The sequence below is a fragment of the Carya illinoinensis genome, chromosome 5 (assembly GCF_018687715.1).
Source record: "Carya illinoinensis cultivar Pawnee chromosome 5, C.illinoinensisPawnee_v1, whole genome shotgun sequence".
Taxonomy (NCBI): Eukaryota; Viridiplantae; Streptophyta; class Magnoliopsida; order Fagales; family Juglandaceae; genus Carya; species Carya illinoinensis.
Window position 1 is genome coordinate 33,011,302 of NC_056756.1, and position 72,089 is coordinate 33,083,390.

Sequence of the window (72,089 nt, forward strand, 5' to 3'; positions counted from 1 at the left end):
CAGCATTTGCAGAAGCATTGACACCTTTAGTCTTATCTCAAAATTTATAGTTAGGAGGATATCCATGGATTTTGTAGCGCTTGTCAACTGTATGTCCAGAAATGTCATAGTGACTACAGGTGTCCTTGTTATGGGTAGAAGGTTTGAAATTCCTAACTACAATGTCTGGCTTGGCAGCTAAAGCAACATAGTCAATAGATACAGAAGGAGTATGCCTCTAACTAACTAGCCTTTGGCGTTATTCTTGTATAACAAATCTAGAAGCTTTATTAATAGATGACAGAGATTCCATCATTAAGATCTAGCCTCTCATGGCATCAAATGCATCAGTAAGCCCCATGAGGAATGTCATCACATAACTCTAGTGATGATATGCAGCAAAGGTCTTGGATGAATTACATGTACATCCTCAACAGATGCATATTGGTAAGGGTTGGTAATTTAACAATTCATCCCAAAGCACCTTCAATTCAATGAAGTAAGTACTTACATCGCTTTGATCTTGTCGTAAGGTAGAGATGGCAGTCTACAACTCAAAAACATGAGGTTCGTCCCCCTGAGAAAATCTCTCCTTCAATTATAGCCACATCGCATGAGAAGAGCCAACATAAATGACACTTTGAGCGATTTTAGGGGACAAGGAATTGAGAAGCCAAGAGAGGACAATAGTGTCACATTTGCTCAACGGAGAAAACAAAGAGTCAGTTTTAGGAGGAGGATCAAGAGATCCATAAATAAAACCTAACTTGTTTCTCGCATTCAAAGAGAGAAATGTAGTTCGGCTCTAGGAATGGTAATTGCTTGTGTGGAGCTTCTCACTAACGAGGAGCACACTAGGATGATCAGTAGTCATTAGATTATAAGGACTGCGATGATCAACTTTGACATTGACAACAGAAGAGGAAGAAGAGGATGAATTGTTCTCAAGCATGATTCTAGGGTTTGTGATTTAGGCAAAACAACGAAAAATGAAATTCCAAACAAGAAACAAAATTGAAATCAAGAAAGGGAAAACTTTGTGTACCCGAAATCATATGTGGAAAGCAGAGGATGATGAGATCGTGAAGAAGATGGAATCACGAAATGGAAGGCTCTGGAAATATGAAAAGGGAAAGCAAGGGTAATTATGAAAGAATAGATTCACTGATACATATCAAGCTCTCCAATTTCCAATGTAAGAAATTCATTGTATTAAAATAATGTGTGTTTGTACAAGACTAATTAAAGAATAAAACAAACATACACGTGTAAAGAGTTTACATTACAATCTAATACACAAAGTTTCATTTACCTTAGATTTGTTGATGGAGGACCCACAAGCAAGTGCAACGACAATGGCGCCGATGAAGGAAGTGCAACGTGTGAATGTGGGAGACAAACAAATTGGAAATGGTCACATGTTTTAGTTTTGGGAGCGAGAAATAGGAAAGCTCCACTCGGCCAGAGAGAGGGAGAATGAAGAAATCAAATAATATGAGTAGATCTATTGTTACCAGCAACAATGGGAGAAAACTTATCGATTGTGTCGCGAGATCGAGTGAGAGTCGATAGGGTTCCGTTGAGATAGAGAGTTGTTGGGGTTTTTATCCAGAGAGAAGGGGCTTCTAGAGAGAGAGAGAGAGAGAGAGAGAGAGAGAGAGAAAGAACAACATGTCATGTATCCTGGAGGAGTTACTGATGGTTGTGAAGTGGCTGGATAGATGGACGTTGTGAAGTGCTCTTGGCAGAAAGAAGAGGGTTAAATGACAGTTTTGTTGGTTAGAAGTATAGTAAACCGTAGTCGTTTGGTTAATGTGGTAAATGTTTATATATTAGTAGATAAAACATAGTCATTTGAATTAGTAGTGGGAGAAGCAATGATGTTAGTCATTTGAATTAGTAGTGGGAGAAGCAATGATGTCGTTTTACAAGTCTATAGCATATATGTTGTAATGAGCAAAATGTGATAAATGAGGTATAAAGAGCTCCATGAGTTGAGATTGAGGCCAACTCTAGATTGTTGCTCATTCTTCTATTTTTCTTCTCTTCTTCTACTTCTGATCATCTTCTTTTTCTACTCTTCCATTCTTACTTTCCTGGCAGGTGACTATCTCGAATAAGTCATTACTGAAGTGGGCTCAATATGCTCAGCCATGGTACACCGAGAATTTGATACCAACTATAATGAGCCCGCTTCAGTAATAACTTATTCGTAAAAAAGAATTGATATAGTACAAATGACTTGATGAAAACATTTTTAGAATCTGACATACTATATCAAATTATGTTATGCAGTTTATTAATTTATTTTTATAAAATCTATTTATGACTAAAGTATTTATGCAATTCTTATATTGTTTCCATCGTCACTATTTGTAACTCCTTTTCAACATTGCTTACTCTTTTTATTTTTCATTTTTATTTTATCTTTTTTATTTTCAATTCTTTGCTTGCCATTTCAGGGACTGAAATTTAGGTATGTGCCATTACCAACGTGCCCCTTTGGAAGACAACCGACGTTTCACTAATCACAATGTTAGGATCACTATTAAACGTGTGATTACTGAACATGCATATTAGTACAAATAAGTTTTTTTATTTTTATTTTTTCTCTTTAAGTATTTTTTAAACATCCTTAGTAATTAAAAAATAAAAAAGTAAAAAATAAATAAAAATTTAGTAATAGTCACTTTATTGACAAGAGATTGAGAACAAATGATCGATGACACAAGTCACTCAAATATAAAACACTAAATACATCAATATATTTACACTCATACAGTTAGGAAAATAATTATCAAAACTTCCAATATTTGATACGATTTCCAACACTTGGCCATTATCATCCACTATATCCAAGATAAGTTACATTAGTACTACATGATCTTAAAGCACTACTTCAGTCATTAATTTTATAGATTCCATAGTCTCTGGTATTGTTGACACAGAATCTCTCACCACCTCCAAATGCGTCCGTCGTTATGTATTCAGGAAAAGTGGAGTCGTCGTGACTGAGTTTGGACATGCGTGCACCACTCATATATTAATATCAATTTTTTAGTAGTACTGTTGGCGACCAATCCTCTGTGCATCCTAAACTTGGCTCCCTTTTGATTCTATTGGGATCACAAATTTTAATTTTTTCTTTCAATATATATAAAATAGCCAGTTTAAGTATATTTAGTAGGAATTTGCGTGATAATTTGGATAAAAATATCCCTTACCATATATGTTGATTCGACTTATAAGGTGCTCCTGCAAGAGTCTTGAGTTAGGCTAAATTAATGTCCCTGCCACATATTCGAATTGACTAAAATACCTCTACAACAAATAGAATTGGACATAAATGACTTTGATCCAAATCAAACTAGCTAGCTTATACAAGTAGAGATTTTTAGAACGACCTCTATCTTCATTTTTTCTCGCACTCCCCGCTCTCTATCTACCTTTTTTTTATTCTTCGTTATTCTATTCTCTCTTTACTTTCACACCAAATATCTATGGCAGTTCTGTTGTTGTGGGTCAGAGATGGAGATCTTTGGTGGGCGTTGGCTTGATGGTTTTGAGATGGATACTTCTTGTGGGAATTTCTGCTGTGGACTTGATCAAATACTTTTGGCGATCTAATATGCTTTACATGCTTAGGAGCCAACCAATTTGATTGGGTGTTAGATTCTTATAGATTGTGCACAACATCTAGGCATATAATGCAAGCAAAGTGCTCACCCAACGGGTGTGGTCAGATGTTGCTCACTTGAGGTGGTGAGCAGTTTTGACTTAGTCATGTGCCTCGAGATGACTACTTTTGCATACATCACCATATTATTTTTTTGAATGCTCACATCTAGGAGGAGTGCTTATCGGGGTGAGATTTTTTAGTTGCTATTTGAGAGGGAGCAATTTTGCTCTCCCAAGCAGGACACCCTTTTGTCTGAGTGCAAGATGTTATTGCTCGCCCCAATGGGAGAACCTTTACTTGCCTCGAGGTACGAGCTGTTGGTTCTCACCTTGGTAGGTCTGGGCACTCTTTGGTCACCCTAAGGGTTGGAGAAGTCTTTGCTTGCACCAAGTTTGAGCACTTTTGCTGACATGAGATCGGATACTTGTGCTCTCTCTTCGAGTTGCAAGCAGTTTTTGCTCATGCTGGGACGCGAGCACTTGCTTTTTTGGAACACGAACAAAAGTGCCTTACTTGCCCACAGAGGATGAGCATTCATTCAATGCTATCACTCCCCCTCCTGGATGTGAAGACTTTAGCTCATATCTTAGCAAGGTGCATGCCCTGAGCAAAGTACTTGTTGTTGTTGCTCACCCATGTGATCGGATCACATGCTTCAGTGTTGAGCTCCTGTGACAGCCTCGACCCCCACGTAACGGAACTCGAGAATCGAGGAGTCAGAGATTATGACAATGCAAGTCATATATCTCAACGATAAGTGTCAAGTGATTGTACATGCAGAAAGTATATAACAAAAACGCAATGGAATAATTAAAATCAGTCAACTAAGTATTAGAATTTTTAAATACAAAATTTCAAAATAAAATGTCTTTAAAAGTTATATAGTTATCCAATATAAAAATAATATAAACCAAATACAATAACCAAAAGCAGGAAACAAATCCCATCCCATGAGAAAGTGATCCCCGATCACTCATCTGGCAAAGCCACATACTCAAGCTCTGCATTCTCATTTGCATCAAAATCTAAGGCATTAAGAAATGGTACCACAGGTAAACAATAGACCAAACAACCTAAGAGATAAAAATATATTCGTGCAATAACAAATATGCATGCATATGATGAAATATGCATGATACCCAGAAACATCATTTTTTCAAAAAATAATTATTTTTCAACACATGCCAAAATCCCATTTGGCTCAAAAATAAATCCATTAAAACATATAAGTCATTTTCCCAGAAAATGGTTCCCATAAATCAATTTATCCAAAACCCTACCATATTCTCAGAAAATGACTAAAATATCCAATTAACACTGTAGGTGGGAATAATAGGTAGGACTCTACCATCATCCCTGCTTACCACCATTCCTACGTTGTGCACTATAGGCAGAATTCTACCACCGTCTCTGCTTACCACTATCTCTACAGTTGCTTTTACCTCTCTTTTCATCTATTAGAACACTATAGGTGGAAATTACATGCGAAACTTTATCACCTTCTCTGCTTAACACCATCCCTATCGTGTGCACCATAGGCGAGAATCATAGTGGGGATTCTACCGCCATCTCTGCTTACCACCATCACTACTGCATGCACCGTAGGGGGGAATTACAAGCAAAACTCTACCACTATTCCTACAGTAACTCTCTCTCAAACTGTTCAATCCGTTCATTTCAAATATATCCAAAATCATTTATCACATGAAAATCTCGTTTTCAAATATACACATGAACATGCATGCAATTATATGAAAATCCAGTTTTCATTTACAAACATGAACATGCATGCCATTATACAATGTATATGAGACGATACAAATAAATAACAGCCAACCAATCCCAATATAAACTAATCACACAAACAATTCCATCCTCCAAATCCAATTGACTCCCAAACTCCTCAAACTCTATCGGGCACAACTAACCAGATCACAAGGATTTGTTAGTGTAAAATATATTTAAAGTTCGAAAAGTTGTTTAAAAATACTTATAGTGCTATAATATAATTTTTAGAGGATCAAAGAGATGCAAGAGGCGGCGACAAAGTAACGTAACAGTGCAAAATGCATTACGGTCGTGGGTCTCAAAATACCCAAATTTGAACAGAGACAATCAAAGATTAGGGAAGGTTAGGGTAGAGCTTATGGGTATTGGTAAAGCTAAAGGTAGTGGTGGTTGGTCGTGGGTGGCAGCATAGAGGGCAGTCGAAAGCCAAAAAAGCCAAATCAGAAAGTGAGATGGCTGGGTTTCACCAGTGGCGGATTGGGGCTGGAGAAGGGTGGTTTGGGTTACCGGAGCACTAGTGATAAAGTGGTGAAGATGTGGTGGCTTGGGGGTGTGCGCAAGGGCTAACGACAGCGTTGGAAGGGCTGAGAAGGGAGGGGGAGGGTCGCCAGTCGGTGGAAAAAAGAATGGGAGGGGTGGTGTAGTTCACGGACGGCATTGGGTGGACAAGAAGAAAACTGACGAGGAGAGGGAGAGAGAGTGGTTCGCGCGCGGGGAAGAAACAAAGGAGAAAAAAGAAAAAAGAAAGAAGGAAAAAGAAAAAAGAAAAAATAGGAGAAAAAGATAAAAAGAAATGAGATCTAGTCCTCATAACTTAAATCACGAAATTGATCCAACGAAAAGAATTTCAAAATGACAAGTTTAATAAAATAATTTAAACGTAGTGACTTAGTAAAACAAAATATTAAAATCCAACAATAAACTAATTAAAAATAAATAGCATTTTAAATGATGAACAGTAATAATAAAAGACTTTAAATTAAATTCCACAATTAGAAATAATACAATAATATTACTAAAATAATATAAAATTTAAAATAAGAACGCTCATAATTATAATAAATAAAATAATTTACTTAATTAAAATACAAATAAATACAATATATCACTACTCCACATAACTGGATCACATAGTCGAGAGCCGAACTCGAACGTGATCCAATTCAATTTGGGCTACTCTTTACATGCTCAGGAGCTCCCCATCCGACGTATTTGATTGGAGGTCGAATCACATGCTCTAAATCTGAGCTCCTGCGGGACTCGTTTGATTTGCACTATCAGAACGCTTCACGAAACTCTCATTCTACATATTCAATATTGGAGGTGTACATATACAAATATATGACGTGGGCATTAAGAAAAAAATATTTATGAAAGTGATGGAACTGCAGCCACCGACGCTTTAATTAATACGCAACAATCGAAACATGAAGATCTTCCTGTCTGTTCGCTAATCTTGTATGATTTGCAAGGGAACCGTACCTGCATATATCACAATTCAGCTTTAACTATCAATTATATTGATTTTAATTACTTAATTAAGAGCTACTTTTGTTAATATTCCTCTTTCCACTTGCAAGCACCCCACCGCTTTCTACTTTACGTTGTTCTCAACTAAAAAAATGTTCCATGTATGGTCAGTGTCACACTAGTCCAAAATAGACTGGTTTGCCTTTTTTTAATTAATTAGGTAGTGGAATCTTTAAGTTTGGAAGGTAAAGGACGAGGTTGAGATCATTAGGTTGAGCAGTAGTGACTCCTTCATGAGATCAAAACAATGGCCTTATTAAAAAAAAAAAAAAAAAAAGACGCAACGTATGAATTATTTAATATAATTCTTTAATATTATTCTTCGTGTAAAACTTTTAAAAAAATGTGAGATTATACATTACAAATAAAAAATTTAATATTGTGCCTATATATATGTTTAGGAATGGGATAAATTCCTGTAAAAAAGTAGAAATTATCTTAATTTGAATGCAAACCATTCATGATCAACATATAAATATATATATATATATATATATATGTTCTGGTTGGTAGATATCACTACAACAAATTTGATTTTTAGGGATGAAATTTAAATTTCCTCCCTAAAAAATATTTTAGAGATGAAATTTAAATTTCGTCTCAAAACATAAAAAACCTTATAAATCAGTTCAAATGGATAGATATTAGTTCAAACATGAGATTTTGGGACGAATTAGATTGTCTTCAAAAGTCTAAATCGTTCAAATTAAAATTCGAACAGATAATTAATCTATTCGAATGCAATATAATATGTTTGAATGGTTATTACCTTGTTCGAACGAGATTATTTAATTGTAATAATATATTATTAAAATTGTGATAATACATATTTTTTCTATTAATTTGTTATCATTTTCAAAGTAAATAAAAATGTATATATATATATTATATATTATGATTTACAATGAATTAAAATATTTACGAATTCATAAATTAATTTTATGTAATTAATTTAAAAATATTTTGGTTAAATAAATATTATTTTAAAGATGGTGTCATTTTTTCTATTATCGTGAACATTAAGTATAATGAAAAGAAAATATAATTAACAATAAAGAAGCTAGCAAACACTAAAAATAAAAACTATACATTAATTATATTCCAAAAGGAGTTAGACGTTTTATACAACATAGAAAAAGTAAAATAATAATTAATAATATATATTTGTTAAGTAAATCAAAATCCTTTTATAAGGTATATAAGCGTCCATCCAGGTCCTTAAGCTTCTCCATGATGGGCTCAATGAACTCATGCTTCATAATTTGGCAGTGCTCCGCCAATAGAGCTCGTACCTCATCCAAAGTAGCCCCAGCAGGATGTTTCTCATCACGGGCAGCATCAGTAGAAGCTGGATCAGTAGGCAGTGGCAAATCCTATACTGCATGAGTCTTCTGCAAGTGACCCTTGTTCTTGTTGAATGTGATCTCGTTAACGGGCCCCATCTGTGGCGACCTCCACTCACTCGAAGTCACTATAACCCCTAATTGAAGTAAGAGGTTAGATATCAGCAGTGCAAATAGTAGACTACCTCCACCCAAATAGCGTGACTCTGTTTGAATGCGGAGGAAGAAATACAATGCCAGATTAATCAGCTCCCCATGTGCTATCCATAACAAAAATCTGGCCCGCTCGATCCCAAAATCAGTCTTGTATTTTTTCGGATCAATGTTATACCTAACAATCAGATTAAACATTCTTAAATTCTATTCGAATGGCCTTAAATTTCATTCGAATGATATTAAATTCCATTCGAACGAAATTGAGCCAAATAGATATGGCTAAGTTGACTCAATCCCGAATTTAAAAATCAAGGATTCACCATAATCTTTTATTTTTATCGGTAGAAATGATTTAGGAGTAAAACCCCATCATTTCTACCAACCGATTATTTTTGTGTCATTTGGCCCCAAAACAACAAAATGAGGTCGAATTAGTTCAAAATCTGACACCCTCAAAACCAATATTTATTTTTAAAAAATAACAAACCAATAGACAAGATGAGGACCCATACCTCTTGTTCTTGGAGATTTGAGGACTTGGTCAGAGTTGGTGGCTGCACTGTGGCTGCAAATGGCAGAGGAGACGATCCGACGGTTTGAATGAAAGAACACGAAATGAACGGAGAAGAAATTGTATCGCGACTTATGTAATGCCATTTCGTTCAAGCGGTAAGGGTGTTCGTTCAAACGAAATATAAAAAAATACATTTTATATTATTAATACTAGTATATAATACTAATATTAGTAATAATAAAAAATTTCTGGACTAGTATATATAATATAGCATATATATAATATATATTAGATAACTATATATAGTACATAGTATAGAGTATTATATATATATATATATATCCTACATATATTATAAGTAACTAGTATATATAATATAGTATATATTATACATTAGATGAGTACAAAATAGTATATAGTAAAACATTGCATTAAATATAAGTATAAAATACATATATTTAATATACTTATATTGTATATTAGTAATATACTAAGTACTTAGAATATATTATAAAGTATTATAGTACTATTAGTTTTCATATATTTATGCTATTTGTACTATAATATCACTTAGTATTATACTTATAGTGATACTAATAAGTATAACACTATTAGTGATACTAAATAAAATATTATACTATTAGTAATACTTAATATTATAGATTTATAATAAACTTAGTAACTTAGTATTATACTATTAGTGACACTTAGTATTATATAGTGTATATAGTTTTAATATATACTAATAATAATATTGGGTGTATTATGTATACTTATATATTGCTATAATTATCTATTCGAATAACTTCAAAATAGTTTGAATGGAGATAAAGTCTATTTGAATGCATTTTTTTTTTTATTAGAGGGAAGTTTCGAGCCAAATTATGGGTATATGCTGGAGAATATTCTATTTTTTATTCGAATGCTAATATTATTTGTTCGAATGGAAAAATATTGGAGAAAAAATTCACGATTTTTTTATTTTCCCGTTCGAAGTTCTAAATAATCCGTTCGAACGAAAATTCATATATTATTAATCTGATCATTTCATTTTTACTCGGATTGAAGTTTGAGAGAGAGAACATGGTAGACACCTTTAAGAGTGTGTTGTGGAGAGAGAGAGAGCTTGAAAGAAGAGTGCGAGAAGAGATTCTTGAGAGAGAAAATAGGTACACCAAGAGGTAATATGTTTTTATTTGTTATTTTTCATTCCGATTTTCATTTATACTTATTTTGATATTTGTTGCATTTATTCTTGAGATAGAATAGAGGTTTAATGTGTTTTATTTATAGGTATTGTGGATTGATATTTTTATTGGATTGTAAAAATTAGAGGTAAGTTTTTATAATTTTCTAAGTTATTTTATAATCATATTTAGGTATAATCATATAGTTTTCAATGAATTGTATTGAAATATGCTATCATGTATGTAAAAATTGGATTTGGTAGTTTAGTTTTTTGCTCTGTTTCGTTATTGATTTCTGGCTTGTTCCCATTCGAACAGAATGAATCCCGATTGAATTGAATTTACCCAATTCGAACGGAATCTTACTCGAACATAATTTTGTTCGAACATTTGACTAATTTATTCGAATATAATCAAACTCTTTAAAAACTCTAATTAAAGTTATTAATACTTAAAATATACTTATAAAATATTTAATTAAAAATCTTTAAGCACTCTAATTAAAACAAATCATTTGTAATACTTAAAATATACTTATAAAATATTTAATTAAAAAACTATAATGTATAATTAAAAATCTTTAAGCACTCTAATTAAAACGATTAATACTTAAAATATACTTATAAAATATTTAATTAAAAATTTATAATTTATAATTAAAAATATTTAAGCACTCTAATTAAAACAAATCATTTGTAATACTTAAAATATACTTATAAAATATTTAATTAAAAAATTATAATTTATAATTAAAAATCTTTAAGCACTCTAATTAAAACAAATCATTTGTAATACTTAAAATATACTTATAAAATATTTAATTAAAAAATTATATTATAAAATTAAAAATCTTTAAGCTCTCTAATTAAAAAAAAATTCATTTATAATACTTTAAATGTACTTATAAAGTATTTAATTAAAAAATTATAATGTATAATTAAAAATCTTTAAGCACTCTAATTAAAATAAATCATTTGTAATACTTAAAATATACTTATAAAATATTTAATTAAAAAATTATAATGTATAAAATACTTGTAATGTAATTTTGCAATGTATTTGTAATTTAGAATGTGATTACAATAATTATTCTGTTTACTACTGAGTTGTTGGATTTGCTAGTTATTTTTACATACAGTTAAACTTTAGACCCGTTCGAGAGTTATGACCAAATATTCTCTTAAAGAATGTTTGGGTACAACTCTTGAATTGTCCAAAGTGGACAGTTTGAGATTCTATTATCCATATGGCATATATATTCAATTAAAACTCATGTGTTAGTCAATTAAAATTTTGGTTTAGCATTTTCTTACATTTTTCGAGTATGTAATTCGTAAGTTTCTCGACCCATGAATAGGGTCGACTAGCATACTTGGAGAATTGTAAGGAAATGCTGTCGAAATTTTGATGTAAGTAGAATAATATTTATTGATGTACATCAAAATATAGTGAAAATTTGAGTGAAATCTCACAAGAAGTATATGCTTTGGCATGTGGTCCGTCTAAGCAGGTCATCCAATATTCAGGATGTTTGGTGTGTGGATATAGATTTCACATAGCAGACAGAACGATATAGGAAAATTCAAAATTGTAGAGTCGTAGTCGAAGGAAGCCATGAGGATGATAATATTGATTTTTACGAAATTGTGGAAGATATCATAGCGTTAAAGTATGTGAGAGGATATATAGTCTGGTTATTTAAATGTAATTAGTGGGATGTCTCAAATCCTAGGTTGGGAGTGTGTAAGGATGAATATTTTGTAAGTGTCAATACAACTCACAAATGGTATGAGGACGATCCTTTCGTTCTTGCTTGCCAACCAAATCAAATTTTTTATTTAGATGATCTAGAGCACGGAAATCCATGGCAAATAGTCGAGAAGTTTGCAACAAGAAATGTATATGGTTATATTCCAGAGGTAGACAAACCACATGAAGAAGTTGATAGTCTAGACTATGAAAAAGCATATCAAGAAAATAAATTAGACATCAATTTATTTGTTGATCTAAGCCAATATGACATGACCCCATTGCGCAGAGAAGATGTTCAATCCGAAGTAATTGAAGGTGAAATGTCGGAAGAACATGAATCAACTGAAGTGCCTATCGATGATGAGAGCGACTGGTCCAACAAAACTGATACTGAATGATTTTCAAAGAGATATTTGTATAGGTATAATTTTTATAAAAATACGAAATATATCTTGTTCGAATAATAATTTATTATAATTTCATACATATATATCTCATAAACGCAAAAGAATATATGAGCCATCCACACCCTTTACTAACTTCCCGTGTGATTCACCTGCCAACAATAGTGGGCCAACATCACTAGAACCAGAATAAGGTATTTTATCACTATATATCTTTCAAATAAAATAATTTAATTAAAACATATGCTTTAATTATTGTATATATAGCTGTTGTAAACCAGGGCCGAGTTAGAAGTATTATGAAGGGTGTCTACATAAAAAAAGTAAGGAAAGTGAGTAAAATTAAAGTTGATATACTTGATGATCACACCGGCGGCTCCGAGGATTCAGCAACTTGGCTTGCTTCTTACGTTGGTACCCTTACTCGCACATATGCACCGATAGCTACATTATCCTGAGCTAAAGTTTCCTAAGATATGAAATACCACATCAAAAATCGTTGCCTGATAATAAGTTACTTTGTATAACATGTTAATTTAAATAACTTTTAAAATTATACTAATTGTTTATAATTTTTTGAAGGACGAGTTTGAACAAAATTTTGGCCTACGAGAGGATCGACTAACGATTGAGGAACTGATGTCGAATGCATTCCAGAGGTACAAAGGTTGATGCCAGGCACACGATCAGAAGTTCAGTGCTACGACAGAGACGCGTCAAAGTCCATTCCAAGCAATACCACCAAACGAATGTGAAAAAGTTTGTGATATGTTTGAAGATTCTGCTTATCAAGTAATTTCGATACTATCTTTTTTTAATAATATATGATAGATGTATTAAACATAAAATTATAATACCTTTTTTTAGCAATGGAGTATGGTGAACAAAGCAAATAGATCAAATTTAACAATATACCATCATGTGGGTTCTCGATCTTTTCATCGCTTGTAAAAAAAAATGGTAAGTTATCCTAGTCCCCATTAAATATTAATATATACACTTTTTTTTATTTAAATTCTGATATAGATTTTCATTTTTCAGCAAGAAGAAAGTCCTGCTGACTATGATCTGACTCAATTGTATACTAAAGTACATAAAAATCGTAATGGTGTTTAAAGCAATCTTGGAGCAGAGACAAATTATGTAAGTTTAAGTTTATTTAATTCCATTGTCTAAAGATATTTTTGTTACTTATATTAATTTTAATTTTTAATTTTTTTTGTAGGATAAGATAATATCTCTTAAGGAAACTATTGCGGATCCATCTGGTGAATTATTTGTCAACGATGCTCAAATTTTGTCTCAAGTTCTTGGATCACGTTCTGGATATTTGAGAGGCTTAGGACGTTGTGTGAAGCCATCCTCAACATCGTCATCTTCTTCTAAAGTCAGATCTAATGATGACAAGACTAAAGAATTAGAGAAAACTGTACTTGAGATAAAAAGATTAGATCAAGCAGCAGATTTAGAGGCAAGATTAGAAGAGAGGTTAAAATTAAATAACCAAAAAATATTTGAACAATTCTAGTAACACTACAAGAAATCAGGTCATTTGCAGCGCTTAAAATCGTTGCAAAAAACCATATAAAATGCTGCATATACCCATTTCCAGCGCTCTTAAATTCCTTGCACATTCGCCGCTATAATCGCGTCTTTTTTGCCCAAACCAGCGATACAAAAAATTTCGCTGCTTAAACTACTTTTAGCAGCGATTATTTTTCCTTGCTACCTCTCCGAACATCGTTGTAACTGCCCTCATGCCCATTAATACATATCGCTAAGAAATCTCAATTGCAGCATCTAAAATCCTTGCAAATACTCCAAAAATCGCTGCAATTGATATCAGTTATTTCCAGCGAAATATTAGAAATTGTTGGAAATAATTTTTTCCAGCGTAATTTGAACGCTAGAAATATGACCAAAAGCGCTGCAAATAGGAAAAATTGTTGCAATTGTGGTTATCCATGTCTGCAAAATCGTTGTTAAAGTGTAATTGTAGCATTTAAAACCGCTGCAATGAATATACAAAGCGCTGCAATTACTCTTCTATTTCCAGCGATTTTAAAAAGAATTGTTGCAAATAATATTTTCCAGCGTAATATAAATGCTGAAAATTGAACCAAAATCACTGTAATTACTATACAAAGCGTTGCAATTACTCTTCTATTTCCAGCGATTTATTTAAGAATTGTTGCAAATAATTTTTTGCAGCGTAATATAAATGTTGAAAATAGAACCAAAAGCGCTGCAAATATGAAAAAAATTGTTGGTTTAAAAAATCGTTGTTAAAGTGTAATTGCAACATTTATAATCGCTGGAACTTCTATAAAAATCGCTGCAATTGACGTTTTGGTTTTTTTTTTTTTTTTTTCGATCTCGCCAGTTACGTTGGTTATATATATAACCATCATTTTCGAACTTGATCCAAAATATAATTTTTATTTATCATGTTCATGTCAGTCACTAAATAATTATTTAATCAATTTATTACGTAGCCTGAAATAATCAATTAACTTTTTTTCAATACCTTAAACTTCACTTAATTTAGATCCTATAATTGTTGTTAATTCATCATTCATTGGCATCACCACAATTTTAATGATCCTACATGAAACGATCACACATACACTTATGACCAATTCTATTCTAAGTTGCTATATATAACACTTATAGAACATCCAACACCCAATTTAGAAATAGGAAACATAAATATAAATTCTAGGCACTTTCATTATAAATCTATTATTTTTCATTGAATATAATAAATCAAACACATTCATTCATCTAAATCCAGTGGGAAATTCACATTAATGTAGTTATGGGCTATATACATTGGGGTGGACCAATTTCTTCCTACAACTTACAAACTACTAAATAAATCCCACTGCCATTTCTTGCTTCTAAACATTAATTGAAAATATCCACATTTATTCAATTTTGTTCAACTGTCCTGCTCCTCTATGGAGTAAAATTAATTCATGTCATCCATAACAATGTGCACCTGGGCATTGTGGCTTGGATAGAATAGCTTCAACATGTCTGAATCATGTGGGGGAGGATTCAAACTAAATCATTTTTTAGCCTTTCAATCTCTCCAACTCCAATCTGTCAATGAATGAAGAGAGCCGTTACATAAACCGATTATTTTCATAGAGCAAACATTCTATTTAAACATAATGTCATACTCAAATTTGAAAACTAACTTTAATGTTCCTTCATCATTGCCAAATGCCAAAATAAACCTAAAGTATGTTAAAAACAGTCATATCTTACAGTCATTTAAGCAAAACACTCTTCACAATACCCATAGCAATTTTAGCAAAGCTGCTTGTAAATAAATAGACTGTAAAGATTTGTGTAAGAAACTTCACAACCGTTCTATATATTTTAGTTGTGATTTACAAACAGTATATATATATGCATCTGAAACTAATTGATGTACAAGCAATTACATGCAGTACTCACATTCAACTAGATATGGCTGTACATATTTATATTAAAATTAGCTATGTTGATGACTGATAACTTGATTTCATTTCAAATCAGTGTATCTTCTACACTGTTGAACCCAAAACAGTGTAGTAAATACATCAAGCTTAGATCATAAAGCAACGCATGTACTCTGCAAATATAGGTTGTGCTGTGGTTCTAATCATACTGCAAAAGCGCCTAGACATCGAAAATCACTTGGTTCCAGACTCTAACAGAAAGCCAAAAAGGTTATGAGAATGAATATTACCTTATGAAGGCAAGGCCACATATCAGAGATATTTTTGTTTAACCAGTCTACCTGCACAATTGTGTAAATGATCAACATGCTAATGAAATTTAATTAGCATAAAGCAACCACAGAAAGTATGGTATAAAAGTTCTAAGATGGCTGTATGGCAATACTAACTTGATCATAATCAGGTTCTTCACCCAGAAAAAAATTTTCAGCACAACAATCTTAAGTCCATATTACACTCCATAATTTCTATCATCAAAAACTTTAACTAGCTCTTAAGCTTAATAAAAAAGATGAAAAGAAACAGGTTATTTCATCTAAAGGTCTCCAACAAAATGCTGTTCACAAAATTCTCCATTTCTCAGCATTGTGTTGTTGCTTTTGCCTGTGTGAGTTTAAACCAAAAAATATACACTTAAAAAATAGAGAAATGTAAAAAAAAGCCCATAAACGTATTAATAAATCTGAAGTACATATCAGTTTAAGTAAGAGAATGATAATGTTGTCTCTAAAATATGAATAATTTGGTATGAGTCTATAGAGTTCTAACTTATTTGTCAAGTTTGATAAATAATCTGCACTTATACACACAATTGAATGAATATGGAAAGAAATTACAGTTATAGTATATATTTTTAACTATTAACAACAAAATGCATAAATACATATGAGAACAAATAAGCATACAAACATGCTTATTTGTAATCATCACCCACATTCAGCCCCCCCAAATCCAGAAATTCTTGTTCCGATCCAGTGGCTAAGCAAATTATCATAAAGACCCACAAGAAGAACGTCAAAAAGAGAGGCTGATTTTATACAGAGAGCTGCAATCTTGTTTTGCAAAATTTTTTATCTAAACTTTATCCAAAAAGAATACACTCTGATATTCTATTGCAAAGGCAGGCTTAAAAACAACAAAAAACCTTAACTATGAGATTGCATATAAACATAAATTTACAATAACATTAAACAAGTCCCAATTGGCATGATCTTTCCAGGCTTATAATGCTACAATCTTGTGCTACTATATATATATAGTAAGGACAGATGCAAATGAACATTTGACCTGCTGAACAATATAAAAATCAAGAAATGACTGTTAATACAGCAAAATAAGAAGCTAAGTAAATAACAATTGTGTCTGTTAAATTGTTGGTGAAGACACCAAGGCTTCCAGTTTTTGGAGCTCTAAGAATGTTGTATCAATTAAGGAGATCAGTACTATCAAGTTTGAAAATTAAACAGATATTTCTAGTGTCAAATGTCAAATACTTCAAAAGTAGTAACTTTTAATGTTCCTATATGTCTAGATGCTAGAACTTGGGGTGTTCTCTTTAGCCTATAAAAGCACGAAATTTGAAAAACATAAACAGACCAAGCAAGAGGATAATGAAATCGTGAGCATTGAATACAAGTCATTATGCACTACTAATTGAGACCCTCATAATCACAAAGAAATGGACAACAGACAGAGTTTGAACCTGCAACTCAAAAACAAACGCACCTCAATTCCAGCAAGGCTCTTTAGGATTTTCTGGGCAATGACCCCATGCAGCAGCAACTCTCCCATTAGTCACTTATACCAAAGAAAAGTTAAGATCAACTAATTATATATAAGGATAAAGATAAAGTGAGAGGAAATTATTTTCCTTTTCCTGTGTAACTAAAAGAGAACATTCTCACTAGTATTTATGGGTATATAATATAAATATGTGGTTTCTAATTAATTGGAAAGTTCGATAAAAGGTTCAAATGTTTAATTTGTTCCTTTCCCTAGCTCCTAGCTCCTATTTTTCTTTTGAGAGTTTTTGTTAATAACTAGCTTTGATATTCCCTAGCTCCTAGCTAGCTAGGTATTTCAATAAAGATATTCTAATTTAGATGCAAGAATTCCCTCCATCAAGTAAGTTGGATACTAAAATATATGGTGATCAAACTAGTACAATAACCAAAGAGCACATAGAAAAGTACTTAAATGGGCTCACCATAGATGAGGTAAGTGTACCGATTATTACCTCATAATACTAGTCTTATAGTTATTCCATAGCCAATAAATATGCTATAGAATGTCTATCACAACATCTTATCAAAACATTTCTCAAATGTTACCATGTTTCATATACTTATAATCTACAATTAAACCATGCAAAAATTAATGCCCTCCAAATAGTAACCAACCAAGCCCAATAGTAATAAGATCCTATAACAGAATTGGGTATGAAGGAAGAATTTATGGAGAATAGTTGTGGGAATGGTACAAAGTTGAAAAATATATATGGAACAAAACCAGAAGTTGGCAGGCTAGGCCAACTTCTATACTCACTAAGGACCATAAAATGAAATATTGATAAAGACAACTTGGAGGCACCATCTTGGCGAATAAGCTAAAAGCCTTGTCAAACACAAAAGTGTGGCACCAACACTTTTGGTGCTTCCCTTGTGAGCATTTACAGGAAATTCATGCCACACCTTCTAACATGTCAATTGCCCAGATGGGTTATATTTTTTGTACATTATCACACTAGCTTCCTTCAATCATGGAATGACATCCCCAATTTTATATTACTTAAATACAGAGTGTTGTTGCTACTATTTCTGTTCCATTTTGCCTATTTTCTTGAGAGGTTCGTTCATTTCTTATAGTTTAAAGAACCTGCTGAACTAAAGCTGTTATGTCTGAATTCTTGGATGATCCTCATTATTAAACTTTACATATACAAACCTTCTTCACAATCAGCATAACTAATTAGAAGCAGAGATTTTTTTTTGTAAATTGATAAGGTTGCTTCACATGAACTTAACACTACATATGTGCATTTCTCTTCCAGTGAATTAGCAAACACTAATCACTTTATAATCTCGCAAGTTAGACCTTATAACCAATTAAAATTGCAAGAAATTCAAGCCCATGCAAAAGCATTAGTAGTGTATACTGTAAAGGCTTTGTATTGAAGTATTGATTTGAGTTTCCAAGCCAATAAATTATATAAATGGTTTCAAATTTATATCCTATGGGAGATAAAAGAAATTAATAAAACACATGAACTCAATCAATGACAGGAGCAGAAACTAAGTGAACCTAACCCAACAATAAAGGCACAATCATCAACTTGGCATGGAAGAAAAATCTAAGGAAATACAGAACATAAATGTGGGGGAAAAGGTCTCTAGGTAGAGTCACATTGTCATCTCTCCAATTAAAAATAAGCCCAAAAAAGACATCATGAAGCAGAGAAATGGTCCGGCACACCAATTACACCATCCATGTTATTATCTTTCATAAAATTTGTAAGGACTTTTTCAACCTAATATCAATCAAATATTACCCTTGGTAAACAAAACAAAAAAAAAAAACCATTCTCATCTAAATGAGCAATATTGATATGGGCATCATTTTTTTCAGTACTATCAAGTTTTTGGATGAATGGACTATATTGCTCAAAATTTATAAAGGCAAGATCTATTAGAACGTACTATGTATTTAGGGACTAAAAACTTAGTTTATTCTTGTTAATTTAAGCAAAATTAACACAACATTCTTTCTGTTATTAGACTCATAGAATAAGCAAAATCAAAATAAAAATCTCTGCAATATATGGTTTTTTTTGTAGTGAGAACATTAACAAAAACAATTATGGCACAGCTCATATATAAAACTTTAATATTAAGCTAGCATAATATGAAGTAAATGACTAACAATATATTACCCAACATCTACTTTCAAATACATAACATACAAGAAATATCACTCGAGTTATAAAAGCTACGTGTCCTTTATATATAATTTTGTGTATAAATCCATCATAAAAGGAGCCATTAAAGATAATGAGAGCAAAATTTTTTGAAATTATAGTTCATATAGATCTGAATTGGGGGTGCTTATTAATTGGCTAAAGAGAGGAAAATGAAGCAAAGGAAAAATGCTAGAAAATCAAAGGAAAGAATGAAGAGAGGTGGGGGAAGATAAGGAGATTAAAGTAACCCAAATGTCATAAAACATTTCCTATGGAGGGCAAATAATGAATCATTATCAACTAAAGTAACATTTGAAGAAAAATGTTAGTAAAAACCCCTACTGTCCAATCTCTAGTTGAGAAGAATAGACAATAATACATGTACTATGGACATGTATAGATCACTTGCAATATTTGGGCAATTGCAAGTAGTAAGCTGTAGAAGTGGGAGTTAACATGGCAGATTTTACAAAGTTATGGATGAATGTTATCTTTGTTTAAAAAGAATAAATTAATTATGTGATGCACATGTAAAAATTTAGTGTTGTAAGGTGCATGAGAGAAAATGTCTTAAATACACACAAACAAGATAAAGCAGCAACCAAAGATTCAAGGTCAACAAGAAGCTCAAAACTTACAAACAACTCTCTTTTGTTCTTTAAATCATATAACATCAGATTAACAAGCCTTGAGTTTCATATTGAACTTGGTTTCCATTTATTTAAGGTGTGATTCTATCTTCTTCTTCTTCTTCTTCTTTTTTGGGGGGGGGGGGGGGGGGGGGGGGGGGGGTTGGGGTGTGAATCTTTTGCTCTTTTCATAATTTGTTAACTATAGACAACAAGGGCTGTTAGTGTTTCTTGCGCTAATTTGCTTGCTTGTATTTGGAGAATAATATGGGTCAAAATTGGAACTTTGGGTCAAAATTGGAACTTTGGAAGCTATGAGGAGATTTTGTTGGGATTTATAGAACCATATATGATCAACAAATAAATTTAGTCAGGCATTACAAGTACACCCAAAAAACAAAAAAAATCTGGAACACACATCAGGAACTAAATAAGTACATGAACATATTTGAGCAAATATATTATAGAAGTTGGCTTAGTCTTATTTTATACTCCACTTGCCAATACAATGACCCCACTTAAGCTAAACATGCTAACCCAACACAAGCATCTCAAAAATACCTTGCTCTCCATCTCAAACTTTTGAAATTCATTCAGATTTTACCTCAAGTAAGAAAATAAAGTCACCCAACATCACTTACACACACAACAGCTGAAATAGATGTAATTAATTACTTTAATATTTGAAAACGTGGCATGCCATAAGAGGAAACAACAAAACCTGGATTATAACAGATATTTCTGAGATTTCAACACTACACTCTTGAAATAAATCTTTGTGTCATTTGGTTAAGCATTTCAATGGGCATGAATTAACAAATAAGCATTTCAATGGGCATGAATAAACAAATTCCTGGTGATCCTGAAGTTATTGAAGGTACTTTGTATGTATATAACTTGTAAGGCATCAATCTTATGTTTTAAAAAGATACTATAATAAGATGATCCATCTTAAGCAATAAACAACTAATTGGGATGTGACATCTTTTTTAATTATAATTCCTTTCTTGTTTGTTCGGTACCTTGTATGGGAAGATTTGATGAAAAGGTTTCTTGTCTTCATCTTTATCATGTACTCAACATATATAACCAAAAAGAAGGTCATTGGTTTTAACATTAATTTTATAATCCAAGTACTCCAAGGAACATATAAATATTTCTACAACAAAATTATTTATAGGATCGAATGCTAGCTAGCTAGATCATGTATGTAGCACAAGGTTTGACTAAAAACATTAAAAATTGCTCCCTCCTAACAGACATCAACAGAAAAGACATATAAATAGAATGTTTCAAACCTATGATCACATGAATTAATGAGTTAATTGCTCTTTGAAAATTAGGGTAGTGGAAAATGAGACATTTAAAATCACAACAATTTAAATTCAAAGACAACATCATCTTCCTTAGCCATTATATCAGTTTTATATAAAATAAAATAAAAAATTGTTGAATTGACTTCTATATCTGGTATCCCACCAACATATTTGCCCCAAACAGTTTTTTCATTTGCACAAAAGTGACATCCCAAGTTTGCTACTTTCATACTGCACCCACCCAACACAGAGAAGCTAAATAAATAGAAGTATTTGCATATTATTGAAGTTAGTTTAATGTGATGTTATTTTTCAGAAATCAATTCATATTATGTCTAAGTTTACTATGTTTAGTCTTTACTATTATTAGCTAATCTTAGAAGTTGTCTTTCTGATTTAAAGATGTTGTGAGTCTCAATGTAAGTATATATATCAGATTATTGAGAAATGAAGAGCCAGAACACTTAGAATCAATCTTCATGTTGTAGATTGAAGTTTCTCTCAAAACTGACTCTGTTTTGAATCTGTTATTATCAACACAGATTCATTAATCTTGGGGCTATTAAATAAATAAAAATCAGAAAAATGCAATAAGTTCTATTAAATTCCTGCCAATTTTGGTACCACTATATTCAGAATTTTGTACCATCAATATTTTGCAAGATTTTCTTCATGACTTTCTGCTTACATCCACCACAATGGATGTTAACTTTGAGAATAGATTTTTGCATGCACAAGCAAGCCAAAAAAAAAAGCATAAAGCATAGGTAAATACCATTGAAATGGAATCAAATACCAAGATAATTAGCTATTATTGACTCTGGGTATAACATGGGGCTATTAGAAGGAGGACATAAGATAAAATGCATCCAAACACGATACAATGCAGAACAAGTTCATTCAGAACATGTAGAAATAAGCAAATTTTCATATACATGGAGAACATTAATAGGATCATTATACTTGAAAAATATTAATAAAATCAGAAAAGAAACAACTAAAACTGAAAAATACCTGTCCATACACAAATACAATACTATTGAATCCAGCCAAAAAATTTTCAACAAGAGCCCCTACAAGCTCGAACATATCTTGCTGAAAATAAAATAGAATTATTTAGCATTCAACACCAACAACAGATCAAAATGTGATGCAAAGATGTGTGCGGAAAGGTAAAAACAGAGAGGGTAGAGTCTGTGTGCGCTTGAGTAAACCAGAACAGGGAGGGTGAGATCAGAGAGTGGGAAGGTTGAGAAAAAGCTTACCAGCGTGAAGAGAACTACTGGAGACGACACTACAGAGATTCGATCAACCAAGATAAACAAAATGGTTCTAGGGTTCAAATCGCACAATCACAAAATCAGAAATAGGGTTCAATTTGATCACAAAAACGGTAGAGAGAGGAAGAGAGAGTGAAAGAGAGAATGGCTCACCGAGAGGAGGTGGTCGACGGTGAGAGTCCACGTCCACCTGAGGGTTTGTCGCATGGCAATGAGAAATAAGAAAAAAAATGTAAGAATGAAAATCGGAGGAAAAATCAAAATGGTCAGTTGCAGTAAGAATGAAAATGAAGAAAGGGGAATCGGGATATCTGAGTGTACAAGGAAAAATCGAAGGGGAGAGGTGGAGAGAAATTAAAATTGGCGCTGCCGCTTTTAAAAGATATTCCCAACGATTTAAGTTTTGCTGTAATTAAATATATACCACTTGCAGCCATTTTTTACGTTGTAAAAAGTTTAAAATTGATGCAAAAGTCCAGCCTAGATAATGTGGCGAATTTTTTCGTTACAAAAAATAAAAAAAGTCGCTGCAAAAAACTAGTTTCAAAACTTATGCTAAAATGCAGCGGCAACATTAAAATCACTGCAATTGATAACCTGTTGCAGCGATTTTATTTCCAACAATCTTAAAATCGCTGCAAAAGATCCTTTTTCTTGTAGTGTAAATGATATCTTAAAACTCTATGCCACCACTACCACCACAATCATAATTCATTTAATTTTTTTTAATTGCCTTTATTTATGATATTCGTTAACATTTTAACAATTGATGTATATATGATTACAATTTGTATAATATTAGTATGTTCTTTTTAATTAAATTTCATTTTGTTTGACCAATACCATTCGAACTTTAAATAACCCGTTCAAATGATGAATTACCATTTACGCATACATTCGAACAAAAATAGACCAATGCAAACAAAAACAATCCATTCGAACGTATTGGAAAATACATTCCATACATTCGTTCGAACAATTAAATATTTATTTAAATAACGTTATTTTTCAAAACTTCGTTCGAACAAAAGATTTCTAAAAATAGATTGTCAGTTCGAACGGTTAATATTTTTCTTCAAACAAAAGTCATTTGAAAAATGTGTTGGTTCGAACGACAGGATCAAATATGGTTATTGGTTTGAATTAACATTTCATATTATTCAAACAAAAGTGTAAGTTCGAACAGAAATTTTTTCATTCAAACTTGATTTTGAGATGACATTTTTTTGTCTAAAAAAAATTCCATTTGAATAGTTTCAACTGGTTCCACCTAATTTCGTCCCTAAAAGTATTTTTTGGAGACGAAAATCAATTTTTGTCTCCAAAAAGTTTATGAAACAGTCTTTCTGAGACAAAATAGAGACAAAAATTTTTCAGTTTCAAAAACTTCTAGGGACAAAATTTGGGTTTTTTGAGAACAAATTTTGTCTCCAAAAACCAATTCTTTTGTAGTGTATATTTTTTTCCTGGGCAATTGGCGGGACTTGAAGTCCGGCTGTGGAGATTGAACCTCATGCACATGCATTAGGCCGATCCCTACACGAGTCCCATGCATAGAAATAATTAGCATAAAGCCGATCGAAGGGTTATGGGAAAAAAGCTTCCTCGATCGGTAATCGCTTTTAGCTTAATAGGTTGAAAGTTGAGGCTCTCATTGTTTCTGGCCAACAAGATTCATGCTCTTGTATGTATGTAGTAACGTACAGAAAGAAATTAAGAAAAATATCTATTTCATAAACATCTGATCTGGACATCATGCGTGAGCATCAATTTTGCTCTGGAGGTAAAAAAAATCCAGAGTGCCTCCAAAAAGTAGTGCTGTTTTTTATTAAGTAAAACACAAGTGGAATTGACGTAGAAACAGCATATTTTTATATGTAGAAAGAAGGAAACACCCGTCCTTCGCCGGGACTTGAGAATTGGCTATAAAAGGCAGAGCGAAAGCGCTTCCAGTTCCAATAGTCACAGATCAGAAAAGAAACTTCAACATGGGGAGCTCATCATCCTTGTCCTTTCGCCTATGTTACCTCGTAACACTGATGTACTTTTACCTAAGCAGTATCGGTAGCCTCGTATTGTCTGGCTACGCCATCGAATCGCCACAGTTCACAGTGGTGCATTCAGAATCAGATTTCGAGGTAAGACTCTACGTCGAATCCTGGTGGATATCTGCCACCGTTCAAGGAACAACCTCATTCGACAAGTCCACCAAAGATGGCTTTCACAGGTTAACAACATTAATTCTAACCGGCCACCTATATATATGAATACTCTCTCTCTCTCTCTCCTGAGGAAACCGAAAGAAAATTCAAATAGGGCAAAATAACTCGTTCTACTTGCTTTTTTATCAGGTTGTACCCGTACATTCATGGTGGTAACCTCGACCATTCTCGGATCATGATAACTGCTCCTGTATTAACAAGCGTTATCAACTCCTCATCATCATCCCGCGGTACTGCTGACTATTTTGTGAGGTTTTATCTCCCTGCTAAATATGTGGGAAACCCTCCACAGCCCAATCCTGACCTGAATTTGCAGTTTGATAAGTGGAGAAGCCATTGCATTGCGGTTAGAAAGTTTTCTGGGTTTGCAAAGGATGATAACATTAATAAAGAGATTGAAGCTCTTGTAAGGAGCCTAGATAAACACTCTACTGGAAAGGGAGCAATACTGGGAGTTACAAGTTACTACTCCATTGCCCAATACAATGCTTCTAATCACCTTTCCGGACGCTTAAATGAAGTGTGGATCGATGTCTCAGGTTTTACTGCAGAGGGATGCCCACGGTATGCAGGTAAACATTGATTTGCTTTTGAGTGATGGTGGAATGTGTAGAATAAAACAGTGCTTTCTAATGCACATGGTGCTCCTTTTTAGTAACTTGAGTCGGGAGGACAAGGTGCTAGATGGAGCAGTATTTCGCACCTTGTCTGTGAAAGCCGAATTATTATTTTGTCAAAGATGATGACAAATAATATATATATATATATGGTTTCAGTTGTGTTTTCTTTCGAGTTTATAACTTGCATTACCTTCGCATAAGCATCTGATTGCTTTCTTTTAGAACTTCGACGTCTTTCTTTCTCAAAAAAGTTCATGACTTGTTAAAGGTCGAAAGAAAAGAGACTAAAAACTAAATTAAAATACAAAGGCTATATATGGTTCATTGTCGAGATCAATCATGCTCAGGCTAAGGTCCCCCTACGTTTTTACCTGAACTTATGGCATCAAATAAGTGAGATATATAGACATATTTAGTGAACCAAACTGCAATCCGGCTTGCATTAAATGTGTAAGAAATGCCCCGCATGACTGACTTAATATCTATATATCTCTCCCGCTTGAGCACTCAGATTTGGACAAACACCTGTGGAGATCCCTTTTCCATTAAGGGATGCTTAAATACAAGTTAAAATCACGCAAATTTGAGAGGACATTACCCCCAGAGTCATATATTTATACATATTCCAATAAGATCAATAATGAACAATATATCAGAGAGAGTAATTTATAAACTACGTTGTTCAGCTTCTAAGAAGCCCCATCCTTTATTCGCGTAAGCTTCTTTGACCACTTGTTCATTATTTTTCCTAGTTTATTTCTTCCTTCTTTTCCTCAGGTCGTGCTTTGCATGGTTTTTCTCATTCAGACAACGCAATCATGAGGATATATATGGTTTTTAACAAGAAATGAAAGAAAGAAAGAAAGGGGAAAAAGGAATCACATCTGAGGTCTCGTCTGGACCACGAATACTTTTCCATCTCTAATCACGCCTTCAATGTCCTGTGGAGTCCCATACAGCTCCTCAATGGCACTACCTGCACAAGCAATGCTAGAGAGGATCGAGTGCTGAAAGTTCCCGTCAATCATCAGCGGGTCAGATGAGTAGTCCAGCACAACTTTCTCTTCCTTATCCATTGGTACACTAGAGAAAAAGAAGAATTAATCATAGCATAAAAGATGGGAATGCAAAGACACAAGTTGCACAAATTATTCACGTGACTGATATAGAAATGAAATTGATTCATGTGTGAATGTCTATGAACCAGGCTACACAGTCTGATTATCGAATGATATAAATTTGCAATATAAAAGAGTCCTGAAGCGGATGTTGGCTGAATATGGTCCAAACACTCACATATATATATTTCCCTGATGTTCTTATCAAGTCTAGACTTGATAAAGGTCAGCCAGTGATAACACGTCATCTGGCCATGGCAGTCTATTGTAGCAGTGTAGGTGGGGGGAGTTGTAAAAGTTTACCTGTCATAAAGACCAGCACCAGCATATCCTTCTAGATCTTCACCATTGGAATCTGATCGGAAAATTATAGACCGCCTTATAAAAAGGCCAACGGGTTTGCTTGGGTAACCCAACACCTGGAAAATATCCACGCTTGTGTGAACAGTGTCAAGTTTGAAGAGATGCATTTCTATACAGCAGTATAAGCTATACACAATACAAAATAATTAATTTAACCGTGCAATAGAATGTGCCAATCATCAAGACTACCCAGCAATTCGTTATTACATCCCATACCCACTAACGTAACACTCTCCTGTGTTAAATCAATTGAAGAAGAGTTACCTGAGGAGAGTTCAGATCATTTTTCTTGCAGAGAAAACTTAGAGCACGACCAGGATATGCTCCAACTAGTGTTTCACCAAGTCCCTTTACAACCTATCCCAGGAATAAGATATAAATCAACATGTCTACTTAATCAGAACCATGGTAAAATGTACCATTGCAATACCTCAGCATATATCTCTGATGAGTCTCCTGAAGATGGATTAGTGGTGTGTATTACAAATGCGTAATCAGCATTTATGATTTCCTGAACAAGGACAGCCATGCAGAGATAATCGTGATCTAATTTCACTTTTCTGGTGCTGAAATATGCCCTCTCATTCCACTTTGAAGCCCAGACCTGTATTGTAATCAACGCATATCACACAGCATTAGAAATCTTTCATGGAAATAGTTGAGAAAGTTGCATATTTCTTGAATTATAACAAAACCGTTTGTGTATGCTTGCTTAAATATATGTTTTTTTATCGATAACTTAAATATATGTTACTCGGCTATATAGAACTATGAACGTTGATAGAATAAAAGCAAAAGTATAATTTCCTCTAAGCATTAAGAAACAAATAGAAAACCAATGAAGAGCAGAATGAATATAAGGAGAAAATCTTAGAGAAGAGATATATACAAGCTCTTAGTGAAGAGGGTAAAATATCAGAGTGAGCAAATATAATGTCCCAGAATACCTCCATGGAAATATACAAGGCATTACAGTTATGTTAATGTACTACTAACAGTAGGCCCAGCAGAACAGAATTACTCAAATCACTACATATACAAGATACAAGATTTTTTAGCAAGTCATCGTAGTTCAAGATTTATTACAAAGAAAAGCAAGAATTGATTAGAATCAATCAAATATCAATATGAAAATACCTAATATCATCTGGCCCAACAGGGCCCAGCCCAATGAAATCGGTCCAAAAGTTCAAACAAAATAGAATAGCCTAGTGCAAAAGTCCAACATCGATGAGGTAAAAGTCATGAAAGCCTACTAGATGCATTCCGAGCAGAATGTAGATAAAATCTCACTCAGTTGGCTACCCACTAGCTGCCTGATGCCTGAACTTGTTACAGGCATCCTTGACAAATTGAAATTATAGAATCGGATGTGTAATATGATAATATCTAGTTAAAGACAAACAATCATTTCCTATGGTCAAGGTTCCTGTAATCAGATGGCAACATGTGGTGTGGCATCATCCCTCAGGGGACTTTCCGCATAGAAAAGGAACATGCAACATACTCAGATGCAGACAGCAACTCTCAGCTAAGTGTCAGGGGAACACTTCATTCTTATTTTTTTACTTTTCTCGCTCAACCATAGGATGAGATCCAGGGAATCCTCCCAAGGCCACCTTGTCCCCATGGTTGAACTGAGAATCAGCAGAGCTCTCACATATCATGCTGTACATTGCACTTAGGTGCAGAAAAAACCAGCCTTACCTTCTTTATAGCAGTCCATGCCTGCTCCCACCGCTGTTCACCTTCATCACCAGGCCAAGGCATTCCTGAACTTTGCATCTTAGTTTTCAGCTCTTGCACCTGAAAATAAGTCTTGCATGTAAGCTATTAATTCTCAGTACTATTACATCATTCTGCGTGAAGGCCCCAGAAGAATTACTCTTTTTGGTGGAACAGATGAACATCATCTTTACCAAGAAAAGGAAAAAGAAGTGAAAAAAGGTTAAGAGTAGAACGAGTGAAGGTCTACCTTTTATATAGCCACTTTGCTGACAACTAAGAGGCTAAGATAAGATATAGGAACTCATTTTCCAATACTATTATACTATTAAACTTTTTTCCAAAAGGAAAATGGATACTCAGCACAAAAAAAGGGTAAAGGGTGTGAGGCAGTTTTGAGGAAACTACAAATGAACCCAGAGCGTAGTAATGCAATTTATAAATATTGCCTTGTTATCATAACTTTTGCATATATTTGCCTTTAGGAAAGAAATATGCGCATCATTCCATCATAATAACCAGAAATTATGCCCCACTGGTTTTCATATAATAAATTATCAGTGTAAGGGGTTTGTTTTTCTTTTCCTAAGTTGGGGGGCGGGTGGGGTGGGTGGGTTGTGGAAGATGTTTTCAAAAACCATGACACCTAAAGCCCTACCAGCAAAAAACAAAAAAAAAATACCAATTTGGTTGGTGCTGCCAACTGTAAAACTGTCTCGCGAATCTGCCTTAGTACACCGAACTCTCCTCCTCCTAACTTTCTCTTCAGAAGCTCCAACTTCTGAGAAACTGCCTGTAGTGTGTGTGTGTGTGAGAGAGAGAGAGAGAGAGAGAGAGAGAGAGAGAGAGATTCTGTCAGACGAGGAATACAGCAATCTCTACGTAAGATACCCAGCAGAAGGAGCAATCGGAGCTCCAGATTTCAATTCCTTAGGAGAACCATGCACAGAAAACTAGTTGTAACCTTCAAGTGTTCTCCTAAATGCGCTGCTTTTCAAGTAAACGGTTTAAGCAGTCTTAAAATTTTTACTTGTGATCATATTGTCACATATTTGCAAGTGATATTCCCTCGGATTTCATTCAATATATCAAACAATTACAGACATAATAGACATGAACAGACATTTATTTAAGAGCTTTTGATTTAGACATGTAACATTCATCAGGTGCCCTTTTCTTAGTTTCCCTGTTAGACCACCTTGAGGTAAAAAAATCATAATTGCCGTGATTCCTACATTTAAGATGAGAGTCAGTGTGATTAATCTTCTGTTAAATTTAGAGTTTATTCAAGTCCACCTCAGGAAATCTAGACAATGCTAACATTCACAGTCAAATTTCCCGTCTTAATATATAACAGAGAAAAACCTATTAGTGCAGAAAAAAGGACTCTCAAGTTTTTGACAATTAAGAAAATAGACATTAAGGCCATGTTTGGTTTGCCATTATTTTTTTTTTCAAATTTTCCACTTCTATCCAAACATCCTTTCAATCTCAAAAAATAAAATAAAATAAAATCTATTTAAACTATCCAATCATTTGTCCAATTTTTAGTTAAAAGTAATAATAAATAAATAAATAAATAAAAACCGCAAAAACTACCCTAAAAAAGTTATATTCAAACAAATTCTCAACTTTACCTGTCCACTTCACAAACCTCAACACAAAACATATTTCAAAAAAACTTTTTATTAAGATTTTCCCATCTACTTTCACAAAAACCCCAATAAAAAATACATCTAAAAAAATTTACATTCTCTAAATTCAAACATACCCTAGAGGATTGTAGTTGTACAGTTTAGTATGACACAAGAAAAACATGAGGGAGCCTTTGATAGGGAGGAAAACCTGATTTGATTTGTCTGAAAGAACCTTCTCAAATACTCCAAATGGTAGAGCAACTGATGTAGGAATCCCAATCCAAGATGGCACTTTTCCTTTCAAGTATGATATATTACGTGACTTAGCTCCAACCTAGGAAAATCACAATTATGTGCAAGTTACACAAACTTAATAAGAGCAGAAAGGAATTGGTATTTTCATTTTTCCTAGCTACATAGATGCTGAAGTAGAAAAGAAAAAAGAAACAAGTCAGTCCTAGGACATAATCGGAAGTTAAATTCAACAGGCTAACCATATCACTTGTGAACTCCTCAGATGATATGGCATATCTACCACTAAATTGCTTTCTGACCAAAGTGACACGAGGTGAAGAAGCATCTTCTTTCAAGTTAGCTGAACTTGCATCTAGCTCACCCTCCTTCAGCTCACTAAAATGAGATAAAAAGAAACAAAACAAAGATTATATTTTAGTGATTTTAATTAAGCATGTTTAGATAAAAGAATATGTCATATAGAGGATCATAAATAGAAATAATGGGATTTTCCAAATTGACTGATGGCTGATTTGGAATTTCAACATGCACATAGTGGAAATACAAGAAACGTATTTTAAATGTACACAAATATCACCTATACGTTATATCAGCAGAGGTAGGTTTTAGGCGCAATAACTTCCCTTTCCTCGCTTGGAGGTCAGCCAGGATACGGGGATCAAAGCATGTAGCAAAGCACACCTGAAAATGACATGTCAGCCATTTTAATAAACACTTACCTATAAAAATACGATACTAAAGTCGATTACCTTCCCATTTCTTGCTCGCACAGATACATGGGACAGGACATCAGGCATATCAGGAGTTAGCACAGCAACTGTACCATCTGGAATTTCTTCCTCTCCTTTCACACTTTTTGCTACTAGAATTGTAGGCTGCTCAAATGATTTATTCTGAACAGCAAGTAACTCATCCACAACAACAACATATCCAACAGCTTCAACAGGGCTGATAACTTGCCAACTGTCCCAGACAAACCAAACTCATTAGAAGGTTATGTTACAACATGTAATTGGTGAATAATGCAATATGGCCGTTCCAAGCTTTATTATTTTCAATTACCTAGTAAAATCACGTTGCAGTTCAGTTTTGAGAATTATATACATTCAAGTTAAAAGCCATGAAAATGAGCTTTCAATGGAATTATTTGGCTAAATGATGGCAATAAAATTAACCTCCCAAGATTAGCAGTCTTTCGAAGAACTGGATCAAGTCGATTAAGAAGTGAGGATAATGAAGCAGCAGATCCAGCACGGATGATTTCTTCAGTAAATATATTCACCTGTAAGATGCAAATATGAGGCCAAACAATGTATATGATGTGTCGTGTTATTGGGACATTCAAGACAACTTATAACATACAGCCCATTGGTCCACTCCAAGCAGTGACCCAAGGTACTCCGCTGATGGTTGCAGAACTCGCTGGTACAGCTCTGCCTTGTTAGTAAGTGATAGGCGGGTTCTGTCAAGCACTGATTTTGCATATAATGCCCAGTGATTGTCCTTACTCTTGGACATGCTTAGGGCATGATTCCATCCCTTCATAAGCAGTGGCAGAAAAATTAGATCATACTGAAAAGAAAAACCTGTTGTCTAGAAAAGCATGCCATGTTGAACATGTTTGACATTCTACTTCTGATTTTGTACCAATGGTACTATTTAGTCACTGCCAAAAAAATTCCAGTCCTTCCACTATACAAAACAGGTTGGATGTATCCCTCAAACTTTACTAATTGAAAAAAAGTCAATTAAACTTTACTATGCTTCTCAAGAGAAATTTAACAGAACAATTTGGTTCTAAAGAAAGAGTTTGAAAACTTCTGCAGCGTATGCATTGATGATTTTTCAGTAATTAAAACTTGGATTATATTCAAATTCAGTTAGTACTACCTTCAAGCAGTATATGAGATCCTCATTATTGTCTGATGAAAGTGCAAGATTTTCAAGAACCAGAGCAATGAAGTACATAATTTTCTGCATGATGCATAAATTGGCATGTCAAAAGCATTTATTATGATATATCATTATTATCATTCATAAAAGTAGATAGAACTGAGACATTAAGAGGTTATGAATACTGCAGAGAACAACTGGTATCATGAACAGGATTTACTTCTGGTGGAGCATTATTCAACTCCTCATATCCTCTCTCGATAGCTGTCCTAACAGTAGAATCGAGGGCTATGTCCAAAAACAAAAGATCCTTCAGGCGATCCTGACTCTTAGAGAGAAGTGGTCGAAGCTCCTGACGAGCCTCTAGCAAACCCTGTGTTGGAAAAAAATATATATATATATTAATATAGAAAAATAAGGTAAGAGTCTAAAGGCAAACAGAATATGTAATTGCCAGCATACAAACCTCAAGCAGGGCTTCTACATTCTGATCTTCAACATGATCTAGGACAAACTGAAGCAGATTCTGTATAAAGAGATGAACAAAATATGCAATTAATTTCATAATTTGTCGCTCACATAGAAATCATTAATGACAATTCAAAACGAAGTTGAAAACTTTACTGGAAATCCAGATGGCAAGCCAGAGATGGGATTTATCTGCACACCAACCATGAAGCCTTGACCCTGAACAGATAAGTTTAATCCTCTTTCTAAGTGAAACCAAAGTTATATCAAATGCTAAGAAAAAAGACACACGGTTGAGCTGGTCCTTCCAGTTACTGACAATACCTGAGATTTGTAACCCATACAATTTGAAATAGCAGACTCAAGATCTGCACCTGAATGAACTGCCTGCATATAAATTATGATTGGACCAAAATTGTCAAATATGGATACATGACATACAGGGAGGCAATCGACCCAAAGGTATGTCACATAACATCAGAAAATTAACATATCCTTTCCCATATATTTGAAACGAGTAGCAACAGCAGATGGAAGCATACAAAGCATACATTCACAACACAAAAAAATCTGAATGAATATTGAATGTATAATCAAGTGCAGTTTTTTTTTTTGATAATCTAATCAGGTGCAGTTTTAATGTCTTGAAAAACGATCAAAATAAATGCCATAGGAGCTGGGATTAGAAAGGTTTATGAAGCCAACCTTCAGAGTTCTCATGTAGTTTCGCAAGTCACGCAAAAGGCTATGCTTCTGGTCTCTCCTGAAATTTGGTTCAGAATGAATGCCACGATCATAGCTTAGAAGGCGTTCTTTTGTTATTCCATTATCATTCAAAGTTTTCCAGTAAACTCCAACATCAAAGTCTCTTTCAATATAATTAATCAGTGCCTGGAGGGACATAATGGTACAAAAAAAGTCAAAAGTTTGCGCAAACTAATGAGAAGGTCCAAACAGAAAAGCAATGACAATACCTGACAGATTACAACATCATCAGGACTAGTATTATTATGTAACTTTTGATGCCATTCCTCCATCATTCCGCCCTTGCACTCATTGTTTCTCTGTAGATCAAACAAAAATTATTCATATGTTCTAACCATTCACATGCAAGAGAAAGGAAATAAAAACTGCAAACTAAAAACCTGTTAAAATATAATCATATGATTTATTCACCATTTCCCACCAAATTATAATTTTCAGACACTTGGTGACGTAATAGAAAGATAAGCAGATAGCAAATCACATCAACCTGGACAACCAGAATCTCATCTCTGATTCGCTGTCCCACATCACCTTCACCTCCACGACCAACAGTGGACATAATCATCCGCAGAAGTTCACGATACTGCGGATGGTTCCTATAAACATCCTGAAGCGAGTCTGTAAGCCTATCCTGTGCTTTACTGATCTCACTGCACCAATAGAGCAAAAAGGAAAAATCATGTATTCCAATCAATAAGTGACAACTAGTTCACAAAGAAAAGAAAATGAAATTATCAAAATTAAAATCAATAAGTGTGATTATATGTGGAAGCAGATATTAGTCAACTCGAGTTGGTGAAGATTATGGTTCAACTTCTTGAGCCATTGATAAGGATTATTGAGACCATTTAATTTAGGAAGACTCATCCTATATCTAAAGTAGAAGACCATGGATAAAATTGAACAATTAAATGCTTGAGTAGTAGTACCGTGGCTTCACGTTGTAATTTTTATTCCATATGAGCTGCCGTGTAGCCATAAACCTCATCCACACCAACATTCCTGCAAGACCCAGTTCCCCAGCATTTTTGGCTTGATCTAACAAATCTGCTGCAATATTAAATCTGAGGAAAAGAACATACGAGTGACAATCTAAAGATAACTGAACCTAGATCTTCTCAGTGGCAAAAACATGAGTGAGCATAAAATTAGCAGTGAGATTTGATATGAAATTCCAGTTTTATTTCCCGTTAGATCTGATAGATTAGACACTATTAGCTCTAACAAAACTACCAAGTGTGGTGTTAAGTGATGAACAAACAGAAAAAGAATTCTAAGAATTATGATGAAGCCGAGTCAATTTGGTTTTATACAACAAAAACGTTGATTATAAAATGATAAAAGATCTGCATAATTGTTTTCCATGTGTGGCGGATGTGGGGTAGGAGCAGGGGAAGGAGGAAGAGCTTCAATCAGCATGACATAAAAGTCTCAATCTATCTAGTTGAGGACCAAAGCATGTTACAATGAAGATAATAATAATAAAATGATTTTATTCAAGATCCTACAAGAATAGCCTGCACCCAGCAAATAAATGCAATAGCATAAGATAAAAAAACAATATGATGACAATTCGTCAGAGATTACTAACCGGTGCATAAAGGATTTTTGGGCCTCACTTTCCATCTCTGCTATTTTATGCAGCAAACCCTTGGCAGTGCCGATGCCATCACCAGCATCCTTTGATGGGAAAAAAGCCTAAGTCATTTAGTCTATAAATGTAATATAATCTGAAGCAGAATGCAAAAGAGCAACAACGAAAAAAATAAACGGTATAAACCCATAAAAAAGTAAGAAACAAAATAACACAAAACAAAAACCGATATTTTTTATGAGTACATAACAAAAATAAATCTAAATCAGTCAATCAAAAAATATCCTCATTATGAAACAGATAGCAACCTTTTGAACTTGCTTGGTTCCAGCACTGAATTCAATAAAAAAGTCTGAGCCATTGTTCTTTATCCAGTTTCCATTAGAAACAAGAACAAATGGCATCCCTTTAAAACTGTCATCTTCAATCTCTACTTCTACGTGTTGGACCTGAAAATAATGGGAACAAACATGATGTCACCTGATCTTTTGAAACTTGGTCGTAAGGATTCACAATTGAGGCGTATAGGATCAAGTCAAATATTTCTTGCATACTTTATAAGGGGGATTTGTAGAAGAACTACTTGTAAGTTGTGTTTCAATGGCCTTGTTTACAGAAACTGAACCCTGGGGCAATGCTGTTGGAGGTGGTTCCTGAAAGATGTTAATATGTTTTAACTCATAAGGCACAAAAGCTAGCCACTAGATAGATAAGAAACCATTATCATCAGCTTTAATTTCCAACATCTTTGCAGAGCAAGTTCGCGTTGAAGAGATTTGAGAATATTACCAACCACTCTCCACGTCTTTGCTTGGATAAACCCCAGTGAAGGGTAACTGGTTCTTTGAAATCCGTGGCCAGATGAACCTTTGTTTTGTTCGCAGATTTGGTGACGAATACCTTGATAACACATAAGGGATGAGAAAATTAGAAAAACCCCACAATGGTAGGAAAATGAGAAAATTGGAAGAGAATAACATCAATGGCAGATATTTTCTCACAAGAAGTTCCTTATCAGCAAGCTTGTATATTTTCTTGTTCAGAACTTGACCACGATCCTGTTCTTCCTTTGTCTTAGCAAAAATTTCAACTCCTGTCAAGCCTTTTGGTTTGAACAAATCTTGTTCCTCTATAGTTTCAGCCGCATATTTAGTGATAAGCTGCATTAAATCCCTCTTCTTGCGCTGAATCCTTCCAGCACTAAAAGACTTCTTGTGATGCTGTTGCTTTGCAACTTTAGTTTGTATCTCTCCTTTGGTAATTTTCTTTCGTATCTCATCAAGAGAAGTACCTTTCTCTAGCTCAGTTTGCAACTCTTTTCTTGCTTCCTCAAATTCTTTCTGTTTGTCAGAACATTATACCAATCAAGAACGAGTACAAGCAACAGTGGACACATCACTTGAGACAGAAAGAAGCAGATGAACAATCTATTACATCCATTTTCTTCAGAAGAAAGCCGTTAAAACAAACGAAGAGCAACAAAGAACCAATAAGACTTTAGGGCATTTGAATTTACAAGTTGTTGATCTGGGGAATAGTTAGGTTTCCCTGCCTTCTCCCATCGGATATAAGATTGTATTTGTACAAGATCATCAGGAATTCTCGTTTTTTCAGAAATGGATGGCTCCCTGTCTTGTCTAACATCATTCTTGTTTGTCAACTTCACTCGGAGGTCTTGGACAGACACACCCTTGGCTATTTCTTCCAATAACTCAGTTCGAGCTGCTTCATATTCCACCTGTTAAAAAACTTACAATCTCATCATGAACAGGTTAAAACAAGAAGCCCAAATTTGTACATTTCAACATACCAAGGCACAGAATTTCTCACACATCCTACAAGAAGAGCTTTGCCGATCTTTCAGATGGCATTTATGCTAAAAAAAATCGCTTATATAACAAGGTTGCGTGGAAGATGTATTTTCATAGATATTTCTGGAATAGGTCACTGGGGCTCCTATAGATGCTATCTCACTGAACCAATGGAAAGAAAGGAATGTTTAACAAAAAATTACAGGATTTTACATTATGTCAAATATTACTAGAGTGCTTTCCTGTTTCTCCATCCCCAGATAAAATTCCAGCTTTTCTCCCATGGTTGTTTCAATAGACATTGGAGCAAGGCAACTAAGAACTGGGTAAAACAATTATCAGGCCAGTAACCAACTCCTCCAATTGTGACATTTGTACATATAAAGCCTTTTGGGGCAACTGTTAGAGCTAGAATAATAAATAAATAAATAGGCATATAAGGTGTCTTAAATTAAACTGTCCCACTTAGTAGAGAAGATTTTATCAAAGTGGTTGACAAGGGCTTTAATTTAAGACACATTCATACATTTGATGTTTCTTCTACCTGGATGGTGAAGAAAAGCTAGATTCAAGGGGTGAGACCTATTGTTTGAACAAGTGGTCAGGCGGGAGCAGTACAGGAGAGAGAGAAAAAGAGAGAGAGAGAGAGAGAGAGAGAGAGAGAGAGAGAGAGAGAGAGAGAGAGAGAAGAAGAAGAAGAAAAAGAAGAAGAAGAAGAAGAAGAAGATTTGGTGAAAATTTTTGAGCTATGGATTATTTGAGCTATATTCAGAGTTCAGCACTTTCACTTGCCTTTTCTTGCTCTGGGGTATACATCTGTTTCCCCTTTCTTTCCCACCTCAGATACGCATGAAGCTGTACAAGATCTTCTGGAACCGAAACATCTGGCGTCAACTTCTCTTTCTTATACAATTTAACATGAAAGTTTTGACCATTATTTTTAAACCTGATAACGGAAATATTCATGAAGTGAAAAAGTAAATCAAATTTGAACCATCTTATTTGCAAGCCACCAAATTAAGCAAATGAGAAGTAATACAGGCTCACCATTTATTTTGGTCTTCATCAAGTACAAGAAACTCTATAGCTTGTATTTCAGGATCATCGATTTCTATTTTAAGGAATGAAGTGGATCCAGACTAGAGGGAAAAGAAAACAATAAGTTCTTTTGATAAGTGAGAAAAAAACAATAATAAAAAATTAGAATCTAATAGTCTATTTACATTACTCAAAAGTGTACCAATAATCAGTCATATGGTAAACATCTATGGTTGAATTATTAGCTGCTGCTCTCTGGAACTTACTTTCATAAAAGGAGTTCTCAGTGCTTTGTTCTTGTACACTTTTGTTCCTTCTGGCCGACGAGAAGGAAGTACCCACTTTCTAAAAACAGGAAAAAGGATATGAGGAAAGATGCCTCAGATTTTACAAGAAAACTTTGGATCTTATTCCACACACCAGCACGCAAAAGGAAAAAAAAAAAAGCTAAAAAAGTGATAAAATGATACACTTGAGTTTGAGAGAAATGAATTACAAGTATAGTTGAACTTACTCTTTTCTATCACATATAAGACCCCAGTGAAGAACTAAAGAGTCACTGCCATACGAGACTTGAATATCTAATTGTGTAACAGCCCCTTGAGCAGGAGAACTTACACCAACCTGCACAGTTAAAAAAGTGAAGCTTCTGTCAGTATAATTTTCCTACAAATCACTTCAGTAAAACCTTAAATCAAGTACCTGGAGTCAGCTTCATACCTGCAATTCTATATTTTCATTAAGATTGAATTTTCCTGCAAGCTGCTGCAAAGGAAAAAGCAAAATTTGTTTAACTCAAACACATATACAACCAACACTCCAGCAAAAAATGTGTCAATTATTCCTGTATCAATTTCAAGAGCAAGATTTCACATATTGTTTAGCTAAAGCTTGGTTCAAACTTGGAGCAAGCATCATTTGCAGAATATCTAATAAGAAAGAAACAGGCCATACACAAATACATTAGATGAGTACCTTTTGAGATGCAACAGGCGGCTAGAAGAAATGATAAACCCCGTTCACAGAGAATCTTTTATAAAATGATATTTTCATGTTGTACATCACATATCCTAAGCTAACTTCGTTTCTTCTTCAAGGAGGGACAAGTTGCTTAAGCACCAACATTAATACAAATTGTTAAGATTTTGTGATAATTAGTTATTTAACATTGTATGAGAGAAATTGAAAAAACATATAGCATGAGAGCGGTCCATCTGAGCTTGAATCATGATTTTACTCTTTAATCTCCATTTCAATTAAAATATTTGATACGTTGAGAACACTTGTTAAAGGTAAGTGTAACCCATGCGTGAGAAGGAATACTAGAATATTAATAAAATGACTACATTCACTTACTCCCATTAACTTAAACTTTTCAGAAAACTGGCAACTTAACATAGCATAATTTAATTAGTATTCCAATACTCACAATCATGTGTGGCCAAAACCCCCCAATAAATTAGCCCTACACACGAAAACATTTAAGAAAAGAAGATTCATGAAAGGAGTTGCCGTTTGAAGTCAAGACCACTGCTTTAATATTTGGGACCTTGACATTAATCGTTTAGCATTTTCAATGTTTCAATACATGAATCCAACATCTAAATCTTAACATCATGATAGGAAAATAGGACTCAGACAATAAACGCTTCAAATGGTGTTATTTAGGCATATATATGGGGAAGCTAATGGTGTTGCTTTTCTTTTTGTTTTTTCATTATAATGTTTGGCAAGATATAGTCTAAAAGGGTAGATGATGTCTTTGCTTTTCTATTCCTAGCACATTCGTCCAACCCCACCAAACTGGAAGCTTCTTTTAACACCATATTTATTTATTTTCTTAAAGGTTATTCAAATGTAGTAAAAACCACAAGTCTTTTAAAGAACTCAAAATACTAGCACAGCCAATGGTTTGAGCGTATTATGATTGGAAACCACCACCTACAGATTGGTTGAAAGTCAATGTTGATGGAGCTGTTTTTGGTGACATTCATAAAGCAGGAGTGGGGCTGATACTTAGAAATGCAAATGTTGATGTTCTCTGGGCAGCTACCAAGGTTGAAAATGAAGTGATTAATGTTGAGGCCCTTGAATTAATAGCGCCATGCTACGAGCCTTAGAACTGTGTGCAAGCATGGGTATTCATAAGTTACTGGTGGAGTCAGATTGTTTGATGGCAGTGCAAGTGCTAAATGCAGAAATTGAAGTTGCAGCTATGTTGGATGCTTTGGCATTCGAAATCAGAAAGTTACAGTCATTATATGCCAAGTGCCAAGTACAGCATGTTTATAGAGAAGCAAATTGGGTAGCTCACAAGCTTGCCCGTCATGCATGGAATGTTGAGAATATCTCAATGTGGTTTGATTATTTTCCAGACTTTCTTTCTCAAGCCATTTGGTTTAATAAATGTTTGTAAAAACTTCATTGTATTAATGAAATGTCAGTGTTTCCTATCAAAAGAAAAAAAATGGAGGCAACAGGGATAGCGTATTAGATAGGCAATTAAAATTCTTACCTAAATCCCTTAAGAAATAAGGTCTTTCAACTAATGATACGTCATCGTGCAGCTAAAAAGTTTTAAAAGTACAAATTATATATGAGCAAATGATTAAAGCAATCAATCATTTGAAAGCCAGCTGTTTTATTTTTATAGAGACGGCTTCATCTAATTAATTAGATAGAAAGCACTTTTGATGGAAATAAAAGCTATACTTCATAAAAAGCGAATAGATTATGAGACAATTGGAAGAAATTTTTAATTGAATTATTTTATGTATATTTTTTTAAATATGAAGCTGTTTTTAATTTTTAAATCTAAAATTTGAAATGAAAATAGTTTGAGAAAATATCTTAATCTTGAAAACATTCTAAAACAAGACATGATTACTAATGATGATAGTCTACATTTGTTCTTAAACTTTTAACTCTTGAAAATTTACCAATAGAAACCAGTATCTGAATCGAAATATTAATTACATAAAAGGGCTAGATTTCTTTTTTCCCAAGTGTAAGTATTTTTTATTTGAGATTATTGAAGGGGGGCATAAGATATGAGATTATTGATTCTAGACGTAAAGTTGTTTCTTAGAAATTATGTAAAATCAAACCCAATAAGATCCTAGATAAACATGCAATGTATTAAACCTGTTATCCGTTGAAAAAAATACATTATAAAACAAAACTTGACAACAAAATCTGATTAATCATACCAAAAGTTTTAGTTATTCTTTTGATAGTTTATATTTATAGGTACCTTTTAGACTGGTTGCCTCAAACCTTAATTTGTATGGAGCGAGCAAGTGGAAGAGACAAGCAAATCTAGTTGGTAGCATCTCCTCCACATTCAACAATAAACACAAAAGAATAAGTGGCCATTTTCAGCAATCGAAAGATTACCTCAGAAGATGGATCTGTGGCTAATACAGCACGCAGATTAAATTTCAAAGGTCGACGCGTTCCCATGGCTAAATTTGGCTTCAGCACGTTCAGATTGTTCCCAAGAAATTTCGTGGATAGCGGTGACTTCCGTGTCTGCGCTGCTACTTTGTTCCAGGACGCAGCTTGAAACAAAGTGTTTGCGGGGATGCCAGAAGAACTGAGTTTACTCTGAGGTTCTACGACTGGGGGACGAAGCAAACTCTGGTGGAGTATATTATTGCCTAAGGTATTACTCATATTCGTTGATGCGCACGTTACTTCTGAAGAAATTCAAGAATTAAAGCACAACAGGGGAAAGGAATTCCAAAAAACAAACATATGTAAAGCTAAGCAGAAATACCGTGCCAGATTCTAAACAAGATACGAATGGATCAGACAAAACAATTACTTTGTCTACCATTACGGACATAAATTTACCCTATGATGCTCGTGTTTGACCCTGTTTTGGATTTACGAATACTTTAGAGAACTTGCCACGATAATTGTTCGTATTACGCCCAGTTGAATTTCACTAATCCCAATGAAAAATTTAACTTTTCTCTGTTTTTTTCTTTTGATTTATTTCTGCATTTTCCCTGAAACCAAACGGAGCACGAAAACTAAGCAACAAAAATCGTAACAATTTAGCATTTATAGTCGATAATCCTTCCATAGTCTACAGATAAATCATAGAACTTCAAAAAATAAATGGAAGTTAAATTCTGCCAAACTGGGCTCGATTGAGAACCCGCTATCTACAATTGATCAAACTCTATGTATTAAATAAAAGACACACGCATTCAATAATTGAAACTACGTACTTTCGATCCAACCTCCGGATTAGAGAGATTAAGAGATTAGATGCGCGGGCAAAGGAGAATAAGATAGACTGAGAATGTTGAGTGTGCAGCTTCAATAGCCGCTTAAAGCTCCGAACCGACTCTGCAACTGGGAAGCTCTCTGCACAGTGGAAGAAGATTTTTGAAACCAAGGAACGTGGCGTTTTCTCACTAAGGTTGGACACGTGGCGCGCTTCTATTAGGTCACATAACGAAAAAGTTCGGAAAATGGAACTTATCACGTGCCGATATGGAGGGGGGCACGATATTTAAAATTATTTTGGACAAATGCCCTTGGTTTTGGATAGAATTTCAGTACTACCCCTTCCTCTTTCGATATTTGTGGATTTTTTTTTTATCTCATTTGTCTTGTCAGTCCCCCCATCACCACCTTTTTTTTTTTTTTTTTTTTTTTTTTTTTTTTTTTTTTTTTTTTTAAGGGTTCCCTACGCTCTCCGTGTATCTCTCCTACCGTCCTCATTTTGGCACGTACTTTGCCGTCCTCATCATGGGTCCATGATGTCTGCATTCTGAAGTCTTCTGGGAATAAAAATTGAAACTATATTTGGAGGCTTGCGTCTCATAGAAATGGTTGGCAAAGCCATACATATTTGACTCTCATGCAATTTAGTGAATGAAAGATTATGCCTCGTTTAGGAGATGAAATAAAATATTTGGTTGAAAGTTGAAATATTATTATAATCTAATTTTTTAAAATGAAATTTGTTTTAAAATATGATAAAATTAAATTATTTATTATATTTTATGTGAAAATTTAAAAAAATTATAATACTTATATAACATGAAATGAAATTATAAGATGCAAAACCAAGCTATGGGTTTTAAATCTGTATTAACACAATGCTTAGGAAGCAAAATTCTTGTATATAATCTCAATGGAGTTAGGGTTAGATTACGTTTTAATTTATATTTTAAAAAAATAAATGATGTTATATATTACATTCTCATCTAATCTGGTGTCATGTTAAACAAACTTAGTTTGTATATTAGGGATTTGATTTAGTGCATGTTTGAGGTTGCAGTGAAAATATAACTTATAGTTTTAGAGAAAACCTTTAAACCGGTCCGGCTATTATAATTCAATAAACAGCCCTCCAATAATAGCCTTCCACGTAGGTCCTTCACTTTACAGTTCATGTGCGTGCCTGCACCTCACCAAAACTCTCCAAATCTTCTCCCCGCACGCTATTCGTCTTCCACCAACTCACCCTCACAAAATGCATAACTCCACCTTGCCGAGCCTTGATGGAGCTCGACCCCAAGATCTACGATGGACGGACGTCTACCTCTCGAGCCTAGCGTCATGAACATGAATAGGTGGTCGATTGGGTGTCAGCAACCCTCTTGCAATCGCCCTCTCGTAGCTTTAATTCTAGCAAGTACGACGATGTCTTGTCCTCCACCACTAACTTTATGATCTCCTTGTCCTCTTCATTCGGTGGTGGGTCTGTTGTTAGAAATTTTGTTGTAATTCACTAAATGTACTTAGGAAGGAAGATGGAAATCAAAGAAATGTATTATACTGGAAAACAGAGATGCATAACAGGTGTTTGATAAAAAGGTAGAAAAGAGTCATAGAATTTTCATAGCCACAAGAGTGCTTCGAGGGAGATGCCGATGCGAGTCCAACGAAGGAGGAAGGGGAGGAGCAAGGTGCAACTTTTTGAGCTCTGAGTGGGTAGTGAAATCATCGTTGTTGGAAAGTAAGGTTTGAAAGTAGATGGCAGGGAGTTGGGGTAAAGAGGAGGTATTTGAGATGATGAGGGGAGTGTAGAGTCTTGACTGGTTTTGCGTCGTCGTCCTCACCATTGTCAACGGTAGGACCACCATAGTCATCCAATTTTCCCTTTGAAGAGTCTTGGGTGATCGACGACTGTCAAGATTGCGTTGGAATGGGGGTGAGGCCGCAATCGACAATGGGGAGGTCTGCGCAAGAGACATTTACGATGGTGGCCATGCTATTATTTATTATTATTTAATGAAAAATTTGGTGTGATAAGGTTCATTGTCCTTTAAGTAAAATTGCTGATGTGGCATATTGTCATTTGAGGGCTGTTAAAACTAAAGGAATAGCTCGACCGCTCCAAAGTGGTTTCCATAGTTTTAAGACTTATAATTTATAACTTAAGTAATAAGTTCAACAGCTAAGATTCTTTGGATCAAATAAAATAAGAGTTGGTCTCCAAATGAGAGCACTAAGTTTGAACACCCACCCCCCGTGTGTATATATATGTAAATATATATATATATAAAGAGCAATAAGTTCTATTATGAAAATATTATTTATTGTTTGGTAATCATATGCCTAAAATACTTTCAAATAAGTTACATTTGTTTGGAAATAATTAAAAAAGTATTTTCTGATATAGAAATGATTATTATTAGATTTTTTAAAAATTATATAATGATCATATTCTCAAAAGTTTGAAAGTTGTAATAATCTAAAAACTATATGAGTATTTTTGTCCATTGACAGTATTTTTAAAATTAGAATTACGTTTTACATTATCTAAAAAATCACATTTGTAAAAAAAATATTAAAATAATAGTTTTCCACAAACATATTTTTTAATTTATTTAAGATTAAAAAGTACTTTAATATGTAACGTTCAAATAACTTAATTTTTTTGTTAAAGAAATTTTAAAATTATTTATAATTTAAATATTTTTTAAAACTCTTAAGGCAACCCTACATAGACTGGTTTTACTTTTTTAAGTGTCAAAATCCAAGAAGGCGCCACTAACTAGAATGACCATGAATAGATAATTTCAATCTCTAATCTTGGTCAGGAAAAATTGAGAATGGAAGAAAGAAATACGTGAGGAATTACATGTCCAAATTCACCCGTAAATAAATTCTCACGTCTAAATGGGGACATTAACCATATGACATACAATTAATAGCCTTAATGTCGTTTTTGTAAACATATTGCTCTAGTCAGCTATTTGCAAGTTATATTTTTAGAAAATTTAAGATGCATGCAGCACTTCATTAATTTACTCATTGGCAGATCCAAGGCGTGCACTGGATTCTAACTCAATCTTCTTATTATATTTTATATTTCAGCATATATTTTCGGGAACTAGATATTATATATTAATATTAATTGTATATATATAAAAGATAATTAAGGGATGTCGGTCCTCTCTCTCTAACTCTCTCTATCTATATATATTCAAAATAAATATATAATTAATTTCAATAGGTTGGATTATCGTTATATAGAAAAAAAAAATACTGCTAGAATTACCGAAAGACTCTCGTAAATATTAATTGAATCAGTGTATTTTTTTTTGTGATTTTTGATTTTTTTTTTCATTCATTTTTTCTAAAATATTCTTTTAAAAAAATTCACAATATCACTAAAAAAAATTTTACTTAATCACAAAGCAGAAAGAAAAAAAAAAAAAAAAATCAATTTGGGACACTTTTTGGATCCCGAAATCATTTTCCTATAGAAAACGCATGCACACGGCCACTTGCAGTGAAGGTGTAAACATAAGGAAAGGGATCTTTGAAAATCGTCGGCCAGCTTGTAAAAGGCGGGACTCACGTGAAATGTATAAAACAAAAACAAAAACAAAAGTAAGATCAAAGCTGATGCAAAAGGACATGTCTTGTGCGTGGCCAAATGAAAATGCATGCAAACCTCAAAAATATCAGTTTTTGTGTGAGAGAAACTTACCCAACCACGCAAGCAAGCAAGCCATCCTTTCATCTTTGCCTGTGGAATTATGGTGCATGCCATCTAGCTAGATTTTTCGATTGGACATTGGTGGCAATTGATGGGTTAAAAAACATTGGCCGTTGATAATTAAGCGTCAGAAAAGGTCAGGTCTTTTGGTTGCAAGCAAGCATCAGGTTGTTGTGACATGGGAGAGTGAATGAGGGAGGCCCATACAACAACTAAAGGCCAGAGGTCATAAAAAAAAAAAAAAAAAAAATCAGAAAACGTCTGAAGTTGCTGTGTGAAAGCGATTCTGTAAAATCTATACATGAGCGGGTTTGGGAAACTTTGATATCCAGAAATCATGCTAACAAGATCTTGCATGTTCATTTTCTTTTTTACTTTTTCTGCTTCCTTGCTTCGTAATATATAGTTAATGAATGTCAATCCACTGGTATGAACACAGGCTGGCTGAACCAATAAGACTTTTCAAGTACTTAAAAGTTAGGTTGTGTTTAAGTAGTGAGATACTCTAGTATCCAAATTAACTAGCCCTAGTGACATCTTGGCCAGTTTAATTTGATTAATTAATAATTAGTAAAAACTAAATATTCAATCTCAAACAAAAATCTGTCCTAAGTTTACGTTCCAAATTACCAAAATTGATGACATATTACACATTTCAATTAGTAAAAACCGATAAATAACGTTGAGGCAATCTACAGTATGATCTGGATATAGCACGTACTAAGCTGGCTGCAGGGTATACGTATCATGTGGTTGCTAATATTACAGTAGATTATTAATTACTCTCGACTTCAATCTCTATATGTGAGTTGGGGAATTAAAACATATTGAAATAGATTTCAATTGATTTGAGGTAGAATTGTTGTTGTTGCATTTCAAATGGAAATAAGGACCAGCGCCTAGCAAATAAAATGGTGTCCAGTATCCACAACTTGACTGTCGTTCTTGCGGTTCAGTCTCAACGTTCTGCATCCCTTTCTCATTGAACTTAAAAGGGGTGTGTTAAAACAATTCATCTCGATGAGAAACATACAATATTTTTCAAAACTAGAAAGTTACAATTAGGTCTGGTTTCGATAGTGAGATAAGATGATCTGTGAATAATAATGAAACAGTTTGTGAATATTAATAAAATAATTTGAGTAATTTGAGATATTTTATGAGATTTTAAAAAATATGAGGGAAAAAGTTGAAAACAAATATTATAAAAATAAAATATTTTTATAATATAATTTTTGTTTTGAGATTAAAAAAAGTTAAATTATTTCTTGTGTTTTGTTTGGAAGTTTGAGAAAGTTATAATTATTAGGTAATTATGATAATAAGATGAAAAGGTTGAATATTTAAAATTGAAAAGTATTTATATTTATGGTGTTTAGATATTGAGATGATATGGAATAAGATTGGATGAAATGTGAGACTTTTACTATCCAAACCAGGCTTAGTTGCATAGAGATCCTCAAATATTTTTCCAAAACATCAAAATCCTCTGATCCAATGTCCTCAAGATCCAAAGCCCAAGAAGAGGGCCACCTTGGAAGGTAGTTTTTGCAAGAAAAAGTTGCATATAAAGGATTGACAATAGTAAAGTCTTGTTTGGTTATACATATGTGATGAAATGAATGTTAAAAGTTGAATAAAATATTATTAAAATATTATTTTTTAATATTATTTTTATTTTAAGATTTGAAAAAATTGAATTTCTACTTTGTTTAGGAGTTTGGAAAATTATAATGATTAGATGAGATGGTTTGTGAAAACTAAGCCTAAGTGTAACATGTTTCTGTAGTGGTTGTTGTACGTGAGGCAATTGAGATGGAGCTTTGAGGTATTCGAAAGGGGAAATTTTAGGCATGCACTGGAGGTGCAAGGGACATCAAATCTAACCTTCTCCAATGATATAAATTGGTATAGATTTATTGCAAGACTATGGGGGAGATGCACTTGCCATGAGAGATGAAAAGTAGGGTTAAGGAATGATGATGGTGAGGAGGAAGAACAACTACATAGCCCAAATACTTAATGAAAACGAAGCCCTAGTGTCTAGACCTATTACAGTGGGTGAAATCTTTACCAATTTCTTTACTAAATTATTCACCTCATCGAGACCTACAAGTTTTGTAGATTGTTTAGAGGATATGGAGGCCTGAGTTACTAAAAAAATGAATGGGAACTTGATGAGAGACTTCATAGCTAAAAAGGTCAAGCAAGCTGTATTTCAAATGGTTCCACTGAGTTCTCCAAGGTCGAATTGTTTCCCAGCTCATGATTTCTTCCAAACTTAGTGGCATATAATTGGAGATGGCACATGTCAAAAGATCTTGGATATCGTTAAGTAGAGAAGCTCTCTACAGGACAACAATGATACCTTCATCATGCTGAGCCCTAAATTTATACAATGTTGTTTACAAAGTAGTGGCCAAGGTTCATGAAGGATTGCCCTAAAGTTGTGCTACCGATTATTATCTCCCCAAATTAGAGTGTGTTTGTTTCAGAAAGAATACTTTTAGATAATATCTAAGTTGCTTATGAAATACTTCATTTAATCAATACTTGAATAAAAGGTAGAACATGCTAAATGGCACTTAAAGTTGACATAAGTAAAATACATGATCATGTCAAATGGCCTTTCCTAGAAACTGTCATGTGTCAAATGGGGTTGAATAGAAATTGATAAAACTAATCAAGAAATGTGGATGGACATATATTTCCCAAATCAGACTAGGCCCAATCCTCCTTATAGAGGCTCACGAACCCAATACCACAAGCCCAATGAATGGGAAATAAGGAGCCGCATCGTGTAACCATGAGAAGATATCGTCAATATATTCAAACCCTATTAATTATGGATTAATGGTGTAACCATCGAGGGAATCTCGAACCTTCTAGAAAAGGATAGGCATCCAAGATGCCCTCCCCTAATGATGTTTCCATCAATAGTTATTGCCTATCCAAGCTCCTACATTTCTTTTATTGTAGGTTGATTGAGTTCATTAACTATGATATGAAATAAGTTCTTAATAATTGGCACCATTTGTGAGAAGCCGGAGTGAGACTCAAATCTTTCAAAGTAGAAGATCTGGTCTTGAAGGAAGCTAGAGTGACCTCTCAAGAAGAAGGAAAGCTCGACCCAAAATGATAATGATAGTATGTGGTTATAGCCTGCCATCAACCCAAAGCCTACTGGCCAAAGTGTGTGGAAAATCAAGTGGCATTTGAGAGATGTGTGGTTGTCTGTGAGTATTATATTTTTACCAAATCATAGCAAAATAAATTGTTTCCGCTCTAATTGATGTAGGTAAATTACTGAATCACATAAATATTGTCTCTATTTAGTGTGTGTGTGTGTGTGTGTGTGTGTGCGCGCGCGCGCGCTTTCTGGCACAAAAAAATTAGTAGCAGACAATAGGTTCAAAATACTACCCAAAAACAAATTTGATCTCAATCGACATTTGATCATATCAGAAGGTTTGTGTCACCAAGATGAACATACTACCACAAACCACCTAAAAAATGAAATTTTCATGTGCCTACACTCACCTCCAGAAGTCGAGTGTGCATATGATGCGCTCCACATGTTGCCATACCCACGCATGTGTCCACGCACACCAGAGGTTGACGACACGTGACATGCTCTTGCCTATGCACTTTCACATGCACTAGAGGTAGAAGGCGTGTGACTTGCATAGACCTACTTGCAGCACACACCACATGCATACCATAACTATTTTTTTATTTTTTATTTTTTTGCTATTTTGGAGATATTGGAGGCTGATTTTGGTGAAACGAGACTCATTTCTAGCAAAATCCACCATTCTGAATCCAATCGTAATGTCAAACTAGTGAAAATTTGCTCCTAAATTTTGATATGGTCATTTTAAAGCATACAACTTTGGTTTTGTGTTCCTTTAGAATTGGGTATTATTTATGGAGGAGCATTAAAGGTCCAGATGGAAGAATCATCAAGAGAAAAGAGCTTAGGAGTTGTCAGCAACTCTAGGCATAAGTCCATGGTATCAAATGCCAAATTCAAAAGTTGAAAAGTTTGATTGAATTAATAACTTTGGAATATGGCAATGTGAAGTCATGAATGTTTTGATCCTACGAGAGTTGGAATTATCTTAGAAGACAAATTGGGACAATCTAATTCTCAAGCTTGTGATACAATCCTTTTGGTCCTTACCAAAGACCATAAGTATTTTGTCATGAAAGAGACATAAGTAGGTGATCTTTGAGGAAAACTAGAAGAAAAATTCATGACGAAAACATTGAGAGTGGTTTGTACTTGAAGAAAAAGCTATTATGACTCCAATTTCGAGAAGGTATATCTATGTATGAAGAAAAATACTTCTTGACCTACAGAACTTGGATCTCTATATTCAAGGTGAAGATAAGGCTTTACTTTTATTAAATTCATTGCCTGATACATATGAGCACTCGATTACCACACTTTTGTATGAAAAGGAAAAGATTAGTTTTAGCGATATATCTAGTGTTTTGGTAAATAATGAGTATCACAGGAAGGATAAACAAGTCTAGCTAAACACATCAAGTGGAGCTTTTATAGCAAGAGGAAAATCACAATCAAAGCATCTAAGAAAGAGTAGAAGTTCTCATTTGAGAACATGGGCCACATCATGTGGTGCATAAATCAATAGAAGACTCGTTAAAAACAAGTGTGCCTTTTGTCACAAAAAAGCATATTGGAAAAAGGATTGTCCCAAGCTAAAGGGACAACATAAAAACCAAACCTCCATAGTCAATGTCGCCAACAGAGATGATGATCCAGAGATTGCCTTAATAGGTTCATCATTCATTTGCTATCTTGATGAGTGAATTATGGATTATGGGTATACCTATCACATCTGCCCAATCTAGATTAGTTTACTGACTTAAATATTCATGGTGGAGTAATACTTATAGGCTACAACAATACCTGTAAGACTCGAGAAATATGTAGCATCTGACTAAAACTACATGATGGAACTATCAGGACCTTGACAGAAGTTTGGTATGTTTCAAACTTGCAAAAGAATTTTATCTCACATGGATTTCTAGATTCAAAAAGGTTTAGAATCACTATAGAAGATGAAGTTCTCAAAGTGGTAATGAACGACGTATGGGATGAGACTGATGCTAACATCACCAGACTATGGCATATACATATGGGACACGCCGGAGAAAAAGTCTTGCAAACACTTATAAAGTAAGGTTTGCTCAAAGGTGCTAAGACATGCATATTATCTTTATGCGAGCATTGTGTTATGGGCAAGCAGGCATGGATTAAGTTTAGAACAACAATCTATCGTACAAAATGGATACTTGATTATGTCACTCCGACGTTTGGGGACCTACCAAAACTACATCTTTAGGCGGTAAGCACTGGTTTGTAACTTTAATTGATGATTATTCTCGTCGTGTGTGGGTGTAAGTGATGAAGCAAAAGGATGAAGTGCTAAAGGTCTTCCTTGAGAGGGAGAAAATGATTAAGACTTAAACTGGTAGAAAAATCAAGCAGCTCAGATCATATAATAGAGGTGAATATACTCTGGACCCTTTCATGGAAGTTTGCTGGAAAGAGAGAATTGTTTGATGCTTCACTCTACGAGGAACACAACAATAGAATGGGGTGGCGGAACAAATAAACCGTACTCTATTGGAGAAGGTTCAGTGCATGTTACTGAATGCTAGATGTAGTAAATAGTTTAGAGCTCAAACTATGATATATGCTTGCTACCTCATCAAACGTTTACTCACAATTGCCAATGGCAGGAAAACACCCATGGAAATGTAGAATGGTACTCAAGCTACTGATTATGATTCATTACATATTTTTGTATGTCCTACTTACTATCATGCTCCCAAGAGTGTGCTTGATCCTAGAGCCAAGAAAGCAAAATCTTTGGGCTTCAATTCTAGTGCAAAAGGATACAGACTCTGGTGATATAATCAAAGAATGTCATTATTAGTAGAGATGTCACATTTAATGAATCTAAGATGTTTAAGTCAAATGAGCATGAAGACTCCCATAAAGGCAGCATTCGTAGTGAAACACCTAATGATTCGTAGAAGGTGAGATTTTCTACTCTAAAAGATTCAGAAATCATTAACAGAGAGTATGGACAACATGATGTGTTGATAGTCTAGTCACAATGTCTCCAAGTCAACCTCAATCCATTGCAACATATAGGCCGAGAATAGAGATACATTTACTAGCACGTTATGCAGACTACAAGACATATGCATTACCAATAGAAGGGGATTAGACTCCAAACACTTACAAAGAAGCCATGTAGACTAGTGAACATGCGAAATGGATATGGGTGATGTGCAAGGAGATGCAGTCTCTTTATAAGAACTAAACTTGGGAGCTTGTCTAGCTTCCTTGAGGAAAGAAGCAATTGGATGTAATTGGGTATTCAATTAGAAAGATGATCGAGCCACCAAAATTGGAGTGCAATTCAAAACTAGGTTGGTAGTCAAGGACAACGTTTAGATAGAGGGAATTGACTTCACACTCCTAACCACTTACAAAAAAGCCATGTAATCTAGTGAACAAGCTAAATGGACAAGGGTTATGTGCAAGGAGATGCAATCTCTTTATAAGAACAAGACTTAAGAGCTTGTGCTACTTCCTTAAGGAAAGAAGTAATTGAATGTAATTGGGTATTCAATCAGAAAGATAATCAAGCTACCAAAATTGGAGTGTGATTCAAAGTTGGTAGCCAAGGACAACGTTCAAATAAAAGGAATTGACTAGTATGAAGTATTCTCTCAGCTTGATGTGAAGACAGTTTTCTTACATTATGATCTAGAGAAGGAGATTTATATGTCTCGACCAAAAAGTTTTAAAGAAGCTAATAAAGAAAAATGGTTTTTTAGGTTGAGAAATCTCTATCTGGCTTGAAGCAATCAACTTGTAAATGATGCAAATTTTTTGACTAAGTCATGATTGACTTGAAATACTCATAGACAATTCAATCACTATGTGTATTTCAGACGACTTGCAGATGGATCCGTTATATATTTACTTCTATATATAAATGATATGCTAATTGCAAGAAAAGGCAATGTGGAGATAAATTGTTTGAAAACCTAGGCGAGTGATGAGTTTGAGATGAAGGATTTCAGAGAAGCATAGAGAATACTGGGGATGAAAATTAATAGAGATAGGGTGAAAGGCACACTTCATCTTACTCAAAGCAATATCTAACAAGAGTACTACAACATTTTAGTATTGACTCGAATACAAAGTTGGTAAGTACTTTGATGGCCCCATATTTCAAGTTTAGTACTTTTTTTTTTCTTTTTAAAGAGAATGGCACCTCTGAACTTTATTGAAAGAAATCCTCACTTATGGCAGACAAAAACCTTATACATCAAATCAACACCAAACCAATAAACCAACCAATTAACCAATAAAACAAAAATATGTAAACTGCACAATCAAACAAAAACCAATGAAATAATAATAAAAACTAATGTCAAATGTTCGGCAAACCCAATCTATCCATCCGAATCATACCTTTCAAAGGGCTGGGAAGTAAATCAAAAACATCAAACCTCTTTGTTAACCCTTCCTCCCCACATCTTGCCAAAAAATCTACAGCCAAGTTCTCCTCTCTATATTGATTAGTTATAGAAAAATCAATACTAGAAAGTGACTGAAGAACTGATTCCCAATAGTCCCATAGGTATCTGACCGTGCATTGTCTAGCCTTAATCCAATCAAGAACAATTTTAGAATCACGCTCAATATCAATATGAATGAAGCCAAACTCTCTACACAACTCTATCCCTGCAAGTAGAGCTCTCATCTCAGCTAGATTATTAGTGCCATGGCCAAAAAATGATGAGAACGCTGCAATGAAACATCCATTGCAATCCCAGATTACACCCCCTCCCCCACAACTATTAGGATTTCCCCTACAACTCTCATCTACATTGACTTTTACACACCTACAATTCAACCTTAGTGCTTTGTAGTCTCCTAGTAGTAATGAGGATTGAGACTACATGACTTGTATCTTGTATGTGAGTGTTATTGAAAGTCTTATGTATGCTATGGTGTGCACATGACCTAATATCTCACAGGCCATCAATTTAGTCAGTCAATATATGCATAACCCAGGAAAGACACACTGGCAAGCAGCTAAATGAATTCTGTGGTATATTCTAAGGACCATAGATCTTGGTTTAAGGTTCGAGAAGAGTGATGACGTGGATAGTCTAATTTATTATATGGTAGTTGGGTATGTTGACTCAAACTATGCAAGTGATCTTGATAAACGTTGATCAACAACTGGATATGTGTTCACTTTGGCTGAAGGACCAATACGTTGACTATCTATTTTGCAGTCTACAATTGTACTATCAACTGCAAAAGCTGAATGTATGGCTATGACAAAAGTTGTGAAAGAAGCCATTTGGCTACAGGAACTGGTGATAGATTTAGTTATTCAATAGAAAAAGGTTACCATTTACTGTGATAATCAAAGTGCAATTCATTTGATCATAAATCAGGTATATCATCTTTTAACAAAGCATATAGATGTCCGTTTGCACTTCATATGTGAGATATTGGAAGAAAGAGATCAACATACTGCTTCAGAAAATTGGCACAACAAATGATCCAACAAACATGTTGACGAAAGTTCTCACAAGGGTCAAGTCCCAACAATGCTTGGACTTGATCAGTATCTCACATTGCTAAGCACCTTTAGGTGCATTGCCTCCTTAAGGTGCATTTGGTGGTAGGCTAGTAGAAATCTCTCCTAGTAGATATAACAGGCACTCCGATAAGGGGGTGCAATCATTCTGTATAAGTGGCAAGTTCACAACATGGTCTAAAATGGCACACGTGGGAATATGGGGTGATTATTGAAAAGTCTCCCCCATGTTTGAACCCATTTGCATCATTTATGGCCTTGGTCAAGAATTGCTACTAGAACCTCATTTGTCAAGATTTGTTTTTGTTTGTCTTATGATGCCTCACCCATAAAAGGAGGCCATTTGCAATGTAAATGTGTGGAAAATCAAGTGGCATTTGAGAGATAGTGAGGTTGTTGGTAAGTGTTTGTATTTTCACCAAATCATAGTGAAATTGGTTGTTTCTACTCCTTTGGATGGAGGTAAATTGTCGAACTATATAAAAACTTACTCTATTTGGTGTGTGTGTATGTGTTTTTGGGCATTCTGGCACAACACCAAGGTTCTTGAAGGATTGTCCTAAGAATGTGCTACTGATTATTATCTCCCAAAATTGGAGTGTGTTTGTTTAAGAAAGATTGCTTTTAGATAATATCCAAGTAGCGTATAAAATCTTTCATGATTTAATGAATGCTTATATAAAAGGTAGAATAGGCTATATGGCACTTCAAATTGAGATAAGTAAAGCACATGATCGTGTGAAATGACCTTTCGTAAAAACTGTCATGCGCGCGTCCAATGGGTTGGACATATATTGATAAAACTAGTCCTGTACCAATATTTTAATGACCTTGTACTCTATATATCCTGATTAATGGTGAACCTCAATAGAAGTTCTATCCTTCCATAGGGATAAGGTGGGGATCAAGTGATCCCCTATGTCCATACAAAACATCAAGTGTGCTGAAAGCCTTGAGTTCCTTCATTAATAACAAGAATGAAAAACCTAGAAACCCTTCGTATTCAAGAAGCCATCCGAAACTATCCAAGCGAGTCTGAATGGTAAGAGTACAAGCATTTATACAAAGATGAAAATAGACTAATTTGCCCTTAAGTAGATATAAAGACTAAAATTCCCTAAAAAAAACTATACAACCTAATGAAACAGTATACAACCTAAATAGAAACTATACAATATAAAAATACCAAATAACATAATTATGCATGTAAAAAATAATTTTACAACTATTTACAACTTAATACCCCCTTCAAGATGGAGAGTAAATGGAATGAACTTCCATCTTGGAAATCAGCAGCTAAAATTGGTGAGAGCCCAAAAGCTTGGTTAATACATCAGCAAGTTGATGTTGAGATTCAAAATGAAAGGTTTTGATGATCCCAGCTTGGAGTTTGTCTCGAATAAAATGGCAATCAAGTTCAATATGCTTAGTCCATTCATGAAAAACAGGATTAGCAGCAATGTGAAGCGTAGCTTGTCACAAAAAAGATGAGCACTATTATTATGAGGAATATGAAAATCAGATAGAAGAGTTAAAAGCCAAACTGTTTCACAAGTAGTGGATGCCATGGCCCTATATTCAGTTGAAGCTGAAGAACGAGAAGCGGTCTACTGTTTCTTAGTTTTTCAAGAAACTAAAAAGTCACCAAGAAAAACACAAAAACCAGTGGTTGATCTTCTGCTGTCAGGATAAAAGGCCCAGTCTGAATCTGCAAAAGCCTTGAGAGTTAGAGAATTATTAGTTGGAAAGAAAAGACCAAAACCAGGATCATTTTTTACATATTGTAAAATCCTGTGAACTGCATTCATATGAGGTAGTCTAGGGCGATCCATAAACTAACTAAGCCTGCGATCCATAAACTGACTAAGCCTCTGAACAGAGTAAGACAAATCTGGTTTGGGAAGATTAAGGTAGAGAAGTCTATCAATTAATCTTGAAAAGACTATAGGGTCAGGCAACAAAGCACCATCATCTTTACTAAGTTTTAAATTTTGCTCCATAGGAAAAGAAACTGGTTTACAAGCTAAAAAACCATAATCTTGTAATATTTTAAGAGCATATTTTTGCTGACTCAAGGAAATACCACTAGATGATCTAGCCACCTCTAAACCTAGAAAATACTTGAGGGGCCCTGGGGGTCCCAACTTGAATTTTGCATCAAGTAAATATTTTAAGGAATTCACAGATTCCATATCATTACTGGCTATCAAAATGTCATCAACATAAACCAATAGAGCAATAAAAGAGGGACCAGCAGACTTAGTAAACAATGAATAATCAGATCTGGAGGGCACAAATCTCAACTTAAGAAGAGTGGTAGAGAACTTAGAAAACCATTGTCAAGAGGCCTGTTTGAGGCCATAAAGGGACTTATTCAGTTTGCACACCTGGGACCCCCCTTTAATATGAAATCCAATAAGTAATTTCATGTATACCTCTTCTAAAAGATCACCATGTAAAAAAGCGTTATTAACATTAAGTTGAATGAGATGCCAATTTTTTACAGCAACAACAGCCAAAAAGTTTCTTACATTGGCCATTTTGGCAACAAGGGAGAAGGTTTCAGAATAGTCTAAACCTTCTATCTGTGTATAACCTTTAGCAACTAGCCTTGTTTTATACCTTGCCACAGAACCATCAGCACAATACTTGATTTTATAATCTCATTTACAACCAATAGGTTGTTTACAAGGAGGTAAAGTGACAACAGTCCAGGTATTGTTGAGTTCTAGAGCAGCAATCTCAGCAGTTATAGCATCTCTCCAATGTGAGTGCTTGATTGCTTGGTGGTAGAACTCAGGTTCAATGTCAGCAAAGATAGCAAAAACAAAAGACTTATGACTAGAGGATAAGTGATCATAAGAAACAAAATTAGAAATATAATATTTGATGGAAGAGGAAGGAGAACCTATTTGAGGAACTAACTTGGAGTGTGCAGTGGAGGAAGTACAATAATAGTGCTATAAATAACCAGGAGCTCCTCAGATTCTAGTGGATCTTCTTGGAGATGAGGGCAAAATAAGGTTGGGAGGTTGAGAGGGTGAGGCAGTAGGTGAGTTAGGAACATGAGGGGAAGAATCTTCACAAGAAGAAGGTGAAGGTATAGGAGACATGTCAAAAGTGGAGAATTGAGAAGGAATGAGAATAGATAAAGATGGAGAAGGAAAATCATTATGAGAAGATTGAAAAGGAAAAATAAGTTCATGAAAAATCACATGTCGGAAACAAAAGATTGATTGGACTTAATATCATATAATTTGTAACCCTTGATACCAAAAGGGTAACCAAGAAAAACACATAGCCTAACTCTCGGGTTAAGCTTTGTTCTGGTCCTTTGTAAAGTAGATGCAAAACATAAGCAACCAAAAGTTCTCAAATGGTCATATCAAGGGGTGGATTTACACAAAATTTCAACAGGAGATTTATTCTGAGTAATAGGAGAAGGTAATCTATTAATTAGGTAAGTGGCTGTTAAAACAATGTCACTCCAAAATTTGAGAGGCAAAAGAGATTGGAACAATAAAGCCTGAGCAACATTAAGGATATGTTGATGTTTCCTTCCAACAACAGAGTTTTGTTATGGAGTTTCAACACAATTATGTTAGTAGAGAACTCCCTTAGAAAGAAGATATGAAGATAAAAAAAATTCATTGTCATGATCAGTATGAATTTTTTTGACCTTAGTACCAAACTGAGTTTTAATCATTTTGAAAAAAGTTTGAATGAGAAAAGAAACTTCAGATTTATGCTTGAAAAGATAAACCCAAGTAACCCGAGTGTAGTCATCAACAATAGTTTAGAAAAATTTATATCCTTCAAGAGTGGAGACTGAAAAAGGGGCCCAAACATCACAATGTATAAGATCAGAAGGTAAAGAAGAAAAAGTGTTAGGATTTGGAAAATGTAACTTTCTTTATTTAGCTAATGGGAAAACAAGACAAGAATCATCAAATAAAGTCAAATTAAGCACAATTTTATTTAAAAAAAAAACATTCTAGAGTGAGATGGATGTCCCAATCGACAATGCCAATGGTGAAACAATGAGCATTTAGAAGAAAGAAAACATGCAGAGGGTAGCAAAATAGTATTCTTATTACATTCTGTATTGGTAAAAGCTAAAGGTAATTGAGGGAAAAAGGGAGTCACTGGTTGTTGCAAAATATAGAGTCCTCTTTGTTGTCTATCCACTCCAATCAACCTCGAGGTGATCAGGTTCTGAAGGAGACAAAAGTCAAAGGAAAAAAAATTACAAATGGGAGATTTGGTGAGTTTACTAATTGAAATCAAATGAAAATGAAAAGTGGGTACACAAAGAACATCTCTAAGGGTAAGATGTTCAGTAAGAGTAATAGTGCCAATATGTATAACAGTAACGCTTTGGCCATTAGGTAGTTTGACAGATCTATTTTGAACTGGACTAAATGATGTAAAAAAACTAGTAGAGGGGACCATATAGTCAGTAGCCCCTGTATCACGTATCCAACTAGAAGTAGAAATATTAGAAAAGACATTACTACAAGAATGAAGGCATAATGTGGAGAGGAAACAATACCAGATAATGAGTGAGTAGAAGCGACAGTATTGACCACATGGTTGAATCATCAGGCTTAGGCTGAGGATTAAAAGTGATCATAGATAGTAATTGCTTATATTATGCCTCAGTCAAGGAGAAATGTGAGGCGGCTGGAGAATTATTAATGAGAGTAACACTATTGGCCATGGCCAGCTGTCGTGGCCTTTGCTTTTACCCTAGAGGAAATCCATAGAGTTTATAACATTTTGTCAATAACATGATCAGTTATGCCACAATACTTGCATACTAGCCGATCTTTTTTTTTTTTTTTTTTTTTTTTTTTAAGACTTAGCAAATCACAATGAATCAGAGTTAGCAATAAAAGCATGGGCATCAGTAAGGGGAGGGGGAACATAAATTTCTCTTTGTTGTTTTTCCTGAAGAACAAGTGAAAAAACTTTGTTGAGAGGCGTTAAAGGCTCCATCAACAAGATTTGAGCCCTAGCCAAGGAAAAAGATTCATTTAGGCCCATGAGGAACTGTAAAATGCATTCCTGTTGAACATACAGAGTAATAGCAATACAAGAACACAGAGGAACTGGCTTGTAATTAACCAATTCATCCCAAAGAGCCTTTAACCAAGTAAAATAAGTACTAACAATAAGTTGGCCTTGAGATAACGAGGAAATAGACTTCTGGATTTGAAAGATCAGAGGTCCATTCTTTTGAGAGAACCGTTCCTTTAGATCGGTCTAGATCTCAAAAGCAATGATAACATGCAACACACTAGTAGCAATTTCAGGTGAAACAGAGTTAAGCAACCACGAAATCACCATATTATTATAGCATAACCATGAAGAGAAAAGAGAAGCAGTAGATGTAGGTTTAGTAATTGTACCATTGACGAACCCTAACTTGTTTTTGGCAGAGAGAGCCATGGTCATCGAGCGAGACCAAGTGTGATAGTTGTCACTGAGGAGGATTTGCGTGACCAGAACAATCCCAGGGTTATCGCTGGGGTGAATAAAGAAAGGACTCGCATCATCAAAGGAGGAAGGATGAGGGGGAGGGGAGGGGAGGTGGATCAGCCTGCGCTATAAGAAGAGAATTAGGTCAATAAAACTTCTGAAACCATAACAAGAATGAAAAACCTAGAAACTCTTCGTATTCAAGAAGCCATCCGAAATTGTCCAAGTGAGTCTGAATGTTAAGAGTACAAGCATTTATGCAAAGATAAAAATAGACTAAGTTGCCCTTGAGTAGATATAAAGACTAAAATGCCCTAAAGAAAAACTATACAACCTAAAGAAACAGTATACAACCTAAATAGAAACTATACAATATAAAAATAACAAATAACATAATTATACGTGTAAAAAATAATATTACAACTATTTACAACTTAATAATTAACCAAGCAAAAAAAAGTGGGTTATAACTTATATCGGGATTTCCCACAGCCAAAGCAGCATTGAACATCAACCAATTTTTATTTTTTTTATTTTTTTTTTATAATGACAGTCTTTTATTTTGCGACGCCAGCTCACTCGAATGAAACCAAATGATCCATATTCTTGAGTTGTATGAGATCGGTAGCATTAGGGAGAAAACATACTAAACAAAGAGATGACTTCTGAAATACCAATCAGGGGGTACAAAGTGTAATTCTAAGGGGTGTAATCACCAAATGGTGTTCCCCTTGGAATGACACCCTCTCCATGGTGATGGTTCCCATAAGGGGTGATGTTTAAGAAAGTGTTAAGAGACATAACCCTTTGGGTTATGTGACTAATGAAATGTTAAAAGATACAACCTTTTAATTTAGTCAAAAGGTTGTGTCACTTCTTAAGGTTGTGTCATTTACCAACCATTGAATTACTAATGGTTGTGCTATTTGCCAACTAGTGCATGATGGCCTATAAATGGGAGTTATTGGTGCACAATTTTACTTACTTAATTCCCTTTAATTCCCTTTTTCTATCACCAATTTGTGGGACAAATACCCTCACGGGAGTGTCACCATTTTGTCAAAATTACGTTCAATTTCATGCATTTTATTTCTCCATTTTTTTACAGTGGTATCAACAACTATGTCATGTTAGAGGAAATTTTTTCACGCATTTTGAAGACAATAAATAAACAAGTGCTTAGTTTGGCAACCATACTTGCATATTATAATCATCTTCGAAGGCTTGAAAATCCAAGAGAGAAACTTTTTCAAATCATAGTGGGAGGATTAGAGTACATTGGAAATCTTTAAAATCTTGTAAGTTGTTACTATTTTGAAGAAAATTATTGGAATATTTTTACACAAAAACATAGTGCATTTTTCAATTTTTCATCACCCACTGTCATTGTTCAGGGGGGTCGCCAGTGTTCATCACCGCTGCCGAAATTCGTGGACCTCAGGAGCACATCGGAATCCTCAACACCGATGACCATTTCACCTGACGGAAGTAATGATAACAGTTTCTGGGTTTCGGAAGAGGTGCATCGCAAAGAGGAAGACACTGTTTCATCAAACGGGTAGAAGAACTAAAATTTGTGTGGGATAAATGATATAGTCGTTTAGCCCATAGTGCCAAACGAAAGTATTATTTTAGCTAGGAATAAATCTGTAGTCGTCAAGCCGAGCCATCAAGCTGAGCCGCTATTCGAGCCGATAGCCAATCTCCAAGTCGAGCCAAGAGCCAAACTCCAAGCCCATTCTCGAGCCGTGCTGCAAGCCAATATTTGAGCCAAGCCGATAACAGAGCCATTGACCAAGCCAAGACTGGAGCCGTTGACCGAGCTGATAGTGGAGCCATTGACCATCGATTTTCTGCTAGACCCAATTTTACCCGGCTAAACCGGTTTACCTGGTTTTCTGAATCGGTTCGTGACAAATTTGCTTTTTTGGGCCATTCGAGATCATTTCAAGCCCAATTTGGTCCATTCAAAAACCGTCGTGCTCCAAATTTTGTGCCAAATCATAAATTTGGTCAAAATTATCATGGGAAATTCTACAGAAGCGGTGAAACATCGAGGAAAAGTCGTAAAAATTCTTGATTGGGATGTCACTTTCATTATTCTCCTTACATAAATAGGAGAATTTCAAGGTTGCCTCCTTGGATTAAATCCAAGTATTATAATTATTAAGTTTGTAATAATTTTTAATTTTTCACAGTTGAACTATTGTATTAATTTTATTTATAATAGAATACATTTATTATTTCTACATTTTCTTTGTTGTTAATTATTAGGGTTTAATACTTATGGCACTGAAGAAAAGTATTAATCCCTTGGGGATAGAAAAATTGAATGGAAGAAATTTTCGGACCTGGAAAAGGCATGTAACTTTTCTTCTAACCAATGAAAAAATCTTATATACATTAACAACACCAAAGCCATTGCAAAATGTAGAAAATGAAAATGGAAGTGATGTGACAAGTGAAGATAAATGGGTAGAACACAATGCTTGGGCAAAAACATTAATCTTGCATTGTATGAATGATCACATTATTCCACTATTTGAAGACTATGAAACTGCTAAAGAAATTATGGATGCAGTTGAAGCAAAGTATGGTTTACGATCGGATACTTATACACAGTTATTATTAGATAAGTACAATTGAAATTGCATGAAAGAGAATGATGACATTGGCGATCATGTACTTCAAATGGAGTTGATTGCAAAAGAACTATATGATGCAGGTCATCCTCTCACTAATAAAATGCAAGTTACAACTATACTTAATAGTCTTCCTTCATCTTGGAATCATATTGTTACTTCATTAACACATAGTGGAAATGAAATAACAATGATACCACTTCCAGTACTTTTGGTACTTGAAGGAGAAAGGATGAAGAGGAGGAATAGAGATGGTGAATCATCTAATTTGTTAATGGCACGGGACAAACGTTTTACACAAAACAAAATGAAGCCAAAAAAGTTTAAGAAAAAGAAATGGTTGAAAAAGAAACAAAAGAAACCATTTACTGAAAACTGTTTTAAGTGTGGGAAGAAATGACATTACAAATCACAATGTCCTAATAAGGGAAAAGTACAAGAAAGTAAGGAAATTGTGATGACAGTCTCAGAAGTAATGCTCGTGGAACCAGCATCAAATTCATAGTAGGTTGACTCTGCAGTAACAAGACATATATGCAGGAACAAAGATATATTTGCCAAACTTGAAGATAACAAACAGGAGAGCAAAGAGTGTACATGGGCAACAACACATACTGTGATGTCTTGGGTCAAGGTACATGTAAATTTAAAGTAAATGGTTTCCTTATTTTATTAAGTGATGTATTATATGTACCTCATACAGATACTGATATGTACCTCATATCAGTATCTGTATTAGATCTAAAAAGCTACACAGTTGAGTTTAAGTCTGGAACCGTTGTAATAAGTAAGGAAAATGTATCAGTGAAAGGCATGAAAGATCACGATACGTATGTACTGAATATTGATATGAATAAAGCATCCATTTCTGATTATTTGAATGTGTCTACTGATTGTGCATATTTATGACATTTAAGATTAGGTCACATAAAAAAAAATAAGATGATTAGAATGTGTAAAAGTGGATTAATACCACAAATAAACTCAAATAATTTTGATACATGTAAACCATCTATCAAAGGAAAAATGAGTAGTAAATCTTTTTCAAAAAGTTGGAAATCCATAGATTTATTAGAAATTATACATTCTGATGTTTGTGAACATTTTAAAACTAAAACTCATAGAGAAATGGAGTACTTTATTACTTTTACTGATGACTATTCAAGATATGGGCATATCTACTTACTCAAATATAAATCTGAGGCAATTGAGAAATTTAAAGAATTTAAATTAGAAGTAGAGGCCCATTTGTGCAGGCCCATTAAAAGTTTGAATAGTGATAGAGGAGGAGAATTTGAAGCTTTGGATAATTTTTGCAAATTGAATGATATAAGACACATTTATACTATGCCATATAAACATCAACAAAATGGTATTACAAAAAGGAGAAATGGAACTCTATTGGATATGGTGTGATCAATGATGGCATATGCTAATCTACCAATACATTTTTGAGGTGAAGCATTATCGACTGCAATATATATATTAAATATAGTTGAAACCAAAGCAAAATCTCTTACACCTTACGAGTTGTGGATAGGACATAAACCAGACTTAAGCAAGCTCAAAGTGTGAGGTTATAAGGCACAAGTGCTTATCTCAAGGCCACTAAGGGATAAATTAAAAAGTAAAATCTGGGAATGCAAGTTTATTGGGTATGTAGAAAAAGGAAGTGGCTACAGATTTTATCATTGTGAAAGAGGATTGATAGAAAGTAGGGATGTTGTTTTCTTAGAGAATACAAACCTTATTACTCCAGTTGATCAGATAGATTTATTAAATAATTTAGAGAATCAACAGTTCTCCATGAACACTGACAATGAAAATTCTGTATTATTCAAATACAGAATAATAAGAATAAAAGAAAGTCAGATGAAAATCAATCTTCAAGAATTGATGTTGGAGACAGTGGAAGTAAAAGAACCAGACAACCATCGATATTATTTCAAGATCATTATGCACTAAATACCAATTTGAAAAATTTAGAAAATAATCCTGAAAATTTTTCTGAGGCAATCAATAGTATCAATTCAAATAAATGACGTGAGGCCATGAAAGATAAAATAGAATCGAAAAACAAAAATAATGTTTGGGAGTTAATAGATTTTCCAAAAGATAGAAAAGCTATTGGTTGCAAATGGGTTTTAAGAAGAAAATTTAAAGTCAATAGTAGTTTGGAAAGATATAAAGTAAGGATAGTAGCCAAGGGGTATACCCAACAACCAGGTGTAGACTTTGTATATACATATTCGCTTGTGGCAAAGTTCACATCCGTAAGGATAATCATGTCTGTTGTTGCTAGGATGAATTTGGAATTACATCAGTTAGATGTAAAGACAGCTTTTCTTAATGGTGAATTAAAAGAGGATGTCATTATGATTCAACCAGAAGGATTTCAAATTAAAGGACATGAAAACAAAGTTTACAGGTTGAACAAGTCACTGTATGGACTTAAGCAATCTTCAAGACAATGGTAATTGAAATTTCACCAAACTATTTTAGAAATGGGATATGAAATGAGTTCGCTAGATCACTATGTATACATATGGAAAAATGATAACAAATTAACATTATTATCATTATATGTTGATGACATATTATTGGCAAGTAATATTCTAGATATGATGAATGAAACAAAAGAATTCTTGAATTCTAAATTTGAGATGAAAGACATGGGTGAAGCCACCTATGTTCTATAAGAATTTCTAGAGATAGAAATTCAAATATATTGTATTTGGATCAAGAAAAATATCTAGAAAAAGTACTTAAAAGATTTGGTATGGAAATTGTAAATCCTTAAGTACACTTGTTTGCAAAGGTCATGTTTTAAATAAAAGTATGTGCCCAAAAGATGATGAAAAAATAAATGAAATGCTTAATGTTCCCTATGCTCAAATTGTAGGAAGCCTCATGTATGCAATGACAAGTACAAGACCATATATTTTTCATATAGTAGGATTGGTAAGCAGATATCAATCTAATCCAGGTAAAGAATATTGGGAAGCAGTGAAGCGTATATTAAGATATTTACAAGGTATCAAAAATTTAAAATTATGCTTTAGAATCAGTGATCTAGAATTAATCGGCTACAACGATGCTGATTTTGGAAGTAATGTAGATGATAGAAAATCAACATTTGGACACATATTTCTGTTTGGTGGAACAACAGTTTCTTGGTGGAGTAAGAAACAAGGCTGTGTTGCTAAGTCTACTATGGAAGCACAATATATTGCTTGTAGTAATGCAGTGAGTAATGCGGTATGAATGAAACGTTTTATTGAAAGTTTAAATTTGGGTACATCCATAGAACCAATCAATGTGTTTTGTGATAATCAGTCTGTCATCTCACTGATAAAAAGTGGAATACAGAGTTCTAAAGGAAAACACATTGATGTGCATTATCACTATATTTTAGATATAGTGAAAAGAGGTGAGGTCAAGGTTAATTTTATTTCCTCGACTGAGAAGGTAGCAGATCTGATGACCAAAGGTTTATCTTTGTAGAAATTCAGAGAACATGTGACTAGAATGGGATTGAAATAATCCTAGGAGAAGCGATCTCATGGTCAATATGCATAACTTAGGAAATTCTGGGGATGCCTAGAAAATTGGAGTTATGGTAATACCCAAAAAAAAATTTTGATCATATGAAAAGTCACTGATAAGGTGATCAAGAAAAACCTCAGTAATGGCCTTAGGGTGAGTACTTGATAAAATTTCAGTGCAAGATGATTAACTAAGTAACAAGTTGATCATTTGTAAAGTCGCTGATAAGGTGATTAAGGAAAGACTCAAGTGAGGAAGTACTTAACGAAAATTTTAGTTAAATGTGAAAGACTCAGTGCCATTCACTAAAGTTTTAGTGAAATGTGATTTGATTATCTAAGTAAACGGTTAATCATTTGCAAAGTCGTTGATAAGGTGATTAAGGAAAACTTCAAGAATAGTCTCTAGAGAAAGTACTTAACGAAAATTCAGCGCAAGTCGATACATGTGTTATGTATTTGGTTGAAGTCGTCAATTGTGACAAGATTATTGATAATTGATTAAGTCACAGAGAATTGATGTCGTTTACTAAATTTTGTTTTGGTGAATTGAAGTCACTTGTTATATGTGGTCAGTGAGAGCACATATAGTGAAGGGTGCCGTCAGATAAGGTAATGACAAAAACGTGTGCACGTAGAGACTTGTCATGTTCTAACGCTGATCTGCAAGAGTATGCAGATGAGAGTTGAGTAGTGGAAAACTCATATTAGTACCAAGATAATTTTACTCAACTGGATCATCACCGTTTTGTGTGATTAAGTGGGAGATGTAATTCTAAGGGGTGTGATCATCAAACGGTGTTCCCCTTGAAATGACATCCTATCCATGGTATGGCTCCCATAATGGGTGATATTTAAGGAAGTGTTAAAAGACACAACCCTTTGGGTTATGTGACTAATGAAGTATTAAAAGACACAACCTTTTGATTTAGTCAAAAAGTTGTGTCACTTCTTAAGATTGGGTCATTTACCAACCATTAAATTATCAATGGTTGTGCTATTTGCCAACCAGTGCATGTTGGTATATAAATAGGAGTTATTAGTGCACAATTTTACTTAATTTCCTTTGTCTATCACCAACTTGTGAGACAAATATTCTCATAAGAGTGTCACCATTTTGTCAAAATTATGTTCAATTTCGTGCATTTTATATCTCCATTTTTCTACACAAAGAACTATTATTGAGATAGCAGGGATTAAGTCGACAGGGTCGACGTGTGATAAATATTAGTTTAGGGCTGCAAGCTGTTGTGGGAAGATCCAAGAACTGAGCCTTCCAATCTTTATATTCTTGACATAATCTGGAATCGTATTAACATCTCATGAAAATCACTCACGAGATATTACTTAATGGAATTTGGCCGACCAATAGATTAACTTCCACACGAGTTTCAATAAAATGGGCCGGCATAGATTTACAGCGACATCCATTTTCATTTTACGAGGATTACTAAAGGACAAGAAAATGGAGAAGTCGTAAATTACGTACTATTCATTCATTAAAATTACGTACGTTAGATTTATATATATACGTAAAATATAAACAAAAGTCTTAAAGAATGAAAGAATTTTTCTCATGCATCACAATGGCACAAGAAGGCCACCACAACGCAAACACATACACCACAAACTTCCTCATTGGCTGAATTTCCTTAGGCGCCCCGCCCCCTCGCACACACCGTGCGTGTTTTTAATTATGATGTCCTTTGTGAATCAAACTCGATAAATACAAACAGTTGCTAGCCATGTGAGACAAGAGCGTGTCTGTCTTGCCAATGGGGTTGGTCTCGCTTGATTCCGCGAACGTGTCGTCGCATGTCGCGAAGTCAGTTAGCGCCGCCGACAGGTTGATGTTCAGGCCGGCCATGTCGCGGCTCTTGAGGTTGTTCAAACTCTTCTCCAGGTTGGAAATGGCATCGTCAAAGCTCTCTTTGCAGACATCCAAGTTCTCGGAATCGCCTTGCTTACCGGCCGAACTCTTTGCCCGATGGCTTTGGGAAATCAAAATGGTAATGGCTGACTCCAAGGCTGAATAAGCGTCGGTCTGTCCCTTTATGACAGAGAAGCAGAGAGGCTGGTAGTCGGCTTTGTCGCAGAGGTTCTTAGCGCAAGCTTGACCGGCGAGGAGGATGGTGACCGTTGCCAGAAAGACCAGGGAGAAAGAGATCATGCAGTGCTTGATAGCCATGACGTTTAATTATAATTGGCTCTAATTACTGAAAATGTTTAACCCTATATAGTTTAATTACTTGAGTTTTTTATAGGTTAAAAATGGTGTACGTACGTTCTCTCTCTCTCTCTCTCTCTCTATCGGGGTCTCTCCGTATCAGTAATTTTTTGACACAGGGAAAGCTTCTCGTAATGGTTGCTGTGCGGTTTATATAACTTTCGGATCGGCAGGCACGTACTGGAGAGGCTGCCTATCTTTTTTGGTCGTTTTCTGTTGTGGTCAATGTTGACTTTTTCAAAAACAAAAATGTTGACCTATACAGATATATATATATTTTTAATAGCGTACTAAAAAACTGCCTTGATTTTTGTATTGTTTTTTGAATCTTTATAAATCGAGAGGACAAATTAAGATGGTTAGGTTTGGGAGGTTTGCCTTCATTATAGCAAGCTTTTTATGCGTAATTTAAATTATTTTTGGAGAACAATTAATTATTTCTCAAGCGGGACCATTATTTTCTTTCATCCATCATTCATAATTTTCTAGATGGTTTGTTTTGAAGGGTTGTAAATGAGAAATATGATATCTCATATGATAAAGATAATAATAGATGATATATAAGATATCATATTGCATGGGAATGATAAGTTCTTGTTCTTTATAATATTTTAATGGAGTTCCAATTATATCATTAACTAGTCATTTTAAAGTATAGACCATGTAGTTTGGATCTTCCATTAGAACATTACAAAAAAAGTATAGATATTTAGAGGGACAAATGGTTGTCCTAAAAAACATACTTTTATGGTTTAGTACGTCTCATTCTCATAAGCTTGTTGCCAGTTGATGAGACTGAGACTGAGACGGAGATGTTGATGATGAATATACTTTTAAGTCCTTTATTGTCAAAAATAAAAATCATTTGGAGAGGCACTTATTCAGATTACTTCATTGTGAACAGTGCTTATCATATGGAAAATGAAAGAGCTATGTGAAATATGAGTGCATGGTACTTCTTCATCTTATCGCAATTATGGAAGCATTCTGAAGGAATATTTGGTCTTCTACTAACCCAAAAACGTCAAAACTTTTATTTGGAAGACATGTAACAACTTATTACCTATGGGTTCGAATCTTTATACGCGAACGGTGTTGGAGAACCCAAACTATCATGTTTGTCATTTAGAACTCGAAACTACAAAACATGATATTTTGTGGAAGTGTTTCTTCTGCACATAATGTGTGGAGTATAGCTATTTCAAAACTTTGCCACAGGCCCGGCCCACAAGTTACACGTCGACTAAACTTCGTGTGGCTATCTAGATTTATATATATAAGTTGAAAAACATTGGGAATCGTCTGCCAATATATATATATATAAAAGAGGCCATCATAGAGCATACCTTGTGCCTATACTGTAACGATCAGTTCAAAGTTACAAGAAAATAAAATGCCGACAGGGAAGGGGGGAGAGAGAGATATGCATGTAAGACTCACCGTTATTATGAGTAAGATTGTTCACCTAGATATGGATTTGTATACCAGACTATACTTAGATCCAGGCCCAAGTGGGTAACATGACCTGGGAACTCCCAGGCGAGTACGTGAAAGAACTCAAGCATTTGGTTGGACCAAATTTTGTAAAAAAATATTTTTTTAATTTATTTTTTAAAATTTGGATACTTGGTTCATAAATAACGTATTTTTTTGAACAATAAACCTAGTTTTGGATATCGGGTTCAAACCCAATACCTGTTTCATGTATCGTAGCCACCTTTGGAACTTGATTATTCAGGTTTCAAATTCAGTCAGGAAAAAAAAAAAAACAGCCTGAATGAACAGTGCAAACTATGAGATCTATTTCAATATGTTTAGTTCTCGTTTAATTACGCAGTTCAAATAAGATGAGATAGTTTGTAAAAAAAAATAAATTTGGATAGTGAGATGAGATGAAATGAGATAGTTTTAACTTTTTGAAGATTTGATAAAGTGGTGGGTCCCACCAATTATTGAAAAGTATTTTTAATTATTGGGTGGAAAATATTATGAATCTATTAAAAATAAGTAATATCTATTATTATTTTAAAAACTCATAAATATTTTAACTTTTCCAAAATATATTTTTATATTGTTATATTATGACCTATTTATTATACTATATTTTATAAAATTTGAAATATATTTTTCTCATTATAAATCACAATAAAATAAAAAATTCTAATAGATAATTATATATATTAAAAGAGTAGTGATACACATCAGCCACTATTCAATTTCACACCACACACTTCTAGCTTTTTCATAGAGTGTAGGGGTACTTTTCATAGGATGTAGGGATACTTTTTATAGGATGTAGGGGTACTTTTCATAGGGTTTGTGGTGTGTAATTATGAATAGTGGCTGATGAGAATAATTATTCATATTAAAAATGTGGTAGTTAACACACTGTAGAGTTACTGTAGCATTAGTTGAAAAATTAGAGATAAGATAAGATTTTGTTTCCAACCGTTTAGATAGATAGATGAAAGATGAAGTAAAGCTCAAATTAGATACAAACTAGATGAAGTACAACTCAAATTACTAATCCACCTGTTAGGATATAAGGTGTCATCATCTTCCCTATTTTTAAGGTATGGTTTGGGCTGAAAATTTGTGGCTTCTATTGGCTAAGAATTAAGAACTGCAATGAATGGTGTGATTTTATCCCTAAATTGCAACAAAGCTAAAAACAGATTGTATCGTGAGTAGCTAATTCTGGGGTAGTTTTTATTATCATAGTGACAGTCAAAATTATTTCTAAAAGCATTAGGGAAGGGACTCTCACAATCAACTTTGGGTCCAAGTTTGAGTTCTCGTGTTGATTCCTTCGAGGACAAAGTTCAGCCTTCCTTTTGGGCCATGACAGCAATTTGGTGGCCCAGTTATTGATATTACCATTTTGGGTTTCAGAAAATCTATTTTTAAGCCGATTTAAGATCCCCACACCGCACATCATCTGTCAGCGTGTACTTTTTTGTTTTAAAGTCAAACGGTTGGCCCATCTTACACAGATCCAAGTTTTCACCCTCATCTCATGCAGA

At 34.3% G+C, this 72,089-nt stretch overlaps 3 protein-coding genes across 5 annotated transcripts; 1 reads left to right on the forward strand and 2 right to left on the reverse strand.

The window, feature by feature from the left end:
• The first annotated feature begins 24,868 nt into the window (after positions 1–24,868).
• Positions 24,869–25,980, forward strand: LOC122309644 (heme-binding protein 2-like). The gene is made up of 2 exons (XM_043123178.1): positions 24,869–25,248; positions 25,373–25,980. The coding sequence occupies exons 1-2, from the start codon at positions 25,010–25,012 to the stop codon at positions 25,824–25,826; spliced, it is 693 nt and encodes a 230-aa protein (XP_042979112.1). The 5' UTR covers positions 24,869–25,009; the 3' UTR covers positions 25,827–25,980.
• A 456-nt stretch (positions 25,981–26,436) lies between these two features.
• Positions 26,437–42,932, reverse strand: LOC122309643 (alpha-glucan water dikinase, chloroplastic). 3 transcript variants are annotated; one of them, XM_043123175.1, is made up of 34 exons: positions 42,769–42,932; positions 41,927–42,228; positions 39,251–39,292; positions 39,045–39,154; positions 38,797–38,875; positions 38,540–38,631; positions 38,285–38,438; positions 37,198–37,419; positions 36,683–37,021; positions 36,471–36,581; positions 36,236–36,334; positions 35,990–36,130; positions 35,679–35,767; positions 35,017–35,151; positions 34,575–34,737; positions 34,297–34,386; positions 34,028–34,213; positions 33,647–33,709; positions 33,479–33,541; positions 33,321–33,380; positions 33,075–33,227; positions 32,852–32,935; positions 32,324–32,500; positions 32,137–32,243; positions 31,711–31,924; positions 31,539–31,642; positions 31,201–31,336; positions 30,915–31,040; positions 29,752–29,862; positions 29,052–29,150; positions 27,775–27,948; positions 27,609–27,701; positions 27,285–27,400; positions 26,437–26,946 (listed from the first exon to the last, which is right to left on the reverse strand). In XM_043123175.1, the coding sequence occupies exons 2-34, from the start codon at positions 42,203–42,205 to the stop codon at positions 26,742–26,744; spliced, it is 4,416 nt and encodes a 1,471-aa protein (XP_042979109.1). In that variant the 5' UTR covers positions 42,206–42,228; positions 42,769–42,932; the 3' UTR covers positions 26,437–26,741. The 3 variants fall into 3 exon arrangements, with proteins under 3 accessions (XP_042979109.1, XP_042979108.1, XP_042979110.1); XM_043123174.1 differs by having other exon boundaries at positions 39,251–39,295; XM_043123176.1 differs by lacking the exon at positions 29,752–29,862 and having other exon boundaries at positions 39,251–39,295.
• A 25,402-nt stretch (positions 42,933–68,334) lies between these two features.
• LOC122311843 (pectinesterase 3-like) lies at positions 68,335–69,173 on the reverse strand. Its single transcript, XM_043126580.1, has one exon. The coding sequence runs from the start codon at positions 69,025–69,027 to the stop codon at positions 68,530–68,532; it is 498 nt and encodes a 165-aa protein (XP_042982514.1). The 5' UTR covers positions 69,028–69,173; the 3' UTR covers positions 68,335–68,529.
• Between the last annotated feature and the right edge of the window lie 2,916 nt (positions 69,174–72,089).

What these genes read in the sequence shown, in the direction of transcription:
- LOC122309644 (XM_043123178.1), top strand. Translation starts at nt 25,010, where the DNA reads ATGGGGAGCTCATCATCCTTGTCCTTTCGCCTATGTTACCTCGTAACA. An exon ending in ACCAAAGATGGCTTTCACAG is followed by an intron (nt 25,249 to 25,372) that starts GTTAACAACATT and finishes CTTTTTTATCAG; the next exon opens with GTTGTACCCGTACATTCATG.
- LOC122309643 (XM_043123174.1), bottom strand. Translation starts at nt 42,205, where the DNA reads ATGAGTAATACCTTAGGCAATAATATACTCCACCAGAGTTTGCTTCGT. An exon ending in CCACAGATCCATCTTCTGAG is followed by an intron (nt 39,296 to 41,926) that starts GTAATCTTTCGA and finishes TTTCCTTTGCAG; the next exon opens with CAGCTTGCAGGAAAATTCAA. An exon ending in TCTGCTGATATAACGTATAG is followed by an intron (nt 31,337 to 31,538) that starts GTGATATTTGTG and finishes ATCTCATTTTAG; the next exon opens with TGAGCTGAAGGAGGGTGAGC.
- LOC122311843 (XM_043126580.1), bottom strand. Translation starts at nt 69,027, where the DNA reads ATGGCTATCAAGCACTGCATGATCTCTTTCTCCCTGGTCTTTCTGGCA.